We start from the raw sequence: 72,089 nt of genomic DNA, 5'->3' as shown, positions 1-72,089 counted from the left end.
TTGAAGAAAAAGCTAACTACGGCACCTATATTGTCATTGCCTGAAGGGAATGATGATTTTGTGATTTATTGTGATGCATCAAAGCAAGGTCTCGGTTGTGTATTAATGCAACGAACGAAGGTGATTGCTTATGCGTCTAGACAATTGAAGATTCACGAACAAAATTATACGACGCATGATTTGGAATTAGGCGCGGTTGTTTTTGCATTAAAGACTTGGAGGCACTACTTATATGGGGTCAAAAGTATTATATATACCGACCACAAAAGTCTTCAACACATATTTAATCAGAAACAACTGAATATGAGGCAGCGTAGGTGGATTGAATTATTGAATGATTACGACTTTGAGATTCGTTACCACCCGGGGAAGGCAAATGTGGTAGCCGATGCCTTGAGCAGGAAGGACAGAGAACCCATTCGAGTAAAATCTATGAATATAATGATTCATAATAACATTACTACTCAAATAAAGGAGGCGCAACAAGGAGTTTTAAAAGAGGGAAATTTAAAGGATGAAATACCCAAAGGATCGGAGAAGCATCTTAATATTCGGGAAGACGGAACCCGGTATAGGGCTGAAAGGATTTGGGTACCAAAATTTGGAGATATGAGAGAAATGGTACTTAGAGAAGCTCATAAAACCAGATACTCAATACATCCTGGAACGGGAAAGATGTACAAGGATCTCAAGAAACATTTTTGGTGGCCGGGTATGAAAGCCGATGTTGCTAAATACGTAGGAGAATGTTTGACGTGTTCTAAGGTCAAAGCTGAGCATCAAAAACCATCAGGTCTACTTCAACAACCCGAAATCCCGGAATGGAAATGGGAAAACATTACCATGGATTTCATCACTAAATTGCCAAGGACTGCAAGTGGTTTTGATACTATTTGGGTAATAGTTGATCGTCTCACCAAATCAGCACACTTCCTACCAATAAGAGAAGATGACAAGATGGAGAAGTTAGCACGACTGTATTTGAAGGAAGTCGTCTCCAGACATGGAATACCAATCTCTATTATCTCTGATAGGGATGGCAGATTTATTTCAAGATTCTGGCAGACATTACAGCAAGCATTAGGAACTCGTCTAGACATGAGTACTGCCTATCATCCACAAACTGATGGGCAGAGCGAAAGGACGATACAAACGCTTGAAGACATGCTACGAGCATGTGTTATTGATTTCGGAAACAGTTGGGATCGACATCTACCGTTAGCAGAATTTTCCTACAACAACAGCTACCATTCAAGCATTGAGATGGCGCCGTTTGAAGCACTTTATGGTAGAAAGTGCAGGTCTCCGATTTGTTGGAGTGAAGTGGGGGATAGACAGATTACGGGTCCGGAGATTATACAAGAAACTACCGAGAAGATCATCCAAATTCAACAACGGTTGAAAACCGCCCAAAGTCGACAAAAGAGCTACGCTGACATTAAAAGAAAAGATATAGAATTTGAAATTGGAGAGATGGTCATGCTTAAAGTTGCACCTTGGAAAGGCGTTGTTCGATTTGGTAAACGAGGGAAATTAAATCCAAGGTATATTGGACCATTCAAGATTATTGATCGTGTCGGACCAGTAGCTTACCGACTAGAGTTACCTCAACAACTCGCGGCTGTACATAACACTTTCCACGTCTCGAATTTAAAGAAATGTTTTGCTAAAGAAGATCTCACTATTCCGTTAGATGAAATCCAAATCAACGAAAAACTTCAATTCATCGAAGAACCCGTCGAAATAATGGATCGTGAGGTTAAAAGACTTAAGCAAAACAAGATACCAATTGTTAAGGTTCGATGGAATGCTCGTAGAGGACCCGAGTTCACCTGGGAGCGTGAAGATCAGATGAAGAAGAAATACCCGCATCTATTTCCAGAAGATTCGTCAACACCTTCAACAGCTTAAAATTTCGGGACGAAATTTATTTAACGGGTAGGTACTGTAGTGACCCGAACTTTTCCATGTTTATATATATTAATTGAGATTGATATTTACATGATTAAATGTTTCCAACATGTTAAGCAATCAAACTTGTTAAGACTTGATTAATTGAAATATGTTTCATATAGACAATTGACCACCCAAGTTGATCGGTGATTCACGAACGTTAAAACTTGTAAAAACTATATGATGACATATATATGGATATATATATATATATAGTTAACATGATACTATGATAAGAAAACATATCATAAAGTATATTAACAATGAACTACATATGTAAAAACAAGACTACTAACTTAATGATTTTTAAACGAGACATATATGTAACGATTATCGTTGTAAAGACATTTAATGTATATATATCATATTAAGAGATATTCATACATGATAATATCATGATAATATAATAATTTAAAATCTCATTTGATATTATAAACATTGGGTTAACAACATTTAACAAGATCGTTAACCTAAAGGTTTCAAAACAACACTTACATGTAACGACTAACGATGACTTAACGACTCAGTTAAAATGTATATACATGTAGTGTTTTAATATGTATTTATACACTTTTGAAAGACTTCAATACACTTATCAAAATACTTCTACTTAACAAAAATGCTTACAATTACATCCTCGTTCAGTTTCATCAACAATTCTACTCGTATGCACCCGTATTCGTACTCGTACAATACACAGCTTTTAGATGTATGTACTATTGGTATATACACTCCAATGATCAGCTCTTAGCAGCCCATGTGAGTCACCTAACACATGTGGGAACCATCATTTGGCAACTAGCATGAAATATCTCATAAAATTACAAAAATATGAGTAATCATTCATGACTTATTTACATGAAAACAAAATTACATATCCTTTATATCTAATCCATACACCAACGACCAAAAACACCTACAAACACTTTCATTCTTCAATTTTCTTCATCTAATTGATCTCTCTCAAGTTCTATCTTCAAGTTCTAAGTGTTCTTCATAAATTCCAAAAGTTATAGTTTCATAAAATCAAGAATACTTTCAAGTTTGCTAGCTCACTTCCAATCTTGTAAGGTGATCATCCAACCTCAAGAAATCTTTGTTTCTTACAGTAGGTTATAATTCTAATACAAGGTAATAATCATATTCAAACTTTGGTTCAATTTCTATAACTATAACAATCTTATTTCAAGTGATGATCTTACTTGAACTTGTTTTCGTGTCATGATTCTGCTTCAAGAACTTCGAGCCATCCAAGGATCCATTGAAGCTAGATCCATTTTTCTCTTTTCCAGTAGGTTTATCCAAGGAAATTAAGGTAGTAATGATGTTCATAACATCATTCGATTCATACATATAAAGCTATCTTATTCGAAGGTTTAAACTTGTAATCACTAGAACATAGTTTAGTTAATTCTAAACTTGTTCGCAAACAAAAGTTAATCCTTCTAACTTGACTTTTAAAATCAACTAAACACATGTTCTATATCTATATGATATGCTAACTTAATGATTTAAAACCTGGAAACACGAAAAACACCGTAAAACCGGATTTACGCCGTCGTAGTAACACCGCGGGCTGTTTTGGGTTAGTTAATTAAAAACTATGATAAACTTTGATTTAAAAGTTGTTATTCTGAGAAAATGATTTTTATTATGAACATGAAACTATATCCAAAAATTATGGTTAAACTCAAAGTGGAAGTATGTATTCTAAAATGGTCATCTAGACGTCGTTCTTTCGACTGAAATGACTACCTTTACAAAAACGACTTGTAACTTATTTTTCCGACTATAAACCTATACTTTTTCTGTTTAGATTCATAAAATAGAGTTCAATATGAAACCATAGCAATTTGATTCACTCAAAACGGATTTAAAATGAAGAAGTTATGGGTAAAACAAGATTGGATAATTTTTCTCATTTTAGCTACGTGAAAATTGGTAACAAATCTATTCCAACCATAACTTAATCAACTTGTATTATATATTATGTAATCTTGAGATACCATAGACACGTATACAATGTTTCGACCTATCATATCGACACATCTATATATATTTCGGAACAACCATAGACACTCTATATGTGAATGTTGGAGTTAGCTATACAGGGTTGAGGTTGATTCCAAAATATATATAGTTTGAGTTGTGATCAATACTGAGATACGTATACACTGGGTCGTGGATTGATTCAAGATAATATTTATCGATTTATTTCTGTACATCTAACTGTGGACAACTAGTTATAGGTTACTAACGAGGACAGCTGACTTAATAAACTTAAAACATCAAAATATATTAAAAGTGTTGTAAATATATTTTGAACATACTTTAATATATATGTATATATTGTTATAGGTTCGTGAATCAACAGTGGCCAAGTCTTACTTCCCGACGAAGTAAAAATCTGTGAAAGTGAGTTATAGTCCCACTTTTAAAATCTAATATTTTTGGGATGAGAATACATGCAGGTTTTATAAATGATTTACAAAATAGACACAAGTACGTGAAACTACATTCTATGGTTGAATTATCGAAATCGAATATGCCCCTTTTTATTAAGTCTGGTAATCTAAGAATTAGGGAACAGACACCCTAATTGACGCGAATCCTAAAGATAGATCTATTGGGCCTAACAAACCCCATCCAAAGTACCGGATGCTTTAGTACTTCGAAATTTATATCATATCCGAAGGGTGTCCCGGAATGATGGGGATATTCTTATATATGCATCTTGTTATTGTCGGTTACCAGGTGTTCACCATATGAATGATTTTTATCTCTATGTATGGGATGTGTATTGAAATATGAAATCTTGTGGTCTATTGTTACGATTTGATATATATAGGTTAAACCTATAACTCACCAACATTTTTGTTGACGTTTAAAGCATGTTTATTCTCAGGTGAATATTAAGAGCTTCCGCTGTTGCATACTAAAATAAGGACAAGATTTGGAGTCCATGTTTGTATGATATTGTGTAAAAACTGCATTCAAGAAACTGATTTCGATGTAACATATTTGTATTGTAAACCATTATGTAATGGTCGTGTGTAAACAGGATATTTTAGATTATCATTATTTGATAATCTACGTAAAGCTTTTTAAACCTTTATTTATGAAATAAAGGTTATGGTTTGTTTTAAAAATGAATGCAGTCTTTGAAAAACGTCTCATATAGAGGTCAAAACCTCGCAACGAAATCAATTAATATGGAACGTTTTTAATCAATAAGAACGGGACATTTCACATATTTATAACGCTGCTAGCATTAAACCTATATATCTCACCAACTTTATGTTGACGTTTTAAAGCATGTTATTCTCAGGTACAAATTAAGTCTTCCGCTGTGCATTAGCTCATTTTAAGGACATTACTTGGAGTCGATCATCGCAATGGGACCAATTGTTGAAGATTTCGTCCGGATGGATAAGGACGGGTCTTTACACTGCTCGCGGGATTAAATATGGCGTGTAAAATGAATATTTCCCAGTTACGCGCATATGTTGATTCGCAGTTAGTGGCAAATCAATTTAATGGCTCCTTTGAAGCTCATGAGTTGTCTATGCAAAAGTATTTAAAACTTGTGCAAGAAGCCGCAGAAAAGTTTGAATTTTTTGAATTATCACAAGTGTCAAGAAGTCGAAGTAAAAAGGTTGATGCATTAAGCAAGCTTGCTGCACTGATTTTTTCGCACTTTCAAAAGCAGGACTGGGTAGAAGAACTTCCTAATAAGTCCATTGATGGTAGTTTAATTGTTGCGGCTATAGAAGAAGTTAAGCCGAATTGGATGGATCCTATTGTACATTATTTGTGCAATAATGCATTACCAGAGGATAAGAAAGAAGCTCAATTAGTGCGCGAAAGATCACCTATGTATGTGATTGAAAATGATATGTTATATCGCAAACCATATTTGGGACCATTAATGCGGTGTGTAGGACCCGCAGAGGCTGCAACGATTATTGAAGAAGTGCATAGTGGATCTTGTGCTCTTCATTCAGGTTACAAAACTATTACGGCAAAAATAATGCGAATGGGTTACTTTTGGCCTACCCTGTATCGCGACGTTGCGCAAATAGTCAAAAGATGTAAAACTTGTCAAAGGCACGCACCGCAGAATAGAAAACCAAGACATGATATGATCCCAATTAATTCTCCATGGCCTTTTTATAAATGGGCCATTGACATTGTAGGACCATTCCCCACAGGGGTGGAGAATGTAAAGTTTCTGATTGTGGCAATTGATTATTTTATTAAATGGGTAGAAGCTAAGGCTTTACGCACAATAACGGGAGTGCAAGTGCGGAATTTTGTATGGGAATACATCGTGTGCAGATTTGGCATACCGCGAGAACTTGTAAGTGATAATGGGGCACAGATTGAAAAAGACCCATTTCTAAGCTGGTGTGCAGAATTGAATATAATTCAAAAATTTACATCGGTTGCACATCCGCAAGCAAATGGATTATGCGAAGTCACTAACCGCGATATTGTCAGCGGAATTAGAAAGCGATTGAATGAAAAGCGGAATGGATGGGTTGATGAGCTGTCAAATGTGTTATGGGCGCATCGCACGACTTTCAAGAAAAGTACGGGCGAAACGCCTTTTAGCCTTGTATATGTTTCAGAAGCATTGATCCCCCGGAGGTATTTTTCGAAACGCATAGAGTTGCTAATTTTGATGAAAGTGCAAATGCAGATGGCATTTGTGAAAATTTAAATTTCATTGAGGAACGTAGGCTTATGGCCGCGATAAGAGAGGCAAACAATAAGCAACAAATTGCCAATTATTACAACAGGAAAGTGCGCGCGTTAGCCTTTGATGTTGGAGAGTGAGTTTTGCGAAATAATGAAGCAAGCCGTGCTGAAAAACTTGGAAAGTTGGGACCCAATTGGGAGGGACCATACCAAATAGTAGGAATCAATGCGGCAGGCTCTTATAAGCTCCAAGACATTGAAGGGTGTCACATACCTACCGCGTGGCACGCTACTTTGCTGAAAAGATATTACATATAATGAAAGGAAATGTGCGGAATTCTATACTCAATGAAATGATTTGTGCTCATGTGTAGCAGAGTTATTTTTGTAATACTATGAGAGATGAATGAATTTCAAATTTTTCTTAATAATAACAATGGTACAATTGTGCGTAACTTGTTAACTTGAAACATAGCATAAGTAACAAGTTCGAAAATATACAAGTGATGGTAAAGACCACTTGATAGTTAACAAAAATAATTCAAAGTGTATACGAAAAGAATGAGACTTGAAAATTTTTGCCCAAAGTATTAGATCTAGCCATACTTGGATGCTTCACAATAAACACAAATTTGTGCCTAAGGATCATTTCGGCGGACTTAGAAGATTCATAATGTGTATAAAGCACGCGCATACAGGTTGTTTCGCATAAAGTAATTGTTTGTTATGTGCACAATAATAAACAATGAAATTGCAAAGGACAATGCTAGTAATTATGAATAATATTCTTAAGCGCTATATAAATAAAAACAATTGCAATTGATAAATGGAAAGTTTTATTATAGTACGCAGACATTGCTGCGAAGATACAAAAGAAACATAATAATTGCGCTTATGGACGCGCTTGTGATTGCAAAATCTTATTCCTAACTGTCTAAGTCTAATTTAATGATATCTTCGACGGGAGCATCTTTATTATGACTTATGGCGTCCAGTTTCGGAATAGGAATAACGCGAATCCCTTCTTTGGCCAATGCGACCATCTCCCCTGCTTCTTCAAGAGGACAAATAAGATTTTCAATGTATTCCGGCATTGGCTCCGGTAATACAGTAACCTTGCTAATTTCTTGCAAAAAATTGACTCGCTCAAGTTGTTGTAATGCGGTAACATATGTTTCAAATCGATGGGAAACATCGCGTGAATCCATGATTTTTTGCCCAAGGTCAGGCAAATGTTCGCGAAGTTTCGTAAAATTAGCTTCCGCATTTGTTTTCGCGGCTAAAGCTGCAGTCAGATCGGCTTGAGAATGAATGAGTTTGTTTTTCATAGTATCATGTGCTGCTTGTAGATTGTCCTTTTCAATTGCTTTTTCGGACAATTTTTTCTTTAAATCCTCTGCGGATTCTTTTGCTGCTTGTAGTTCTGCGGTGGCGGAGGATAGCTGTTTATACCTTGCGAGAAGTTCAGATTGGGTGATCGTGTGTTTGGATTGTTCTTTTTTTTAAAAGTCAAGAAACTTTTCTTGACGAGACATTGCATCAAATGCCGATGCAAACGTCATAAAGAAGTTTTGGGCAAAGCAGTTAAAAGCGTCGCTTTGAGAGAGTTTGCTAAACTCAGCGCGCAGCTCATGGGGAAGAGCTAACTTCATGTGTTGTTGTTGATCCAGAGCAGCTTCTAGGGAGGCGCATAAGTAGCCTTGAAGGCCATCCATCTTTATAGACTTTAATGAGTTTGGTGGAGTGCGCCAGAGATCTTCATATTTGGATAGATCAAAAGTTGGGGGAGAACATGATTGCGTTACTGGTAGAGGAGTAATGACTGTCTCTGCTGAAAATAAATAACAAAAACATGCGTTAGTATAAAGTATACTAAAGGTATTGCTTAACACTAAAATAATAAAACGAAAGTGTGCAAGATTACCAGTTTTGGGTTCTGTGGGTGTAACAGAGCTGGATCGCATAACTCTTTTTTCAGTAGAACCAAAGAGAGGAGATGTAGCTTTGCGTTTGCTTGGGGTCACAGTTTCTGCGCTGGTAGCAGGAGACTTAGGCGCAGATTTGTAAGTTCTTGCTTCTGGACTTTTTAGTCTATCAGTAAGAAATTGCTTGGTGTCGTCTTTCTTCTCAATCTCTGAAACCCTCATGATGATGATAAATGCAAGTGAAAATTATTTGTGAAAATCGTAAGATGATAAAGAAAAGAAAATGATGAAGATTAATGCGAATGAGAAGGAAATGTGAGATAAATGTGTTGGATGAAAGGATAGTTGTAATCTATATATATTGAAAAAATAAAATAGAAGGGCAACTTGTGCCAACGGTTATACAAGCAATAATAATTAAACAACGGATATAAAATAGTCGTTGGGAAAGTACACTGCAACTGCGAGTAAGGGTTGTGCGTAAAATTTTGGTAGCAAAAGGCGAATTACAATTTTTTATTAGAGTTTATTGTATTACATTTTCTGCAAAAATGTAACACAATAAACTGGGGGACTTGATCATATACATAAATATGTATATGTATATTTTTAATGCGAAAAACTACTTAAAGGCAAAAGATGCAAGACAAGTAAACCGCGGAGAATGTTAATGAATGCGGTGAGACTGCGCGGAATATTAAAGAGTGCGTAGGATTCTCGCAGTACTTGTGCGGAATGCCTAAGTGCGTGCACATCTTACTTCCGCGCAGATCTCAAACCTATAAATAGGGAGCTTGGCCTCTCATTTTAGGTTGTTGATTCTGGAAGAATTGCCCTAGCCATATTGATCTCTCTCGTAAGTTTGCCCGAGACTTGATCTTTGTTGGTTAAGGTAATTTACGAAGACCGGGACATGGTTGTTGATCGTTTAGCACTTAACGAAATATGGCAATAAGGTCCCAAAATCCTAATCGACATCCGTTGTACCCCCTCATTGCACTCAATCCTTGATTAACCTTCATAGGATAATTGAGGATTGATCAATTGGCGCCATCTGTGGACACGAATAGAATTGAAATGAGAAATACACGTTCGTTTTAATCGAGCTAACAAACTCATTTCATAATTCTAATCGTGCTATTTTCTTCGTTATATTGCAGGAAAACGTAATCTCTTTGACAAAAGTTGTAATCTAAGTAAAATGAAGAAGCAACAGAAACTTTCAGTCACCAAGAGTATGGTGAATGTGGCAAATATGCATTTGAAAGTGCGTAAAACGCATAAATCTCTTTTGGCCAAAAATTCAACGAAAGTGCTTCAAAATGTGCAAGATGCGAAAATAATAAGCACAATACACAAGAAGAAAGGGCTCAAAAAGCGAAAGGCAATCGAAATGCTTGAAAAATGGCAACTCGCGCCCATTACTTTCCCATTTGAGCAAAATTGCGATATGTTCGATAATCCACTAGTCATATCGTGCAAGGTTGCGAATACAGGAATAACAATTATGAAAATACATGTTGATACTGGCAGTAACATAGACTTGATATATGAACAATGTTTTTGGCAATTACCAGAATGCATTAAAGCAGAAATGAAGGCAACCGCGATATCTCCGTCCGGTTTAGCGGGTGAATCTGCTTGGCCTATAGGGCAATTATCACTAAAAATTGAGTTACATGATGAAGCACATGTAAGATTGACAAGGCAAGCGCAGTTAGACTTTTATGTTATACGATCTGCTTCGCGTTATAACATGTTATTGGGAAGATCTGCATTGCGCAAGCTTGGCATTGTGCCGTCTATAATACACGGAATGATCAAATTCACTACCTGCAAGGGTGTGGCAACAATAAACTCTATGGCTATGCATTCAATTTGTGCGGCTATAAGCACGCAAGGCGCAGTTGTTGCGCAAAACATTGCAGAAGATGATATGGTTGTTGTAAACTGTAAATATCCCGATCAAAAAATTAAAATTGGTACTGAATTGGATGAAGAAATAAGAAAGAAAATTATACGCTTACTTGTTGCGTACATGGATGTGTTTGCGTGGAGTGAACAAGATATGACTGGAGTTCCGCGCGATGTTGCAGAACATAGATTAAATGCTAATCCTGCGCTAAAACCCATTGTGCAAAAGCGCAGAGGAATGGCTCCTGATCGCGTGAAATGGTTGGGTGCGGAAGTTACCAAGTTGGTTAATGCAGGCATTCTGCGCGAAGTAAAATATCAAACATGTGTTGTAAACCAGTGTTGGTAAAAAAGCCTGATGGTTCGTGGAGGATGTGCATAGACTTCAAAGACATAAACAAAACTTGTCCAAAGGACAACTATCCGCTTCCTGAAATAGATCTTAAAGTGGAGTCTTTGCACGCTTATCCTTACAAATGCTTTTTAGATGCCGCAAAAGGGTATCATCAAATACCAGTGGCGCGAGAGGACGAGGATAAAACCGCATTCCATACTGGAAAAGGCATTTATTGTTATATTAAAATGCCTTTTGGACTCAAGAATGCGAGAGCAACTTATCAGCGCTTAATTGACAAAGCTTTTGAAGGCCAGATAGGCCGTAATCTTGAAGCTTATGTTGATGATCTTGTCATAAAAAGCAAAACGCAAGAGCAAATTTTGCTTGATACGGAAGAAACATTTGAAAGTCTGCGAAAGATTAATATGAAATTGATTCCGTCTAAATGTAGCTTCGGAGAAACGGAAGGCAAATTTCTAGGATACTATGTCACTGAACAGGACATTCAAGCAAATCCTAAGAAGATAGCCGCAATTGAAAACATGATCGCGCCTAAGACTGTTAAAGAGGTGCAATCCAGGCATAGCCTGGATGGCCACCGACACTTCCAGTGAAGGGAGCCACCCGGGTTCGAGTCTTGGCACTGCCATCTCGTTCAAAAAGGGAGCTCACCTGAGGTTGCTTTTCCTGGTAACCGTGAGGGTCGGCTTGCGGCTTACCCGGTGGTTTACTCGCTGCGTTGGGGCCAATGTGCCTGCTTCGTAGTTGGGGTTCCACCGTTAACAAAAAAAAAAAAAAAAAAAAAGTTTGACTGGAATGATTGCGGCTTTGACTAGGTTCTTGTCCAAGGCCGCGGAAAGACAGATGCCTTTTTTCCGCACACTTAAAGGGTGTTTGAAATAGAATAACTTTGTATGGACAAAAGAGGCAGATAAGGCATTTCAAGAAATGAAGCAATTACTTGCTACGCTACCTACATTGATTGCGCCGGTAGATGGTGAAATATTATATCTTTATATTTCGGTTGCGAATGAAGCATTTGGTTCAGTGCTTGTTGCAGAAAGGAATAAAGTCCAGAAGCCAGTTTACTTTGTAAGCAAGGCGCTTGCGGGAAGTGAATTAAACTACGCGCCAATTGAAAATTTTATTTACGCGTTGAATTTGACATCAAGAAGGTTATGCAGATTCAATTTCATATTTTTTATTTTTTCAGTATCCTTAGAAAACCGCAGAAAGGTATGCAAACACAAGATGATAAAACTCACCTGTAGATTAACATCCCACTTAAATATCTATAAGCAGCTTTACATCAAGCCTGAAGAATCAATTTTAAGAAATAGGAGTTAGGACATATGAGCACGCGATCATCCACACAATGCATATATTTTACCAAGCCTAGATACCAACATATCAAATTAACAACAGTCGTCGATTGATAATTTTTACACAAATGATGATTTAGTGTTAGTACGACCCTGGATACTCTTTTTTTTTTTTTTCAGACGAATCATTAACATAAGGGATTGGAACATATTTTACATTATGCAATGTTGGAAAATAAAAAGTTACTCTGATATGTTAGTGTGTTTGGATGGTGACAATGCTCGGTTGCTGCGTTTTTTTTATGGTCATCGTACCGGAGCACCATTTCTTTCCCTCCCAGAGAGGACGTTGGAGGATCCGTCACCAATTCAAGTAGCCGATGATGGAGTGCCCACTTCAAAAACATCTCCGGCCATCCCACGAGCATTTTCAAACATACTTTTGATCGCACCTCCGACAGCCAAATCATCATCGTTGTCGCGTAAACTTAACGAACTCGAATATCTCAACTTGGAAGCCTTATAGTTCGGATCCAATTTCAAACCAGAGACATCAATAAATAGGTAGAAACTTCTGGTCATCAATTACAAGGCATTTGAAATTAAAAGGCTTCATTCCGGTCAAGATGTGCGCATATGTGGGGAGTGGATTGTTTCAATGGATTGCGTTTCTTTGAAATAGTATATACGAGTAGCATTGTTTATTTTGATTGATTTATTTTTACTTGTATTATTGTGTTTAGGTACGGTTTCAACAAAAGAGTTTATGTCAATTATATCGTGTGATTTAATCAAGCAGAGACCAGCTAGGGTCTTGCATCACTTGTAACTCAAGCAGTCGGTTCGATCGTTACCATTTTAATTTATGTTTCTCACCAAAATAAAACTCAATAACTAATGTTACAAATACGAGGTACGAGAAGTTTGGACGTAAATAAAAATTACTTTACCTTGGCAACCGTATAGTTGTCGTGCAACCATATAGTTGTCGTGCTTTCTGTATTGTATGTGGTTGGATCCTATACGGGTCACCAGGGGTTCATGTTGTGTTTAATGGTTATATATGCAATTTGCTTTTCAAAAAAAAAAATAAAAAATTACTTTACCTAATTTTTTTTTGGTATTTTCATTCTTTTTCTAAATGTAATTTAACAGGTAGTCCAGGTACCATATTGTACTATTACTGTAATTAAGGGACTTGTATTGAAAATCAGGCATCTCACTTCAATTGCTTAAACCCTGACGTTGCTCCGCTTAAAACTTTTTTGGAATGAAAAAAAGCTCGTATTTGAAAGCTGATACCCTAAATCGCGTAGCTTTGTTGTTCCCGATTCGCAAATTAACACAAATTATCGTCGCTACAATTCTTCTTTGAGGTAAACCCTAATTTATTTAAGAATTGTATCTGCAATTCTTATATGTATTGATGCAGCAGGGATGGTTGCTTGTTATTAGCTTAAGTATCAAGCTATTTTTGCTGTTGTTATCAAACTTTTTTGCTTTGTTATGAATGATACAATAGGGATGGCTGCTTACATGTTTTAATTCGTTCATGTTTCGATTGATAGCTATTAATTACACCTAGCAAACAAGACCCACTATATCAAAATGGGGTCGGTTGGGTTTAAATTTAAGACCCAATTGGCACCGGCGTAACTTGAACTCGAATACAGACGGGGAGTGTAAAAAGTTAATAAATTTTTCATTGTCAGCGTTAAACACTAAAAAAAAAATTTTTTTTGCGTAAAATTTTTTGTTCAGAAAAAGATGGGGCGGATACCCCTTTTGAGTTCTACTAAGTACCGCCACTGCCAATTGGGTCCAAATACGTGTTTGTAAAAAAAAAATAAAGGAGTCCTTATCAAACCTCATCAAAGCCCAATTTTATTTGAAAAGAATTATTGGGTTGTAGTTCTGACCCAATCGGGTCCAACTTAATCTATTGCTACTCTGCTAATCAATCAATCCGTTCCTTCAAAGCCAATTCGTTCTCAAATGCCCTAAATCCGTTCGTTACTTCAATCGCGATTCGTTCTCAAAATTAGTCCGTTCTTCAATCGCAACTGGTTCTCAAGAACCCTAGCTAAGCTATTGGAATCTCCTTATGAAATCATCAGAAGGTTTTCATTTTTCATATATATATATATATATATATATATATATATATATATATATATATATATATATATATATTTTTTTTTTTTTTACGTTTTTGTGCTTGAATACTCAAGTAAAAAAATTTAAACTTAGACTTTTTACATGTCAAAGGTATTTTTATGGCTAAATTTGATAGCGCCCATCTGTTTTTATGCGGGATTTAAATGTCTGGAAAGTAATGTGATTGAAAAGTTCTCGTTAATTCACCAATTTAATGTTTCTTTTCTCTATTATTTAAATTTATATATATGGGATCATTGATTTCAATCAATAAGCTTTTGATGATTATTTTATGTTAAATTTATGATTATACCACAAACTACGCTGTTGGCCCAATTGTGTAATTTTTTTATGAGAGAAATATAGAAAAATTCCTGAATTTTTTTTTATAACTTTTTATACAATATGACAAGTCCAAACGTACAACTGGACGGACATACAGCTAAAAACAAACAAATTTATTTTACTAGCCCAACCCAATTGACCCGGGTCTTGACCCAACCCGATCCGGGTCTCGACCCTACCCGTTCGACCCACTTTAATTTTGACCCATTTCAACCCATGACCCGTTTCGACCCAAACCCATTTGATCTTTGACCCAACCCGACCCATCTCGACCCGTTTGCCAGATATTGCCTATTATGATGCTATCAAACAAGCTATGTGTGATGTTTTAATTCGTACATGTTTTAATTGGTCCAGCTTTCAACTACCAGCTTCAGCTTCTAGTCTCCAGCTACCAGCTAGTTTTGCCAAACATATCCTAAGCCTTTAAGTGGATTAAGGTGGCTACCCTAACCTGTATAAACATTCAAAGTAAATGCAATCTCCATGTTACTTCCATGTGGATTCCACTAATCAGGTCAGTTTCTCGACGTAATCTGGCCAAATATGACTTGATTTCCCGGTTTAATTCGATTCAATCACTTGCCCAGTTACCATTCACCGATGTCTCAGATTCCAGTTCAGATGAAAACTCTGTATTAGATCATCCAAGCCAGGTGTTCGATAATCATCCCAGTAGGATAACTAGTACCTACCCACACAATTATGCCCAACAAGTGTTTGATAAAATGTCAGTTGTTGAAACTTTGAACTTTTTAATAAGAAAACCCAAGACTGCATTTTTTTTCATTGCCCATTTGAAAGAAAGTGGTTTTGAGCATGATGTTGTGACATACATGACGATTATAAGGTTTTTTTGTTATTGGGGTATGATGAATGAGTTAAAGTTTCTGTTTTTAGAGGTAATGGAGGATAAAGTTGGGGCATTTAGGTTTAATGTTTCGGATCTGTTTGAAGAGATGTTGATTGAGATTAATGTGGATGGGTCGAAATCTTTAGTTAGAGGATTTGATGGTTTGATTAAAGCGTTCGTTTGCCTTGGTCGATTTGGTGAGGCGTTTGATGTGTTGTTGAAAATCGAGGGTGACTTTCTTCCTTGTGTCAGTACATGTAACTTTTTAATGAACCAGGTAGTTGAAGATGGTAAAGTGGATATGGCTATGTTGATTTATGAACATTTAAAGATGAATGGTTTTTGTCCAGATGTGCGCACATATGGGATTTTGGTTAAAGGGCTTAGCAGGAATAATCGTGCGAAAGAAGCTCGTGATGTTATAAACGAGATGAAAGAAGCTGGATTTGAGCCCGATAGTTGTATTTTTGGTTCATATATCAAAGGGCTGTGCTTAAATGGCAACACAGACTCAGCTTTTCAGTTACTTAAAGTATCAAACTCATTGGTTGACGTTTTGGCCTATTCTAATGTCATTCATGGTTTTGTTAAGGAATCAAATTTGGAAGATGCAGAAAATGTGTTTCTTGAAATGAAGTTGTTAGGAATAAATCCAGATGCATATTGTTATGGTGCCCTAATTGAAGGTTACTGTAAAAAGGGGGATATTCATAAGGCCATTGAACTTCATTGTGAAATGACTTCAAAGGGTATTAAAACCAATTGTGTGATAATTAGCTCGATAATGCAATGTTTGTGTCATCATGGGATGTTTTCTGATGTTGTAGACCAATTTGTAAGTGCAATGGAAGACGGTATTTTTCTTGATGAAATCTGTTTTAATATCACGATTCACGCATTATGTAAACTAGGGAAAATGAGTGAGGCGGTTATGTTACTAAACGAGATGAAAGTTAAGAAGATGAAACTTGATATTAAGCATTATACAACTTTGATTAATGGATATTGTCGCCTTGGAGACCTTAAAAATGCTTTGAAACTTTACTATGAGATGAATATGAATGGTTTAAAGCCTGATGCTTTTATTATTCATGTGCTTATTGGTGCGTTCTCTAAACATGGGCTTGTTAAGCAAACGATGGATCTTTTATCTTTTATGACATCACTAGGGTTTGAAACCACGAGTGCGACACATAACATTGTTATTGATGGATTATGTAAAGGTGGAAAGGTACACGAAGCAGGATTATATTTTAAAAAACTTGCAAGAAAAAGTTTGAATAATTATGTTACTATGATGATCGGTTACTGCAACACAAACAATATAGAAAAGGCGTATGAACTTTTTATTAGATTATCTGAGCAACAAAGAAACGGGCTTTTAGTAACACATGCTTCTTTATGCAAAAAACTCCTTAGTAGCCTATGTGAAAAAGGTGAAACTGATGGGGCGTTAAAGTTGTTTAAAACAATCTTGAAATCAGAAAATGGGCCATCTAAGGCTATGTATAGTAAATTAATGTCTGCGTATTGTCGGGCTGGGGATATGAGGATGGCCCGGTTTGTTTTTGATGAAATGATTGCAAATGGAATAACACCTGGTACTGTTATGTACACGATTTTGTTAAATGGTTATTTTAGGAGGGAACGTTTAGAAGAAGCTTATAATCTTTTCATTGATATGATAAATCGAGGTTTACAACCTGATATCATTACTTATACAGTATTATACGATGGGGTGTGTAAAGTTAAACGAAAAGGATCTATTTGCAATTCGAGTGGTGGAGAATTAAGTGGTTTGTCGAGATATATGAGGACTGAAATGCGAGATATGGTTCCCGATGTTGTTTGGTACACAGTTTTGATTGATAATTATTGTAAATCAAATAACCTTTCGATTGCTATGTGTCCTATTAGTGGAATGATTAAAAGAGGTTTGCAAATAGATAATGTAGCGTACACGGCTCTTATTGATGGTTATGCTTCGCGAGGTTTTTTTGAAGCTCAAAAACTTTATGATAAGATGATATCGGACGGGATCGAACTGGATTCACGAACCATGATCGCTCTTGAAAAGATGGAAGGCAAATAAATGCAATTTAATGGCTGAAAATTAAAGGTATTTTTCATAGTATATACTTTAATTCATGTTGTACTGTAAATTATTGAAGTGGTAGTTAAATCTGTTATTCTTTTTGTGCATAAGTGACTTAACATTGTATTAGCATGAAGCTATGCATAAGTCACTTGTATTGTATGCATCCATTATAGTACTTGTTTGACTGATATAAACCTACTGTCTACCTATTAGGGCTGTTATGGAACCGTGTAGGTTATAATGCTACGACAATGAGTCACTTTTGGTGTATGCCTTCATGATCATTGAATAGTTTCTCGTGGAGATTTATCCCGGGGTAAGGTATGTTATAACTTTATTTTTAAATAATTTAATTTTTGTTAAAAGATTGGGATTATCTTGTTTTCGTTTAATAACCTAGAATAACATGAAGTCATATATTCGCAGAGACAAGAAAAAGGCGGGAGTGAAACAATGATGCAGGCAGGGGTTATCGAGAATGTCTTGTTGTGTTTTGTCAGGGGAAGTCACTAATGAGAGGTAGTTGACTTTTATGTCTCATCTTTTGACCTTTAAATTATTCATTTTTTCTTTTTGTTCTTTTGTTTAACTCCAATAACACAGTGTGATATACTAACGTTTATCATCTACATTCAATTTGCCCCTGCCAGGCGTGTAAAGGGAATGGCTTGAGAGTTAGCTTACTGAGGATATGCTACAAATGAAATTTTTGCAGAATGTGTCAACATGTGTTTATTATATATAGCAAGGATGTATAACTTTTGGTAATTTACTGATGTGATTTAGCATATATACTTATTTGGGAAGTCGGTGTGTACAAGTTCGACTCTGTTGTAAGTATATCTACCCAAAAATGTTATAAATTGTGCAAGTATAAAATTATAAATAGTGAATACTGGTGACTAGTGAGAATGGAACTATAATTGCAGTTTGAAGTTTTTGTTTATATATTTGAACATTTTAAAGCATGGTGTTACAGGGTCAGCTTCAATTTCTTGGTCTGTTTATACGCATATTAGTCACTTGAATGGCTGACTCATTTATACCGGTTTAGTCAAATCGTTGGTTCATCTTACTGTTGATTTACATCATCACTTACAGTATGTTGAACTTCTATTTCAATTTACTGCATATGTTTAAACACTCTGTATTGTGATTTTCATTTATTGGTTTGACCTACTATATAATATGGGTTATTAAAAAGTTGCTGGAGCTAAACAGATGCTCGGATTACCGAAATGTCACAGTGTTAGTAGTATGTTTTGGCATGGAAGTTGCTGATGAGAGGTAATTGACTGTTCTATTCTGTCCTATTACAAGTCATCATAGGTCAAAATCAGAATTGAATGTGAAAATCAGCAAATACACACGAGTATTGTTATGCTTAAGCATATTTATGTTTTGATAATTATATGTACTTTCTATCAGTAACCATTACATTCTTCAACATTGAGTAACAGAAAGTACTTAGCTAGCTAATCACGGGACTTTACATTAATACATCTGTTAAAGATAAAATTTGATGTAATAAAGACTCATCAACATATTGCCTTAAGGTATTGATTGCTTCAGATAATTACGCCACCCATCAATATACATCATCTTATCAGGTTCCATACTAGGTAATTCACGCGTCTCCAGGTTTTGTAATATCTTCGTAGTCTTACCAAGTAGCTTTGCAGCAACCTTGACACTCGCCTCTCGTTTCTCAATCACACTTTCATGACATTTCAATCTTATCACGTGCGGTAAGTTGGTAAAACAAGCCGACATTATGTCTGCAATCATGCCATTTAAAAGATCAAACAGCTGCTGTTCACAAATAGGTTCTGCGTTGCTTTCATCTCTAAGTAAAATTGTTCGTGAAATTCGGTACACTGAATTTGCAGCAATCAATCTCTCAAAAGAGTTCACCATTTTGTGATTGATACTTTCTTCTTCAGCTTTCTCAGCAAACCATTTAAGCACCTGAATTGCTGTTTTCCCTTTAAAAGTATCTACTTTTATTGCATTCTTCAACCAATTGCGATTGTTTTCGATCTCGTGCCATAAGGTCATAGTGACTTTTCGAATATTTACATATTCACTTTCTCTATTGAGGCTTTCTTCTACTATGTGAGTGTATATAAGACCTTCTCCAACATTTTTAACCAAGCTTTCAACCACATCCTTGCAAATATTAGGCAGAGCAACAGCAATGCATGTTAACGTTATTATCGGTAAGCTCCAACTGTTAACAAATTCAACCGAAAGCAGAGGTTGAACATGATCGTTGTCGAAGATCTCTACTCCATTGAATCCTGTAGATTTCTCAAGAAACTTTAAAAGATTCTTGTTTTGTTCTTTTTCAGCCGTTGAGATGAAGAAATTCATAGAGTCAGAGATGTCTTTTAATGTGTGCTCAGCGAGCTCCATCTCGTCGTTAATTTGTAAAACGTAATTACTAACTTCTGCGTTTACATCGTTAGTCCCTGAGTCGATGGGTGGAGGAAATAACCTCGCCTCGAGTGACTTGCAGCAGTAAAAACAATATACAACAAACGTTAAAACAACTACTGGGATGAGCCATAATACTTTGCAGAATACGACGATTACCTTTTGAAAGATAATGCATATGCTTAGAACATATTTTTTTGAATTAAAGATTAGATTTCGTGATGTACGACTGCTTGATGGAAAAGCAACATGACTTCGTTTCCACTCGTACAATTTACGGGTCCAATACTTTTCGACTTTAAAGACCTTTAGATGATTACCATCCCATTTAGTGACCAAATTGAAGCTCAAAATTGTAAAACATCTAAAAACAGGAGCAATAGTACCAACCAAAACCCCAACCGACTGTGTTACGAGAATGAAAAGTATCGACCACTTGTACGATGATCTGTATACATCTTCTTCTGGATGTGATCCAAACGGAGCTTCAAACACGACGAGTAAGTTCATGGCAAAAACAAATACACAAATTACTCCAGAAGCAGTGGTTAATGGATTAGCAGCCATCACAAACTGAGGGCTACCGGTTTCCGCCATCACCCAATTCCTTCTCACATATCGTCTTAGTTTCTCAACCGTAAACATTTGGCTATGTTGTAGACTTTGGTCTGTTGAAGATGTTCTGTTTTTGGCTTGATACTTTGATTCCAAAATTTCCTTTGAGGTTGAAATTGTTAACGATGAAGATATCATTATCACCAGTAGCAGGAGCATCATACCAATATAAATGTACGCAACCAGAACACAGTCAACGAAACTAAAGCTACTTAAATGATTGAATTTAGTATGCTTGATAACACCGGTACTTATATCAATGATAACATTAACAATTATGGTGATAACAAGAATAGACAAACCTATGACATTTGCAACAAGAGTCATGTTGTCCATAGACGCCAAAGAAGGCATTAAGTTAACCATCATAACGCACATAAAAGCCAAACTTCCTAATTTGGCTGCTTGGTCCATGTAACTTGGCATCTGACTACTTAAATCCACCGGCAATTTCATAGTGACGGTTATAACTGTGATAGACGCTGCATTGAGCGAGAAATATTTAGACGGAAACCAAAGTTTTAGATGTCGGAAACCGTGTACCAGATCTGAAGCCATGGCAAGGATACAAATTAAAGATGCTACTGCAATATAGATTCCAATCCACACCATAGGTGCACTAAACTTGTCTTGAACTAGCCAATCATCGACAATGGAACATATATAGTTCAAGGTCTGAAAGTTTTCTTGGGAGAGATAACTAAATACTTGATCAGCAATATTGCTACAGTTACCAGGTGAAACGTCAGGTGTATAGTAGAGTAAACTCATGTCTGAATTTGCTAAGCCAAAGAATCTGCAATTTTCAAATTTTGATGCAGGTAATTAAGAACATGAAGAGATGGTAAGCATCTGGTCTGGTGTATAACAACTAACGTTTAATGGTTTAATTATATAACATTATTTCTAGTAACAGTTGACTTAGTCCACTTATTGACTATAAGTCTGCCCCTTCCAAAGTAATTGAACCAGTTAACACTAAAACGTGTCAAAAAAAAATGATGGATTTAGGACCTCTTTTCCTCGCAAGTTGAAGCAAATATATTAAATATGGAAATATATCAAGACATGTAACTTTGGTGATAATCTTTATATTACGAAATTTCATTCATACACCACTAAATATCAGGGCTGTCTCAACAATTTTAAAGGCCGTGGGCCAAAATAAATAAAAGCCCCCTTTACACGTGAATTTTTTAATATAATACTAGAATTTTATCAATACGGAAAAAGTTTTCAAGACAGTCGTACTAAATTGTTTTATTCTCAAATATTTGTTCTCTAATAGTTTTTTATCTAATTTAATTGAAAACTATGAAAATATATATATTTAAAATTTTGAACCATTCTAAATATGTGAATCGTGGGCGATTGCCCATCTTACCCCTGCTCGAAGACGAAGGTGTTTACTATGCAACACATCCAATGATGCATGTTTGATGTTTGGTGACATATGGACAAAATTAGTGGTGTAACAATCACCACCATTTTTTTTTATAATAAAATTCAACCATAAAACACCCACCACCAATATCCCACCACCAATATCCTCTTGTTTTCAATTTTCGAATTTGACAACGTCCAAACTCAGTGACGGAACTTGAACATCAATGTTAGGAGGGCAGGAATACTTTGAACTTGAACGACTTTGACTTTGACCAATTGACTGATTAAATTCGACTTTGACCAACTTAATCCGTTTTAACCGTTTGAGTGTTACTCGCCGATTAATTAAACACATTTTCTATATAAGTATGTATTCAAATAGTTCTATATATATATATATATATATATATATATATATATATATATATATATATATATATATATATATATATATATATATATATATATATATATATATATATATATATATATATATGTAAAGATGAATATATAATTAAATTTGAACCTTATGACAAAAGTATAATACAAATATATATTATAGATAGTAGATACAAGTGTAAATTTAAATTTGGCCGCTAATACTTAAACTAAAATCGTAGTTAGCAAATGAAATAAATCTACACTGTAAGGGTTGTGCGTAAGGTCAAAAACAATTTAAAGACACTAAACTGAATATAATTTTAAAAAAGTTAGTTGAGTTAGAATGAAAGGTTAACATATTACTAGTATACAGTATTGTCACGGACTTATCTCGATAAGCTCACGTGCGGCACTTAGTCTCTACTAAGTCAGCCTTACTCGGACCTTATAACGATTCAAGTAACCAAAAGAGAAAATATTATAGAACAAGTGGAATTGAAGAAAATACTTATATTGCTTGAGAATGCTTTACAAGAGAGAATGTTTGAGATTTGAGGTGTGGTGTGCCAAATGAGGCCACCCCTATTTATACTACTCATATCACAAAATGGATGGCTAGGATTAAATACAATGGATGGCTAAGATCTAAGAACTAGAAGCTTCATGTATCTAGATATTTCCATGGACATTCTATACCATTCCATGGAAGAACTCATGGGAAAGTTCTAGGGAGCTTCCATGATGTTCTTGGGCCTTCCATGAAGTTCTTGGGTTAAAACCCTTAATTGGGTCATAATCTTAGTGGGTTGGGCCACAAACTTATTGGGTTGTGACATTCTCCCCCACCTAAGCTCGCGACGTCCTCGTCGTGTGATCCTCGTGATACTTCTTGATTTTGTCTGTGAACTGCCACAATAAGTCTTCAGCTTCCCAGCTTGCTTCACTATCGGGCAAGTTACGCCACTTAACTAGGTATTCTTTATAGCTCGGCACACCTCGTCTCCGTACCGTTCGATGCAACAAGATATCTTCCACTTCACGATCGAATGAAGTCGCAACTGCCATTGGTGCTCGTTTGGAAACTCCTCGTTCTGGGTCTTCCTCGTCCCCATGATAAGGTTTTAGAAAACTTACGTGGAAGACTGGATGAATCTTTAATTTGGGCGGTAGTTGAACTCGATAAGATACATTCCCAACACGTCCAATTACCGGGAATGGGCCTTCATATCTCCGGATCAATCCTTTGTGCACCTTCCTAAATGTTTTGAATTGTTGAGGTAAAAGCTTCACCATCACTTGGTCCCCAACTTTGAACTCAACATGTCGTCTTTTCTCATCCGCCCATTTCTTCATTTTCTTGGCCGCCTTATCTAGTGATGCTCGCGCCAAGTCGGCTTGTTCGTGCCACTCCTTCATCGTTCTATAAGCGGCTGGGCTGCTTCCATCATATGAAGCGGCCAAAGCATTCGGGGTCAATGGTTGGCGTCCTGTCACCAACTCAAAAGGACTCTTCCCCGTGGACTCACTCCTTTGCATGTTATAAGAGAACTGAGCAATATCAAGAAGCTTAGCCCAATCATGTTGATTTGCACTTACATAGTGTCGAAGATAGAGCTCCAATAGTGCATTCACCCTTTTCGTCTGTCCGTCTGTTTGGGGATGAAAACTCGTGGAGAAATTCAAGTCCGTCCCCATGATCTTGAACAACTCCGTCCAAAAACGCCCTGTGAACCTCGGATCTCGATCACTTACTATCACATGCGGTATCCCCCAATACTTCACCACATTCTTGAAAAATAGTTTTGCGGTTTCATCTGCGGTAACTTCGGATGATGCGGCTATGAAGGTACCATACTTAGAAAACCGGTCTACCACGACTATAATACTCCCACACCCTTCCGACTTAGGTAAGCAAGTAATGAAGTCCATGGAAACACTCTCCCATGGTCCTTTAGGTGTAGGTAGCGGCTGTAATAGTCCTCCTGGTTGGCGTTGCTCTATCTTGTCTTGTTGGCATATTAGGCATGTCCGCACGTACGTCTCTACGTCGTCTTCCATCCTTGGCCAATAATAAGTGCCTCCTACTAATGCCAGTGTCCTCTTGATACCTGGATGACCAGCCCACTTTGAATCATGACACTCCTTCAAGATTGTCCGTCTAAGATCACCCCACCTAGGCACATATAACCGGTCTCCTTTGGTGAATAATAGATCACCCTTGAGCCAAAACCTTCGCGTTTTCCCATCTCGAGCCAATCCAACAAGGTTTTTGGCTATAGAATCATGCTCTAATCCCTCCTTTATACGATCTTGAAGGAAGAATTGTGGTTTTGTGATCGCTGCAAACTCCGCCTTATGACTTAGGGCATCAGCTACCACATTGGCTTTCCCAAGCTTATACTCCAACACATAGTCAAATTCGGCTAAGAAGTCTTGCCAACGAGCTTGTTTGGGACTCAACTTCTTTTGGGTTTGAAAATAACTCGTTGCCACATTATCCGTCTTGATCACGAACCTTGATCCCAAAAGATAATGCCTCCATGTCCTCAAACAATGAATAATCGCTGTCATCTCTTTCTCTTGCACAGTGTACTTCCTTTCTGTCTCGTTAAGTTTTCGACTTTCAAACGCGATTGGGTGACCTTCTTGCATTAGAACTCCTCCAATAGCAAAGTCCGATGCGTCTGTGTGTAACTCGAACGGAATGGTCACATCCGGAAGTCTCAACACCGGTTCTTCCATGACAGCTCCTTTCAACTCCTCGAATGCTGCTTGACATTTCTCATCCCACAACCAAGTTTTATTCTTCTTTAACAATTCTGTCAATGGAGCCGCTTTCGCCGAGTATCCCTTGATAAAACGACGATAGTAGTTTACTAAACCAAGAAAAGATCGTAAATCAGTCACCTTCATTGGTGCCTCCCACTCTTGAATTGCCTTGACCTTAGCCCCGTCCATGAGTAACTTCCCATTTTTAATTCGATGTCCAAGAAAATCCACCTCCTCTAATCCGAAAGAACATTTCTCTAGCTTCACATACAACTCGTTGTCCCTTAGTACTTGGAATACTTACTTCAAGTGCCTCACATGATCTTCCATGGTATCGCTATACACGACTATGTCATCCAAGTAGACCACGAAAAACTTGTCGAGGAACGGGTGGAATAATTTGTTCATCAAAGTACAAAATGTGGCAGGGGCATTGGTTAAACCAAAGGGCATGACTAGGAATTCATAAGCGCCATACCTCGTCACACATGTGGTCTTAGCCTCATCTCCTTCGGCAATTCGGACTTGATAATATCCCGATCTCAAGTCTAACTTGGAGAAGTATCTCGCCTTCCCAAGTTGATCGAACAAATCAGCAATAAGTGGGATTGGGTATTTGTTCTTGATAGTTACCTTGTTGAGTGCCCGGTAATCTATACACATCCGCAAGGACCCATCCTTCTTTCTTTGAAATAGCACCGGAGCACCATACGGGGATTTTGACGGTCGCATGTATCCCGCATCCAGCAACTCCTTGAGTTGTCTTCGCAACTCATCTAACTCGGGTGGTGGCATTCGGTATGGGGCTTTGGAAGGTGGTTTTGATCCCGGCTCCAACTCGATCGCATGGTCAACCTCCCTTCTAGGTGGTAACTTCTTTGGTAACTCCTTGGGCATGACATCCTTGAACTCATCAAGGACCTTCTCAATTTCCTTAGGTACCTCTAGTTTTCCCTTATCTTCAACCGTCTCTTGCTTTGCTACCGCTAAATAGCATGTCTCATTCTTGTTGTACCCCTTCTTGAATTGCATGGCCGAAAGTGACTTGGATGCACTCTTGCTTCCACGTTCGGTTGACACCATACAAGTCTTCTCACCATCCAAGATACACAGTGAATTAGCAAACGGCATAGGGAAACCGCGTACCTTATCTAGGAACTCCATCCCAAGTACCAACTTGAAGTCGTCCATAGGCACGACCGAGAGATCAATCATTCCTTCCCATTCTCCAATCTTCACATATACGTCTTTAGCCACTCCAATAATCGGTTTAGCATTCGCGTTCACCGTCTTCATCATTCCGCCCTCCTTTATCTCTTTAATCCCCAATCTCTTAGCTTCCTCGGTGGAGACAAAGTTATGAGTAGCTCCCGTATCTACCAAAGCTCGTACCCGGTTTCCTCGAACATAAACTTCCACGAATTGGAGTCCTTTAGCCATTACTTTGGGTACCTCCACCTTGGCCTTGATAGTGTTGAGTATTTGCATTGATCCCATGCACACATCCTCATCCTGACAACCCACCTTTTGAGCTTCCATAGCATGAAGGCTAGCTTTTTTCGGACAATCTCGGGCTCTATGCGGTCCATCACATATGAAACATCCATCATTCTTGTAAGAAGTTTTTATGCTCTTGTTATTCCCGGTTGGTGGTTTACGTGTATTATCATTCCTTGATTGGGCGGGCTTATCTCCCCCACCTTTCTCATGGCTCACCTTCTTATCTTTTGACTTGAACGAATCTTTCCTATTAGCATGGTCGACTAGTGCCTCCGCTTGAGCAATTGCGGTGGCAAGGTCTTGGACTCCTCGTCTCTCCAACTCCGTTTTAGCCCAAGGTTGCAAACCATCGAGAAAATAGAAGAGAAGAATATCATCGGGAATATCTGGGACCTCCAGGCTAAGGTTCGTGAATTCTTTAATATACTCCCGAATCGTCCCGGAATGATGTAATTTACGTAGACGAATCATCGCATCCTTTTGAGCATTCTTGGGGTAGAATTGATTCTTAAGTTCAGTAAGGAAATCATCCCAAGTATCAATAGTAACCGTACCTTTCTCGATATCTCCATATCGACGACGCCACCATAATGCTGCGGTATCCTTCAGGTAACGAGTTGCCGTCTTGATCTTCATTGCATCATCCACTATGTTGACTCCATCCAAGTATTGTTCCATCTCCCATATAAAATCATCAACCGCTCGGGCTTCCCGCTTCCCCACGAACGGTGACGGCTTGGGAATGTCCACCTTTAAAGCATTGCATCCAGTGTTGCCACCCCCACTAGCCATGAATCTCAAACAAGAGTTCATGTTGGTTTGTAAATCCACGAGGCGTTGGTGAATAGTGGAGACCTCCCCCTCCATTTCGCCTCGCAACTTCGTAATCTCACCCATGAGCATACCCCTTAAGTCATGGATCTCACGTCGCATGTCAACGTCTAGCACGTTGATTGCACTCTTGCAATCATCTTTCAATTCGTCAAAGTCCCCGTCCAAACCATCCAAACGTTGGTGGACGTCTTCGACCTTTGCTTTCACGCCGTCCATGGATGTCTCTACATCCATGATCCTCTTGTCCAAGTTTGCGACAAAGTCTTTGGACGTACCTCGGTTCTTCTTGGCTCCTTGGCGAGTCTCTACCCGACCACGAGTCTCATCACCCATCACACCACTTGTTGCGCTCACATTCTTCTCGGTCTCGGTTGCCATCTCCTTGAATCGACCTTGCTCTTGATACCAAATGTCACGGACTTATCTCGATAAGCTCACGTGCGGCACTTAGTCTCTACTAAGTCAGCCTTACTCGGACCTTATAACGATTCAAGTAACCAAAAGAGAAAATATTATAGAACAAGTGGAATTGAAGAAAATACTTATATTGCTTGAGAATGCTTTACAAGAGAGAATGTTTGAGATTTGAGGTGTGGTGTGCCAAATGAGGCCACCCCTATTTATACTACTCATATCACAAAATGGATGGCTAGGATTAAATACAATGGATGGCTAAGATCTAAGAACTAGAAGCTTCATGTATCTAGATATTTCCATGGACATTCTATACCATTCCATGGAAGAACTCATGGGAAAGTTCTAGGGAGCTTCCATGATGTTCTTGGGCCTTCCATGAAGTTCTTGGGTTAAAACCCCTAATTGGGTCATAATCTTAGTGGGTTGGGCCACAAACTTATTGGGTTGTGACAGTATACTATAAGACGAATCAAATTTGCAAAAGGAAAGTAAATAAAGAAGATATATAAAAATACTCATGGAACAAATAGATTTAGTAAGCTAGGAGTGGGAGGGCCACATTAATAAAAGGAATGAAACTAGACTATTTTTCCACAATTTTTACACTAGTAGCCTTTAATTCAAGAAGGGCCACTGCCCTCTTTTGTCCTCATGATGTTCCGCCATTGTCCAAACTAAATCATGAAATGATTGTTCAGTAACTAATTAAAAACCAAATTATGAGATACCCCTGTCTTAATTTGGAGTTCAGCAACTAGCAAGAAAAGTGGTTATAGTTAGTTTTTGTGTTGCTTATTACTCATGTAAACAAATTACTGTATTTCCTTATAAACAAGTATTATCTCGTGTAACCCAACATCATTGAGGCTTACTTGAAAGAGATAAGAAAGCGGTGCTAAATTTCAAATATCGAAATCTACATAGTCGAAAACGGTGGATGAAATAAGCTGTGCAACCGTCGCCACCGTTGTCACCGCCACTGTGACGACCCAGAAATTTCTGACCAAATTTAAACTTGATCTTTACATGAATTCGACACGATAAGCAAAGTCTATAATGTTGAGTCTCAAAAACTTTGAAAACTATGTTCATACATTCAATTACCATTCGACCATTCCCGACGATTCACGAACAATTATGTGTAAATAAATATGTAAATATAAATGTAAGTATATATATAATATTAATTGGAGATAATGAAATATAATATAAATAGTAAAGTTAAATATGTAAAATGAGATATAAGATAATTAAACTGAATATATATATATATATATATATATATATATATATATATATATATATATATATATATATATATATATATAACTTTTATACATAATTGATATTATATGTATATTGTAATAAATACAAAATATATGAATATTAACAATTCAAATATGATATAAGTATTACATAATTAATAATATATAATACAAATTAAAATATAGTTGTTACTTTAATAAATATTAATATTAATACTAATATAAGTATTATTAATATTAATTGGCACATTTAAATTGTTATTGTTATCATTGTTAATATCAGTATTATTATTATTTATTATTATTATTATTATCATTACTAATATTATTATAAGTAATATTGTTAGTACTAGTAAAAATCATTAAATTATTATAAGTATTGTAAATATAATACAAATTATTATTATTATTACTATTATTAGAAAATAATACAGTTTATTACTATTATCATTAATAATATTATTATCATTTTTATCATTATCATTTATATTATTAATATAATTATTGCTATTATTATTAGTATTATTATTTTTATTAACATAGTTATTAATTAGTAATATTAAATTAGATACATAAATAAATTATATAAAAAAAAGAAAAGAAAAAAAAGAAAACAAGAGCTGGTAAGAAATTCTGTTCCTCTCACAATCATACTGTAATTGATTTATAGAATTCGTACAAATCAACTTTAAACACTGGAACCAGTCCAAATTCGGTTATCAATCCCATTCGACTTTTATTTTTCTTTTTATTTAACTTATGTATCTGTTCTTGATCAAATTACAATAGACGACTTCATTTTTATTTTAAATTAACTGTGTGCCGTTTATTACTCTTAATATCACTCAAATATTCATCTCAATATCATTTATCAATTTACAATGTTGCTGAGTATAAATTTAAACAAAAGGAATTAATGAAACAGTCTCGTTAACCTCTGTTTTCAAGGATTTTTGCCATAAAATGAATTCGAAGTCCATTTCAAATTCTGTAAACGTGGTGTGATTAGGAATGATCCAATGATACTTTCTGTAAATTATCAAGTCTCAAATTCTTCTCTTGATTTCGAATTGCAAGGTCAAAGTTTCAATGAAAAAGTCAAACGAAGTGATTTTGGGTAAAATTCGAGTTCGTTTTAAATTTTCTGGATCAATTAAAGGTTCACAAAGTTTCCAGGAGTGATTTATGATCGATTTCATGTTATAATTACAAGCTAAAAGTGTCCAATTCTCAAAATCAAGGTTTGAGTTCATATTTTTTTAATATATATTTATTTTCGTGTTCTTCATCTGCTATAAAAATATTCTTTTCATTTTCTATTAATATCAAACCTCAAACAATCAGATATATATTTTCTATTGAGATGATTAAAACAAAACAATTAATCCAATTGTACAAATTTTGGTACTTCTGGTCGATGGTGATTTGAAGGAGAAAGAGAGGAACATCAAGATAGTTTAAAATAAACTGGAATGGGTTTTTAATCAGATAAATTGAATTGGTTCAGTGGTTTGATGTGTTGTCTGGTATACGAGTGACCCTGGTTCGATTCTAGCATCTGCCATTTTTTTTATAAGCTTTATGAGGTAGTTATCATCTTTATTATTATTATTATTATTATTATTATTATTATTATTATTATTATTATTATTATTATTATTATTATTATTATTATTATTATTATTATTATTATTATTAATTATTGTTATCATTATGTTATTTATTGTTATTAATATCTTAATTATCATTATAAGTTAGGCTATTATCATTACTAAGTATTATTGTTATTTATGATAAAAAAAAATGAATGTAAGGATTATATATATATATATATATATATATATATATATATATATATATATATATATATATATATATATATATTGATTATAGATACAAATATGAAAATTATTGTTATTACTAAATATTTAGAAGTATCACTATCATTAATTAAATTAAGAGTATTAACATTATCAAAAGTGTTAGTATTAGCATCACAATTATTATGATTAAAATGATTATCATTATCAATATGGTTTTTCTTATTATTATGAAAATAATACAAGTTATTATTATTTTCATTAATATTAGTATTAATATCATTTTTGTAATTATTAGTTTTACTATTATTATTTTTATTAACATAAGTATCAATTTTAACAATATCGTTATTATTATTAGTATTATCGATATTAAGAAAGTTATTATTATTAGTAAATCATTATTGTCGAAACTATCATTTTTATTACAGATAAATATTTTGTACCTAAAATATACTTAATACATATATTGTAATTATATTAATAGTTTATATACCTACATATCAAACATAATAACATTATTTATATAATACTCATATATAACAAACTAATGATATTCTTATATAATTCTAACCATATATATATATATATATATATATATATATATATATATATATATATATATATATATATATATAGATATTAAACATTTTCAATATATACACAAACTAAATAAGTATAATATATATAATTTAAGATATAATATATAAACTTGTTCGATTACGGTTATACATATTAATTTATATATAAATGACATAGGTTCGTGAATCCGAGGCCAACCCTGCATTGTTCAATATCGTCATATGTATTTTTACTACAAAATACAGTAGGTGAGTTCATTTGATTCCTTTTTACTCTTTACATTTTTGGGACTGAGAATACATGCGCTACTTTTACAACTGCTTTATTAAATGCTTTTGAAATACATTTTGAACTGCGAATACATGAAATGCTTTTATAAATGTTTGATGAGATAGATACAAGCAAAACATTCCTCGAATGAATTATGTGGACGTGATAATTGCCACTACTGAATTATGTGGACGTGATAATTGCCACAATTGATATGAATATTTTCCCCCTGATTATTATTGCTTGATAACCTAAGAATTAGGGAACATCACTAATTTTAAGAATTAGTGCACGCCTAATTGACGTGAATCCTAAAGGTAGCTACCGGGTTTAACACCCCCACCCAGAATGTTCACTAGACGGAAGGGCTAGTGGGCGTGGAGTTTAGTACTTCGAAGTTTATATGATTATTATGCAGACGAGATGTTCTGTTTTGGGGATATTATTATGCGCATTATATGTTAAGGTCAGTTACCAAGCCAAGCTATGAAAGCAATGAAAAGTGAATGTTATGTATCGAGAGAATGATTTTATACACAGGTTATGTGTATGTTATTTTTGTGCATGAGATACATATACGGTTACTAAGATTTATGAAAGATGATTTCGTACACGAGAAAGGTGTACTGTATTTAAAAGATATCGCATGTACATTACAGGTGGGTATAGGATTCGGGCCCATTTATACCATGCAGCATTTAAATCTTGTGGTCTTTCAAAATGATGAATTTTATTGTTTTATGATAAACCTATGAACTCACCAACCTTTTGGTTGACAATTTAAAGCATGTTTATTCTCAGGTATGAAAGAAATCTTCCACTGTGCATTAGCTCATTCTAGAGATATTACTTGGATTCATTCATGACATATTTCAAAAAACGTTGCATTCGAGTCGTTGAGTTTATCAAGAGTATTATTAAGTCGTTGATAGTTTGATATATTATGAAATGGAATGCATTCCTGTCAACTATCGATGTAATGAAAGTTTGTCTTTTAAAAACGAATGCAATGTTTGTAAAATGTATTATATAGAGGTCAAGTACCTCGCGATGTAATCAACTATTGTGAATCGTTTATAATCGATATGGACTTCGTTCAGATGGATTAGGACGGGTCATGAAAGCCTCCACCGATGGTGACCTTCTTTTCCTTCGGGTGAAATCTTACTCATTCGCAACCATACACAAACAGAGACACACACGTCACAAGGCCCCGTTTGATTCAGGGAATTCAATGGAATTCCGGCGGAATTGTAATTGAATTTAGACATGCGTCGTGTCTAAATTCAATTCTAATTATGCCGGAATCCCATTGAATTCCTTGAGTCAAACGGGTCATAATTTTTCATATTTTTAGGGTTTTAATCTGGGTCATCTAGGGTTTCTATTTTGAAGTGATTTATTGGTGTTCGGTTGGCAACGAATGTGTAGACTCCAATTTGCAGGCAAAGTAAACAAATTTGAAATTCCAAACAAGTTTTTAATTCCACACATTCTTGTTGATACTTTCTATAACGCCGATTCAATAAATTGTAGCAAAAAAATACATGTGTACCATGTCATTAAGGGCACTTTAAGTAAATCTGTGTGAATTTATCAAAAAACATATTTAAAAATATCAACTCCCAATTGAAAAACTGTTTTTGAATCGGAAGTTCTACTACACAATTTTAACAGCCTGACTTATAAGGTAACCAAATCGTTTTAACAGTTTGTTTTTCTATTCTTTAAAAAAAATAACTTTATAAAAAACGAGACAATACAACACACACCCTGACTAAAGTAAATAGCACATAAAACAAGCTATACAAAGTCTAACAAATGCGGTCAAGCAACACTAAACAAATGTAACGTCAAACAAACTTTAACAAGGAGAAAACAAACTAGAACCATTAAGAAACAAAAACTATGTAACGTCCCACTTCAGCATTGTTGTGCGTCGCGCAAATGCTGGAACTATGGGGCAGTTTGACAGCTTTTGTGTTTTGAGGGACTGTGAAATGTCCCGTTCTTATTGATTAAAAACGTTCCATATTAATTGATTTCGTTGCGAGGTTTTGACCTCTATATGAGACGTTTTTCAAAGACTGCATTCATTTTTAAAACAAACCATAACCTTTATTTCATAGATAAAGGTTTTAAAAAGCTTTACGTAGATTATCAAATAATGATAATCTAAAATATCCTGTTTACACACGACCATTACATAATGGTTTACAATACAAATATGTTACAACAAAATAAGTTTCTTGAATGCAGTTTTTACACAATATCATACAAGTATGGACTCCAAATCTCGTCCTTATTTAAGTATGCGACAGCGGAAGCTCTTAATAATCACCTGAGAATAAACATGCTTAAAACGTCAACAAAAATGTTGGTGAGTTATAGGTTTAACCTATATATATCAAATCATAATAATAGACCACAAGATTTCATATTTCAATACACATCCCATACATAGAGATAAAAATCATTCATATGGTGAACACCTGGTAACCGACATTAACAAGATGCATATATATAAGAATATCCCCATCATTCCGGGACACCCTTCGGATATGATATAAATTTCGAAGTACTAAAGCATCCGGTACTTTGGATGGGGTTTGTTAGGCCCAATAGATCTATCTTTAGGATTCGCGTCAATTAGGGTGTCTGTTCCCTAATTCTTAGATTACCAGACTTAATAAAAAGGGGCATATTCGATTTCGATAATTCAACCATAGAATGTAGTTTCACGTACTTGTGTCTATTTTGTAAATCATTTATAAAACCTGCATGTATTCTCATCCCAAAAATATTAGATTTTAAAAGTGGGACTATAACTCACTTTCACAGATTTTTACTTCGTCGGGAAGTAAGACTTGGCCACTGGTTGATTCAAGAACCTATAACAATATATACATATATATCAAAGTATGTTCAAAATATATTTACAACACTTTTAATATATTTTGATGTTTTAAGTTTATTAAGTCAGCTGTCCTCGTTAGTAACCTACAACTAGTTGTCCACAGTTAGATGTAAAGAAATAAATCGATAAATATTATCTTGAATCAATCCACGACCCAGTGTATACGTATCTCAGTATTGATCACAACTCAAACTATATATATTTTGGAATCAACCTCAACCCTGTATAGCTAACTCCAACATTCACATATAGAGTGTCTATGGTTGTTCCGAAATATATATAGATGTGTCGACATGATAGGTCAAAACATTGTATACGTGTCTATGGTATCTCAAGATTACATAATATACAATACAAGTTGATTAAGTTATGGTTGGAATAGATTTGTTACCAATTTTCACGTAGCTAAAATGAGAAAAATTATCCAATCTTGTTTTACCCATAACTTCTTCATTTTAAATCCGTTTTGAGTGAATCAAATTGCTATGGTTTCATATTGAACTCTATTTTATGAATATAAACAGAAAAGTATAGGTTTATAGTCGGAAAAATAAGTTACAAGTCGTTTTTGTAAAGGTAGTCATTTCAGTCGAAAGAACGACGTCTAGATGACCATTTTAGAAAACATACTTCCACTTTGAGTTTAATCATAATTTTTGGATATAGTTTCATGTTCATAATAAAAATCATTTTCTCAGAATAACAACTTTAAAATCAAAGTTTATCATATTTTTTAATTAACTAACCCAAAACAGCCCGCGGTGTTACTACGACGGCGTAAATCCGGTTTTACGGTGTTTTTCGTGTTTCCAGGTTTTAAATCATGAAGTTAGCATATCATATAGATATAGAACATGTGTGTAGTTAATTTTAAAAGTCAAGTTAGAAGGATTAACTTTTGTTTGCGAACAAGTTTAGAATTAACTAAACTATGTTCTAGTGATTACGAGTTTAAACCTTCGAATAAGATAGCTTTATATGTATGAATCGAATGATGTTATGAACATCATTACTACCTTAAGTTCCTTGGATAAACCTACTGGAAAATAGAAAAATGGATCTAGCTTCAACGGATCCTTGGATGGCTCGAAGTTCTTGAAGCAGAATCATGACACGAAAACAAGTTCAAGTAAGATCATCACTTGAAATAAGATTGTTATAGTTATAGAAATTGAACCAAAGTTTGAATATGATTATTACCTTGTATTAGAATGATAACCTACTGTAAGAAACAAAGATTTCTTGAGGTTGGATGATCACCTTACAAGATTGGAAGTGAGCTAGCAAACTTGAAAGTATTCTTGATTTTATGTAACTAGAACTTGTAAAATATATGAAGAACACTTAGAACTTGAAGATAGAACTTGAGAGAGATCAATTAGATGAAGAAAATTGAAGAATGAAAGTGTTTGTAGGTGTTTTTGGTCGTTGGTGTATGGATTAGATATAAAGGATATGTAATTTTTTTTTCATGTAAATAAGTCATGAATGATTACTCATATTTTTGTAATTTTATGAGATATTTCATGCTAGTTGCCAAATGATGGTTCCCACATGTGTTAGGTGACTCACATGGGCTGCTAAGAGCTGATAATTGGAGTGTATATACCAATAGTACATACATCTAAAAGCTGTGTATTGTACGAGTACGAATACGGGTGCATACGAGTAGAATTGTTGATGAAACTGAACGAGGATGTAATTGTAAGCATTTTTGTTAAGTAGAAGTATTTTGATAAGTGTCTTGAAGTCTTTCAAAAGTGTATGAATACATATTAAAACACTACATGTATATACATTTTAACTGAGTCGTTAAGTCATCGTTAGTCGTTACATGTAAATGTTGTTTTGAAACCTTTAGGTTAATGATCTTGTTGAATGTTGTTAACCCATTGTTTATTATAACAAATGAGATGTTAAATTGTTATATTATCATGATATTTTGATATATAATATATCTCAGTATGATGTATATACAGTTAAATGTCGTGACAACGACAATCGTTACATATATGTCTCGTTTCGAAATCATTAAGTTAGTAGTCTTATTTTTACATATGTATTTCATTGTTAATACACTTAATAATATATTTACTTATCATTTAACATAATTAACCAAGTGTATCAATATCTTAATATGATTCATATGTACCTTGTAAGACGTTGTTATAACGATAATCGTTATATATATCGTTTTCGAGTTTCTTAAATTAATAGTCTCATTTTTATGTATATAACTCATTGTTAAAATACCTAATGAGATACATACTTATAATAAAAACATGTTAACTATATATATAACCATATATATGTCATCGTATAGTTTTTACAAGTTTTAACGTTCGTGAATCACCGGTCAACTTGGGTGGTCAATTGTCTATATGAAACATATTTCAATTAATCAAGTCTTAACAAGTTTGATTGCTTAACATGTTGGAAACATTTAATCATGTAAATATCAATCTCAATTAATATATATAAACATGGAAAAGTTCGGGTCACTACAGTACCTACCCGTTAAATAAATTTCGTCCCGAAATTTTAAGCTGTTGAAGGTGTTGACGAATCTTCTGGAAATAGATGCGGGTATTTCTTCTTCATCTGATCTTCACGCTCCCAGGTGAACTCGGGTCCTCTACGAGCATTCCATCGAACCTTAACAATTGGTATCTTGTTTTGCTTAAGTCTTTTAACCTCACGATCCATTATTTCGACGGGTTCTTCGATGAATTGAAGTTTTTCGTTGATTTGGATTTCATCTAACGGAATAGTGAGATCTTCTTTAGCAAAACATTTCTTCAAATTCGAGACGTGGAAAGTGTTATGTACAGCCGCGAGTTGTTGAGGTAACTCAAGTCGGTAAGCTACTGGTCCGACACGATCAATAATCTTGAATGGTCCAATATACCTTGGATTTAATTTCCCTCGTCTACCAAATCGAACAACGCCTTTCCAAGGTGCAACTTTAAGCATGACCATCTCTCCAATTTCAAATTCTATATCTTTTCTTTTAATGTCAGCGTAGCTCTTTTGTCGACTTTGGGCGGTTTTCAACCGTTGTTGAATTTGGATGATCTTCTCGGTAGTTTCTTGTATAATCTCCGGACCCGTAATCTGTCTATCCCCCACTTCACTCCAACAAATTGGAGACCTGCACTTTCTACCATAAAGTGCTTCAAACAGCGCCATCTCAATGCTTGAATGGTAGCTGTTGTTGTAGGAAAATTCTGCTAACGGTAGATGTCGATCCCAACTGTTTCCGAAATCAATAACACATGCTCGTAGCATGTCTTCAAGAGTTTGTATCGTCCTTTCACTCTGCCCATCAGTTTGTGGATGATAGGCAGTACTCATGTCTAGACGAGTTCCTAATGCTTGCTGTAATGTCTGCCAGAATCTTGAAATAAATCTACCATCCCTATCAGAGATAATAGAGATTGGTATTCCATGTCTGGAGACGACTTCCTTCAAATACAGTCGTGCTAACTTCTCCATCTTGTCATCTTCTCTTATTGGCAGGAAGTCTGCTGATTTGGTGAGACGATCAACTATTACCCAAATAGTATCAAAACCACTTGCAGTTCTTGGCAATTTAGTGATGAAATCCATGGTAATGTTTTCCCATTTCCATTCCGGGATTTCGGGTTGTTGAAGTAGACCTGATGGTTTCTGATGCTCAGCTTTGACCTTAGAACACGTCAAACATTCTCCTACGTATTTAGCAACATCGGCTTTCATACCCGGCCACCAAAAATGTTTCTTGAGATCCTTGTACATCTTCCCCGTTCCAGGATGTATTGAGTATTTGGTTTTATGAGCTTCTCTAAGTACCATTTCTCTCATATCTCCAAATTTTGGTACCCAAATCCTTTCAGCCCTATACCGGGTTCCGTCTTCCCGAATATTAAGATGCTTCTCCGATCCTTTGGGTATTTCATCCTTTAAATTTTCCTCTTTTAAAACTCCTTGTTGCGCCTCCTTTATTTGAGTAGTAAGGTTATTATGAATCATTATATTCATAGATTTTACTCGAATGGGTTCTCTGTCCTTCCTGCTCAAGGCATCGGCTACCACATTTGCCTTCCCCGGGTGGTAACGAATCTCAAAGTCGTAATCATTCAATAATTCAATCCACCTACGCTGCCTCATATTCAGTTGTTTCTGATTAAATATGTGTTGAAGAATTTTGTGGTTGGTATATATAATACTTTTGACCCCATATAAGTAGTGCCTCCAAGTCTTTAATGCAAAAACAACCGCGCCTAATTCCAAATCATGCGTCGTATAATTTTGTTCGTGAATCTTCAATTGTCTAGACGCATAAGCAATCACCTTCGTTCGTTGCATTAATACACAACCGAGACCTTGCTTTGATGCATCACAATAAATCACAAAATCATCATTCCCTTCAGGCAATGACAATATAGGTGCCGTAGTTAGCTTTTTCTTCAATAACTGAAACGCTTTCTCTTGTTCATCATTCCATTCAAATTTCTTCCCTTTATGCGTTAATACAGTCAAGGGTTTTGCTATTCTGGAAAAGTCTTGGATGAACCTTCTGTAGTAACCAGCTAGTCCTAAAAACTGGCGTATGTGTTTCGGAGTTTTCGGGGTTTCCCACTTTTCAACAGTTTCTATCTTTGCCGGATCCACCTTAATACCTTCTTTGTTCACTATGTGACCGAGGAATTGAACTTCTTCCAACCAAAATGCACACTTTGAAAACTTAGCATACAATTCTTCCTTCCTCAATACTTCTAACACCTTTCTCAAATGTTCACCGTGTTCTTGGTCATTCTTTGAGTAAATAAGTATGTCATCAATGAAAACAATGACAAACTTGTCAAGGTATGGTCCACACACTCGGTTCATAAGGTCCATGAACACAGCTGGTGCATTAGTTAAACCAAACGGCATGACCATAAACTCGTAATGACCGTAACGTGTTCTGAAAGCAGTCTTTGGAATATCATCTTCTTTCACCCGCATTTGATGATACCCGGAACGTAAGTCAATCTTTGAATAAACAGACGAGCCTTGTAGTTGATCAAATAAGTCGTCAATTCTCGGTAGTGGGTAGCGGTTCTTGATGGTAAGTTTGTTCAACTCTCGGTAGTCGATACACAACCTGAATGTACCATCTTTCTTCTTGACAAACAAAACAGGAGCTCCCCACGGTGATGTGCTTGGTCGAATGAAACCACGCTCTAAAAGTTCTTGTAATTGGCTTTGCAGTTCTTTCATCTCGCTGGGTGCGAGTCTGTAAGGAGCACGAGCTATTGGTGCAGCTCCTGGTACAAGATCTATTTGAAATTCAACGGATCGATGTGGGGGTAATCCCGGTAATTCTTTCGGAAATACATCGGGAAATTCTTTTGCAATGGGAACATCATTGATGCTCTTTTCTTCAGTTTGTACTTTCTCGACGTGTGCTAGAACAGCATAGCAACCTTTTCTTATTAGTTTTTGTGCCTTCAAATTACTAATAAGATGTAGCTTCGTGTTGCCCTTTTCTCCGTACACCATTAAGGGTTTTCCTTTTTCTCGTATAATGCGAATTGCATTTTTGTAACAAACGATCTCTGCTTTCACTTCTTTCAACCAGTCCATACCGATTATCACATCAAAACTCCCTAACTCTACTGGTATCAAATCAATCTTAAATGTTTCGCTAACCAGTTTAATTTCTCGATTCCGACATATATTATCTGCTGAAATTAATTTACCATTTGCTAATTCGAGTAAAAATTTACTATCCAAAGGCGTCAATGGACAACTTAATTTAGCACAAAAATCTCTACTCATATAGCTTCTATCCGCACCCGAATCAAATAAAACGTAAGCAGATTTATTGTCAATAAGAAACGTACCCGTAACAAGCTCCGGGTCTTCCTGTGCCTCTGCCGCATTAATATTGAAAACTCTTCCGCGGCCTTGTCCATTCGTGTTCTCCTGGTTCGGGCAATTTCTAATAATGTGGCCCGGTTTTCCACATTTATAACAAACTACATTGGCATAACTTGCTCCGACACTACTTGCTCCGCCATTACTCGTTCCGACACCATTTGTTCCTTTCGTTCTATTAACCCCTGGTCCGTAGACCTCACACTTCGCCGTGCTATGACCATTTCTTTTACACTTGTTGCAAAATTTGGTGCAGAACCCCGAGTGATACTTTTCACACCTTTGGCATAGCTGCTTCTGATTGTTGTTGTTGTTGCGGTTATTATTGTTGTTGGGATGATTGTTGTAGTTGCTGTTGCTGTTGTTGTTATTGTTGTTATTGTTGGGCCGTTTGTTGTAGTTACGATTGATGTTGCGATTGTTGGGATAATTGTTGCGATTATTGTTGTAATTGCTGCTGTTGTTGTATTGGTGATTCTTATCACCGTTTTCCTCCCACTTTCTTTTGACTTGCTTCACATTGGCCTCTTCAGCAGTCTGTTCTTTAATTCTTTCTTCAATCTGGTTCACTAGTTTGTGAGCCATTCTACATGCCTGTTGTATAGAGGCGGGCTCGTGTGAACTTATATCTTCTTGGATTCTTTCTGGTAATCCTTTCACAAATGCGTCGATCTTCTCTTCCTCATCTTCGAATGCTCCCGGACACAATAGGCACAATTCTGTGAATCGTCTTTCGTACGTGGTAATATCAAATCCTTGGGTTCGTAACCCTCTAAGTTCTGTCTTGAGCTTATTGACCTCGGTTCTGGGACGGTACTTCTCGTTCATCAAGTGCTTAAATGCTGACCACGGTAGTGCGTACGCATCGTCTTGTCCCACTTGCTCTAGATAGGTATTCCACCATGTTAACGCAGAACCTGTGAAGGTATGCGTAGCGTACTTCACTTTGTCCTCTTCAGTACACTTACTTATGGCAAACACTGATTCGACCTTCTCGGTCCACCGTTTCAATCCGATCGGTCCTTCGGTTCCATCAAATTCCAAAGGTTTGCAGGCAGTGAATTCTTTGTAGGTGCATCCTACACGATTTCCTGTACTGCTAGATCCAAGGTTATTGTTGGTATGTAGCGCAGCCTGTACTGCGGCTATGTTTGAAGCTAGAAAAGTACGGAATTCCTCTTCATTCATATTCACGGTGTGTCGAGTAGTCGGTGCCATTTCCTTCAAAATAGTCAAATGGAACAAGTTAATCATACAGAATATTAAGAGTAGTTAATAGTATTTCGTAGCATAATATGAACTCATTTATAAAAGCTTTTTCTTCATATTAGCGTTTTATAAGTTTAAATTCGGGTAGTACCTACCCGTTAAGTTCATACTTAGTAGCTAATATACAATTCAACTACTACAATTCTATATGAAAAACTGATTATAATAATATTTCGCGTTCAAACTTTTATACAATATTTTACAAACTTACAATACCGCTTATTTTACATAAAGCTTGAAATATAGCACACAATAACTTTGATACAAGATAGTTGTGATGATAATTCTAGCTAGTACACAAGTCGTTCAGCAAAGGCAATAAAGACACGTAATTCATACGTCCAGAAACAAGTCATGCATTCTGGTTTTACTAGGACTACTTCCCATCCTTGGTCTTGTGCAACATAACCGTTATGGCCGTTTATAAGACAGCGTGTTGTAACGTCATCAAAGGGACGAGGGTTACGTAATGTCCAACAGTCCCGTAATAATCTAAAAACCTTATTTCTTACCCCAATTACAGACTCCGTCACTTGTGGAAACGTTTTGTTTAATAGTTGTAGCCCGATGTTCTTGTTCTCACTTTGGTGAGAATCGAACATTACTAATCAGTAAGCATAACATGCTTCTTTATGTTGCATGTTAGCCGCTTTTTCTAAATCACGAAGTCCAATATTCGGATATATTGAGTCAAAATAATTTCTTAACCCGTTGCGTAAAATAGCATTTGGGTTCCCCGCAATATATGCGTCAAAGTAAACACATCGTAACTTATGGGTTTCCCAATGTGATATCCCCCATCTTTCAAACGAAAGTCTCTTATAAACCAAGACATTCTTGGAACGTTCTTCGAATGTCTTACAAACTGATCTCGCCTTAAATAGTTGTGCCGAGGAATTCTGGCCGACTCTAGACAAGATTTCATCAATCATGTCTCCGGGTAGGTCTCTTAAAATATTGGGTTGTCTATCCATTTTGTGTTTTTAAACTGTAAAATAGACAAGAGTTAGATTCATAAAAAAAATACTTATTAATACAAGCAATTTTTACATATATCATAAAGCATAAGAACACTATATTACATATATTACACCACACGAATACAACTATCTTATTCTGACTCGCTCGTTTCTTCTTCTTCGGTTTTGGTTCGTTTTGCCAAGTTTCTAGGGATATATGATGTTCCCCTAATACGAGCCGTAATTTTCCACATTGGTTTAGAAAAACCCGGTGGTTTAGAGGTTCCCGGGTCATTGTTAAAACTTAAGGACTTCGGGGGTTGACGATACATATAAAGTTCATCGGGGTTGGAATTAGATTTCTCTATTTTTATGCCCTTTCCCTTATTATTTTCTTTTGCCTTTTTAAATTCAGTTGGGGTAATTTCTATAACATCATCGGAATTCTTGTCAGAATCTGATTCATCGGAGAATTGGTAATCCTCCCAATATTTTGCTTCCTTGGCGGAAACACCATTGACCATAATTAACCTTGGTCGGTTGGTTGAGGATTTTCTTTTACTTAACCATTTTATTATTTCCCCCACCGGTTCTATTTCTTCATCCGGTTCCGATTCTTCTTCCGGTTCCGACTCTTCTTCCGGTTCCGACTCTTCTTCCGGTTCCTCTTCGGGAACTTGTGAATCAGTCCACGAATCATTCCAATTTACATTTGACTCTTCATTATTATTAGGTGAGTCAATGGGACTTGTTCTAGAGGTAGACATCTATCACATAATATCAAACGCGTTAAGAGATTAATATATCACATAATATTCACATGTTAAAAATATATAGTTTCCAACAAAATTTGTTAAGCAATCATTTTTCAAGTAAACACGGTCAAAGTCCAGACTCACTAATGCATCCTAACAAACTCGATAAGACACACTAATGCAAATTTTCTGGTTCTCTAAAACCAACGCTCTGATACCAACTGAAATGTCCCGTTCTTATTGATTAAAAACGTTCCATATTAATTGATTTCGTTGCGAGGTTTTGACCTCTATATGAGACGTTTTTCAAAGACTGCATTCATTTTTAAAACGAACCATAACCTTTATTTCATAGATAAAGGTTTTAAAAAGCTTTACGTAGATTATCAAATAATGATAATCTAAAATATCCTGTTTACACACGACCATTACATAATGGTTTACAATACAAATATGTTACAACAAAATAAGTTTCTTGAATGCAGTTTTTACACAATATCATACAAGTATGGACTCCAAATCTCGTCCTTATTTAAGTATGCGACAGCGGAAGCTCTTAATAATCACCTGAGAATAAACATGCTTAAAACGTCAACAAAAATGTTGGTGAGTTATAGGTTTAACCTATATATATCAAATCATAATAATAGACCACAAGATTTCATATTTCAATACACATCCCATACATAGAGATAAAAATCATTCATATGGTGAACACCTGGTAACCGACATTAACAAGATGCATATATATAAGAATATCCCCATCATTCCGGGACACCCTTCAGATATGATATAAATTTCGAAGTACTAAAGCATCCGGTACTTTGGATGGGGTTTGTTAGGCCCAATAGATCTATCTTTAGGATTCGCGTCAATTAGGGTGTCTGTTCCCTAATTCTTAGATTACCAGACTTAATAAAAAGGGGCATATTCGATTTCGATAATTCAACCATAGAATGTAGTTTCACGTACTTGTGTCTATTTTGTAAATCATTTATAAAACCTGCATGTATTCTCATCCCAAAAATATTAGATTTTAAAAGTGGGACTATAACTCACTTTCACAGATTTTTACTTCGTCGGGAAGTAAGACTTGGCCACTGGTTGATTCACGAACCTATAACAATATATACATATATATCAAAGTATGTTCAAAATATATTTACAACACTTTTAATATATTTTGATGTTTTAAGTTTATTAAGTCAGCTGTCCTCGTTAGTAACCTACAACTAGTTGTCCACAGTTAGATGTACAGAAATAAATCGATAAATATTATCTTGAATCAATCCACGACCCAGTGTATACGTATCTCAGTATTGATCACAACTCAAACTATATATATTTTGGAATCAACCTCAACCCTGTATAGCTAACTCCAACATTCACATATAGAGTGTCTATGGTTGTTCCGAAATATATATAGATGTGTCGACATGATAGGTCGAAACATTGTATACGTGTCTATGGTATCTCAAGATTACATAATATACAATACAAGTTGATTAAGTTATGGTTGGAATAGATTTGTTACCAATTTTCACGTAGCTAAAATGAGAAAAATTATCCAATCTTGTTTTACCCATAACTTCTTCATTTTAAATCCGTTTTGAGTGAATCAAATTCCTATGGTTTCATATTGAACTCTATTTTATGAATCTAAACAGAAAAGTATAGGTTTATAGTCGGAAAAATAAGTTACAAGTCGTTTTTGTAAAGGTAGTCATTTCAGTCGAAAGAACGACGTCTAGATGACCATTTTAGAAAACATACTTCCACTTTGAGTTTAATCATAATTTTTGGATATAGTTTCATGTTCATAATAAAAATCATTTTCTCAGAATAACAACTTTAAAATCAAAGTTTATCATAGTTTTTAATTAACTAACCCAAAACAGCCCGCGGTGTTACTACGACGGCGTAAATCCGGTTTTACGGTGTTTTTCGTGTTTCCAGGTTTTAAATCATGAAGTTAGCATATCATATAGATATAGAACATGTGTGTAGTTAATTTTAAAAGTCAAGTTAGAAGGATTAACTTTTGTTTGCGAACAAGTTTAGAATCAACTAAACTATGTTCTAGTGATTACGAGTTTAAACCTTCGAATAAGATAGCTTTATATGTATGAATCAAATGATGTTATGAACATCATTACTACCTTAAGTTCCTTGGATAAACCTATTGGAAAATAGAAAAATGGATCTAGCTTCAACGGATCCTTGGATGGCTCGAAGTTCTTGAAGCAGAATCATGACACGAAAACAAGTTCAAGTAAGATCATCACTTGAAATAAGATTGTTATAGTTATAGAAATTGAACCAAAGTTTGAATATGATTATTACCTTGTATTAGAATGATAACCTACTGTAAGAAACAAAGATTTCTTGAGGTTGGATGATCACCTTACAAGATTGGAAGTGAGCTAGCAAACTTGAAAGTATTCTTGATTTTATGTAACTAGAACTTGTAAAATATATGAAGAACACTTAGAACTTGAAGATAGAACTTGAGAGAGATCAATTAGATGAAGAAAATTGAAGAATTAAAGTGTTTGTAGGTGTTTTTGGTCGTTGGTGTATGGATTAGAGATAAAGGATATGTAATTTTGTTTTCATGTAAATAAGTCATGAATGATTACTCATATTTTTGTAATTTTATGAGATATTTCATGCTAGTTGCCAAATGATGGTTCCCACATGTGTTAGGTGACTCACATGGGCTGCTAAGAGCTGATAATTGGAGTGTATATACCAATAGTACATACATCTAAAAGCTGTGTATTGTACGAGTACGAATACGGGTGCATACGAGTAGAATTGTTGATGAAACTGAACGAGGATGTAATTGTAAGCATTTTTATTAAGTAGAAGTATTTTGATAAGTGTCTTGAAGTCTTTCAAAAGTGTATGAATACATATTAAAACACTACATGTATATACATTTTAACTGAGTCGTTAAGTCATCGTTAGTCGTTACATGTAAATGTTGTTTTGAAACCTTTAGGTTAATGATCTTGTTGAATGTTGTTAACCCATTGTTTATTATAACAAATGAGATGTTAAATTGTTATATTATCATGATATTATGATATATAATATATCTCAGTATGATGTATATACAGTTAAATGTCGTTACAACGACAATCGTTACATATATGTCTCGTTTCGAAATCATTAAGTTAGTAGTCTTATTTTTACATATGTATTTCATTGTTAATACACTTAATAATATATTTACTTATCATTTAACATAATTAACCAAGTGTATCAATATCTTAATATGATTCATATGTACCTAGTAAGACGTTGTTATAACGATAATCGTTATATATATCGTTTTCGAGTTTCTTAAATTAATAGTCTCATTTTTATGTATATAACTCATTGTTAAAATACCTAATGAGATACATACTTATAATAAAAACATGTTAACTATATATATAACCATATATATGTCATCGTATAGTTTTTACAAGTTTTAACGTTCGTGAATCACCGGTCAACTTGGGTGGTCAATTGTCTATATGAAACATATTTCAATTAATCAAGTCTTAACAAGTTTGATTGCTTAACATGTTGGAAACATTTAATCATGTAAATATCAATCTCAATTAATATATATAAACATGGAAAATTTCGGGTCACTACAGACTGAATGTGTAAATTTGTTAATATCAAGTTTTAACCCCAAAATATGGTTCGAGACTTCATTGTTGCAGCCATGAAACTTTTGGAAATGCTCTCATTCTAGTGAGAAAGGGTAGTGTGAGGAAGAGCTAGGAAGGTGACAGAAGGGTGCAATCTCGACCCATTTAGAGTGCTCTTGGTTCTTACAAGTGAGTGCATCATTTACATACCTTTGGTAAGCTATTAATTCGGATTTTATTTTATTAATTTCATTTTTAGATACGGGTTTGGGTTTGTTAATGGATGTTAACCCCAAATTACTTGTTGTGGGTATAATTTGTAGCAAGAAATGAGTCATGCATACAAAGTGTTTGAAGAAATGCCCTAACTAGAAATTGTTGTTGATGATGATGATTATATGTGGAAATCAGTCCCTTACACCATTTATAAGCCGATTTTAATCGATAAAAGTGTTGTGGCTTGTTTCGATTGAATTGGTGTTGTTTTAGTGAAATTGGTATTTCTGACACATTCAATGTAACACTTTGCAACAGTCATATCTCCTAAACCGTAGCTCCGTTTTGGGCGTGTGAGCACTTTTTGAAAATTTCTTTGAGCATCATTTCCAATGAATAAGCTTTTGTTGACCAAATAGGTGTCTAGCTGGGTCATAATCTACTGTAACTAAGGGCTGCCAAATGGTTAAAATGGGTAAAATTTGTATAAAGAGTTATTGTTTGGGATTTTGGGCATGGTGTAAGTGTCAACATGTTATGAAGTTATTTGAACATGAATTACCACTTATAGTGGTAATGGGTCCCTTTTGGGTCTAGAATTGGTTGAAAGCTTAATTGAGTCAAAATTAAGCCAGGGGTCGCTTTTGGTGTCTAGTGGCATTATGGACGGGTCATGTGTTTAGGTGTGTGGTGATTAGATAAATAGAAATTTTTTAGCTTATCATTTTTGATTTAATGTAATAGGTCGATTACATTGACGACTCTCGGAATTCGGGAATTGTATCATTAGAAGATATAAGGTGAGTACAACAACAACAACAACAACAAAACCCAATACCACATAATTGGTGTATGGGGGAGGTGAGATGTAGACAATTATTCCCCTATTCGAGAATAAAGACAAGTCATTTCTCCACCCAGAGTGAAAACACTCCCAAAAGTAGAGAAAGTCATTTCTCTCTCTATTCAACGGATAGAGAGATTGCTTCCGAGTGGACCTCCGGTCAATAAGTAGGAAATTTTTTTGGAAAAAATAAATAAAATTGAGACGCCATGAAAATTGTAAAATCAAATTTCCATGGGTTTTAAATCCTGCCTGAAATTTAATTTAGGCTCTAAGAGTCAGTCAAGTCGCCAATAAATCGACGCTTGCTGTCGAGTCAATAACTAGAGCCATAAGAAGATACAAGGTGAGTGTAATAGTTATATGTATGTATGCATACATCGGGTGTGTGGACTATGAGTTAGACCACTAAAGTAGACTATGAGTTAGACCACTTGGCGTCAAGTGATTATGAGGTAGACACTGGATGACATTTGGGCGGCCACCCGGTGATTTGAATATCCATAGGTGATTCGAAATAATGACGGTCGCCGTTGGCGGTTGCAATGGTGGCAACGGCTGCACACTTTATCTCATCCACTGTTTTTGACTACGTAGATGTTGACTATACCACGCGTTTATTACCAAGTCATACACTTATTTCTGCTTTCCATTCATGTTTTTAATTCAACTTGATAGTATATGTATATATATGTTACCTGCTTTAATGTTTGATTATATTTTTTCATAAAGGATGTACAAGTTTTAAAGATATTAGAACCGTCAATGAAGTGGTGCATCATACATACTGATCTGCATGTGAAGCTGTTGGCCTTCTTGGCGATGATAAAGAGTGGGCCACTGCACTCGAAGAAGCATCGACATCGGCAAGTTCGTCTGAACTTTGCTCGCTTTTTGCCCAGATTTTGGGTTACTGTGATGCGACAAATCCGGTGGAGCTTTGGGAAAAGCATTGGAAATTGATGGCTGATGATATACCCCTGCGTGTTGCTGCCTCTCTAAACATGCCAAAATTTCACATCAATAATGAAGACCTTCATAATTATGTGCTGTACGAGGGCGAAATCCTTTTGAACCAGTCTGTAAAATGAATATCAGAGTATGGGTTACTAGATCTACCACCAAACCTGTTGTTGGATCTTTATAACCGGCTGATTATGGAAGAGAAGAATTACGACCGTGAATCCCTTAATAATCAGCGGGTGGAACTGGAGCGTAGCCTGAATGGCAAGCAGAAACAAGTGTATGACTTGGTAATAAACGGGTCGCATAGTCAACAAAGCGAGTTGGTTTTTGTCTACGGCCACGGTGGGATATGAAAGACGTTCCTATGGAAAGCGATTATCACAGCATTACGGGCAAGGGGGAAGATTGTCCTTGATGTAGCATTGATAGTGCTCCAAATGCACATATATTTAGGCACAATATCCTTCCAATATATAAAGCTTTTAGTTGTAATTGTTCTATTTTTATGTAATATTCGTTTAAATAAATAAGTGCGAAGGCAAAAGAAGAAAATGGCGATTTAAAGACGCAAATGACCAAAAAGCTCAAATGTACAAGATATAATTCAAGTGGTTCCATTTATTGATAAGAAACGTCTAAAAATTACAAGAGTACGAGCCGCGGAACGCAAAATACAAAATATCTCCGCGTACGAAAGGACGTTCGAAAATCCGGAACCGGGACCTGAGCCAACTATCAACGCGCGACGCAACGGAGCTAAAATTACAAGTCAACTATGCACATAAATATAATATAATATATAAATAATTCTTAAAATTATATATTAATAAAATGTCGGCAAAACTAGAAAACAAAAGTAGGTGGCCTGATCCAGCTGGCCATGCGATCGCATGGCCAGGAAGACCATTTTTCATGCGATCGCATGAAGCCAAAAACCTGGCCAGGTCCTATAAATTCAGCATTTTTTCGACGAGTAAAAGATACCTTTTTCTTTTCCTTTCTATGTAACGTAAATATATATATATATATATATATATATATATATATATATATATATATATATATATATATATATATATATATATATATATATATATATTTATAATTTAATTTTAATTTTAAGTTAATAATAATAAGGTTATTTTAAGAATATTTTACGAGTTTTAAGTTGAAATTCTGTCCGTGCAACGCTACGCGATTAATCACCACTGTAGGCTATGTTCTTCCTTTTTAAATTAATGTCTCGTAACTAAGTTATTATTATGCTTATTTAAGACAAAGTAATCGTGATGTTGGACTAAAAATTAAGATTGGGTTATTAGATTTTGTACCATAATTAAGGTTTGGATAAAAGACCGACATTTGTGGACATTGGACTATTGACTATTAATAGATATGGGGTATTGTCTAATCGAGTGACAACTCTTTGGAATCTGTCGAACCTATCTTCAAATTAGTTAATCTAATAATTATTAAAATGATTATGTATGTTCTATTTAGTGACGTTTATACGACATCTTTTACGATCATTTAATTAATTATTCGGGTTGGGTAATTGATTATTCATTCTGATCAAGTGGGTAAATTAATATTCATATCTCATTAAAACAGGGGTGGATTACATACAAAGATAATTGGTGTAATTGTTAACAAAGTATTAAAACCTTAGATTACACGCAGTCGATAACCTGGTGTAATCATTAAACAAAGTATTAAAACCTTGTTACAGTTCGAATCCCTAATTAGTTGGAATATTTGACTTCGGGAATAAGGTTAATTTGACGAGCATTTTATAATTATGACCGATGGACTATTATGGACAAAAACCAGATAGGTATCAAATAAACAGGACAAAGGACAATTAACCCGGGTAACAATTAATTAAAATCAAAACGTCAAACATCATGATTACGGAAGTTTAAATAAGCATAATACTTTTATTTCATATTTCATCGTAACTTTATTTACTGTCATTTTAATTACTGCAATTTACTTTATCGCAATTTAAATTCTGTCATTCATATTATCGTCATTTATCTTTACGCTTTATTTAAAATCGACAAACCGGTCATTAAACGGTAAAAACCTCCTTTTATAATAATATTACTATATATAATTATATATATTTTTATATAAAAATAGTCAATAAAAATATAGCGTTGAACTCAGCTAGCTCCCTGTGGAACGAACCGGACTTACTAAAAACTACACTACTCTACGATTAGGTACACTGCCTATAAGTGTTGTAGCAAGGTTTAGGTATATCCCATCTATATAAATAAATAAAACTTGTATCATATTTCATAGTATTTCGTAGTAAAAATATAACTATTTCATATACGCCTCTGCGCACATCAAGATTTTGGCGCCGCTGCCGGGGCACCGAAGCGAAACGCTATAAAAAAAGTATATTAAGTTTTTAATCTATTTTTGTTAAAAAAAATAAAAAATAGTTATTTCTATATTTTTAAGTATTTAAATTAAAAAGTTTATATTTTTATTTTTCGTTTGTTAAAAATTAAGATTAATAAGTAAAATTTTTTTATATATAAGTTTTTATTACATATAAATTAAAAAAAGAAAATTAAAAAAAATAATAATAAGTAAAAATAATAGGGCCCAACTGTAGCAGCCCATCAGCTGGCCTGGATCCATAACCCATGAGATCGCATGGCCCAGAAGAGTTAAAACCATGTGACCGCATGGCCTATTCTGATACGTCAGGTCTGATCATGGTACTGAATTAATTACGGAGTATTAATAATTATTATTATTAGTAACCCTAATTAGGGTTTAGGGGCGGGTAGGTCTAGAGGGAGTAGAGATACTCGCGTTAGGATTAGAGTAGGTAGTTGGAATGTAGGAACTTTGACTAGCAAATCCTGTGAACTTGTAGATACGTTACTTAAGAGTAATGTAGACATATTGTGTTCAAGAGACCAGATGGAGGGGTGAAGAGGCGGTTGACATTGACGACTACAGGTTGTGGTTCTCGGGTTCTAGAGTAGCTAGAAACGGGGTAGGGATCCTTATAGGACCCCTATATAAGGATAATATTGTGGGTGTGGATAGGTGTAGCGATAGGATTATGTCGGTTAGGGTAGTTATCCAGGAGGAGACTTACATGGTCATTTGCACCTACGCACCTCATGCTGGTTTAGGAGATGATGAAAAAAGTCGCTTTTGGGAAGCGTTAGATGAAGTTGTGAGGAGTTGCCCCGATGACCATCGATTGGTTATTGGGGGAGACCTTAATGGTCATATAGGAATGATCTCGGACGGATATACGGGTGTCCATGGGGGCTTTGGGTACGGAGTTCGGAATGAAGAAGGACGCTCTATTCTCGAATTTGCTGTTGCTCACGATCTGGTTGTTGCAAACTCTTTCTTTAGGAAGACGGAAGCACAACTAGCTACTTTCCACAGTGGGGGACATAGTACCCAGATTGACTATTTGATGCTTCGCAAAGGGGACCTTAGAGCTTGCAGAGATTGTAGAGCCCTAACTACCTGGACTTGTTCCACCCAACACAGATTATTGGTCATGGACTTGGTTCTGCAGAGGCGGGTTACTAAGAGAGTGAGACCTGTCCAACCTAGGATCCTTTGGAAGAATCCGATTGAAGGGAAAGTTAAAACTTTTAAAGCGTCAGTGTTGGAAAGAGTAGAGGCAGGAATGGATACCATTACTCAAGTGGACGCAGATTAGATGTGGAATAGGATGGCATCTGCTATTAGGGATGTTGCCAAGGAAACCTTAGGTATGGCAGTAGGGACATCGAGAGGACATAAGTCTAATAGATAATCATGGTGGATTAGTGATGAGGTTCAAACCAAAGTCGCGCTTAAGCAACCAAGGTTTAGGGAGCTCATTACATGCCGGGACGGGACACGTGATGATAGAACTACGGCAGAAGAGAGGTATAAAGAAGCCAACAGAGAAGCGAAGAAGGTCGTTGCCCGTGTAAAAGATAAAGCGTATGAAGACTTGTATAGGAAACTAGACTCTAAAGAAGGAGCAAATGATATTTACAGGATTGCAAAAGCTAGGGAGCGTAGGAGGAGGGATATAGATAACATCAAGTTTATTAAGGATGAAGCCGGTCAAACCATAGTGAAGGAAGAAGAAATTAGGAAAATATGGGAAGGGTATTTCTCATCTCTTTTCGTGGGTGAAGGACCTGGGCGCCAAGAGGTTCCGCAGGACTTGGGAATAGGACAATTCCGGAACAACAATTTCTGTAGGAGAATCAGTCAGGAAAAAGTAAGTTCGGCACTACGAAAGATGGGTAGAAACAAAGCTGTAGGACCAGACCAGATCCCAATAGAGGTGTGGCGGTGCCTTGGCGAGGATGGTGTCAGGTGGTTGACGTGTCTTTTCAATAAGACACTTAGAAGTTATAAAATGCCTACGGAATGGAGACTTAGCGAGATTATCCCTATTTACAAAAATAAAGGGGATGCCTAAATCTGCGGTAATTATAGAGGCATAAAATTACTTAGTCATACTATGAAGCTTTGAGAGAGAGTGATTGAGACTAGACTTCGACGCGAAACTACGGTTTCAGAAAACCAATTTGGCTTCATGCCAGGGCGCTCTTCGATGGAGGCAATTCATATTTTAAGAAGCGTTATGGAGAAGTATAGGGAGAAACAAAAGGGTCTAGAGATGGTCTTCCTAGACTTAGAAAAGGCCTATGATAGCGTACTGCGAAAGCTGATTTGGAAGACACTTAATGTTTGGGGTATCCCAAGTAGATATATTAGAGCTATTATGGATATGTACGATGGGGCGAAGTCCTGTGTCAGGATGCCTGTGGGAAACACATAGTATTTCCCGATAGAAGTAGGCTTGCACCAGGGATCAGCCCTTAGTCCTTTCCTTTTCGTTTTGATTCTCGACGAGCTGTCTCGAGGAATACAAGAGAACATCCCTTGGTGTCTGATTTTTGCGATGATATCGTGCTTGTATCAGAATCAAAGGATGAGCTTAACAGAAGACTAGAACAATGGTGGGAGACCTTAGAACAAAATGGGTTACGGATCAGCAGATAAAAGACAGAATATCTTAGGTGCTAATTCAGTAGGACTGAAGATGAACTAAATGGTGGAGGGATTATCAGCATTGGGGACCAGATCTTGCACCCACAAGAGTCTTTTAGATATTTAGGTTCGGTCCTCCACAAATCGGGGAGGATAGACGAAGATGTGACTCATCGTATTAAGGTAGGTTGGTTGAAGTGGAGAGCTGCAAAAGGTGTCTTGTGCGACATGAAGATACCGCTCAAATTGAAAGGGAAATTCTTTAAAGTAGCTATTAGACCTGCCATGTTGTACGGATCAGAATGTTGGCGAATGACGAAGGCCCAAGAGAGAAGGATGGAAGTAGCAGAAATGAGGATGCTTAGGTGGATGTGTGGTAAAACTATGTTAGATAGGATCCCGAATGGTGTGTTTAGGGAAAACCTTGGAGTCAGTAGCATCATCGACAAGCTAAGGGAAGAACAGTTTCGATGGTTTGGGCATGTGATGAGGCGACCACGTATTGCCCCGGTTAGGAGAGTCGAGGCATTCACGGTCGATGGCGTAAGGAGAAGGTGTAGACCTACACGTAAGTGGATGGATAGACTTAGGCTCGAAATGAGGGAGCTTTCGTTGACTGAGGACATGACTTCTGATAGGGGTGCGTGGAGGGCTAGAATTAGAATAGTCGATTAGGGCTACATCCTTTTATGTTATTTTATTATTTTTACTTGTTTTTTTATTAGGATCCTTATTTTTATTCTCATTCTTTTTATTACTATAATAATAATAATAATAATAATAATAATAATAATAATAATAATAATAATAATAATAATAATAATAATAATAATAATATTATTATTATTATTATTATTATTATTATTATTATTATTATTATTATTATTATTACTATTACTATTTTTATTATTATTATTATCCCTATATTATTATTATTATTAGTATATTTGTTATCTTATTATTATTATCCCTATATTATGGCGTCTATTTTAAAAAAAAAAAAAACTTTTTCCTACTTAAAGGTCGGAGGTCCTCTCGGAAGCAATCTCTTTATCCGTCGAATAAAGAGAGAGATGACTTTCTCTACTCTTGAGAGTGTTTTCACTCTGGGTGGAGAAATGACTTGTCTTTATTCTCGGATAGGGGAAGGATTGTCTACATCTCACCTCCCCCATACACCACTCATGTGGTATTGGGTTACGTTGTTGTTGTTGCCTAATTAAGGTTTAATTATTTAATTAGTTTTTAATATTAGTTTTAGTTTTATTATTTAATTTGTAATATTAAGTTTTAATTAGTTTTATTATTTATAAAATTAATACTTTTATAAAATAAATAATATAAAAATAATATTTTTATAAAATTGTATTTTTATAACTTTAAGTTTTATTTTTTTTATTTTGTATCTTTTTATTAGTTAAAGCGTAATTTTATAATTTTTCGTTCGTAATTAGTTTTAATCTAGTATTTTGCCATAGTAGCTCTAGATTTTTAGACTTTGCCGTAAAATCACTTAAGTGCTTTTTCTTTAGATTAAAATTTAGGTGCTTTAGAATTTTGCGACGCCGTTTTAAGATTTTAGTACTTTTTAAGTTATTGCCGTTTTGGATATAGAATTCCTTTTAAGCTTTAATACCTTTAGACGCAACTTTTAATTCTTAGTTTTTAGACTTTTAAGTTTCGACGCGCTACGTTCTTTTTATTATTTTTCGACCATTTATTTTTCGACGTTTTTCGACGCACTCTTTTTCTTTCTTATTTCTCGACGCTCTAGTTTTTAGGACTTAGAATTTTTTCTATTTCTTCTCTAAAATTTCAAAACGAAAAATTATTTTAAGCGGTTAAATTGATAGACATCCAAAATTTTCTGGTTCGTAGTAATAGTTGGATTTTTTAGTGGAGAGTTGTGGGCTTCCGAATTAAAGGGTCCTGGCTACCTGCTGCATCTATTGGCTATTCAAAACGTGGGCAAAATCAGAAAAGTCTATTAATTTGATAATTTATATAATTTTTATCTTTTATAACTAATAGGATATTCAGTGAATACACCGAGCAAACCGTTCACCACCTTTCATATGTTCACCTCCTGTAACCCGATCAAGACTTCTAGCCAATATTGTCGCCGTTGATTTTTCTTTAGAATCGTCATCTAGTCGACAAAGTACTCCAATTCAAATTTTCGATAATCCATTTTTTGAACCCGACTTCACTACCGAGAACCCGGAGGATATTCAAGGACAATTCCAAGATCCTGAACCACTAATCATTCCTCCTGAACCACAAACCGTTAAATCAGAGTCCTCTAATGATTCGTATTCAACAATTTCAATTATGGAAGTAACAGAACCTCTAAGTATGGAAGATCGAATGAGAGCCACACGTACAGGCCAAGGACACGCCATTATTAAGCCAAACATTAATGCGTCAGATTATGAAATCAAAGGACAAATCCTACACATGGTAACTAATCAATGCCAATATAGTGGTACGCCAAAAGAAGATCCAAATGAACATCTTCGAACCCTTAATAGGATCTGTACTCTATTTAAAATCAGAGAAGTTGAGGATGAACAGATCTATCTCATGTTATTTCCCTGGACTTTAAAGGGAGAAGCCAAAGATTGGTTAGAATCGTTACCTGAAGGGGCGATTGATACATGGGATGTCTTAGTTGAAAAATTTCTTAAACAATTCTTTCCGGCATCCAAAGCCGTGAGACTTCAAGGAGAAATTATTACATTTACGCAGAAGCCAAATGAAACTCTATATGAGGCATGGACAAGATTTGGAAAGTTGTTGAGAGGATGTCCTCAGCACTGTTTAGATACTTATCAAATAGTACAAATATTCTACCAAGGTGTCGACGTCGCTACACGAAAAGACATCGACACAGCAGCTGGTGGTTCCATTATGCAGAAAACCTCAACCGAAGCTCACAAAATCATTGATAACACAGCCTCCCACTCGCATGAGTGGCACCAAGAAAAAGATATCTTTCGTTCATCTAAAGCGGCTAGAGCCGATTCTAGCCATGACTTTGATTCCGTTTCCGTAAAAATAGATGCTTTTGAAAGACGAATGGAAAAGATGACTAAAGATATTCACGCAATACGAATCAGTTGTGAGCAATGCGGTGGACCACACTTAATGAAAGATTGTCACATTGAGAAAACCATGGAACAACGAGAGAATGTTTCCTACATGAACCAAAGGCCGGAAAATAATTATCAGAATAATTATCAACCGCCAAGGCCAAACTTCAATCGAAATCAAAACATTCTTTACAATCCAAATGGGCCAAACAATAACTCGTATGTGACAACCCGGGAATTTCCGATCAAATTTAAACTTAATCTTTATATGATTTCGATACGATAAGCTAATTATGTAATGTTGAGTCTAGAAAATTTTGGAAACTATGTTCATTTATTCAAATTACCCTTCGACTGCTCTCGACGATTCACGAATAACTATTTGTAAATAGATACATAAATATTTTTAATAACAATTTAAAATATAAATTGAAATATTATATGATGTAATTATTGAATTAATAAAATAATATATAATAAATATTATTAAAAGCATGTCTATACATAATAAAGAAGTATATTGAATATATGTTTAAAGTTTCGAATTTATTTAGTGAACGACGGTGACACTCAAATATCATCCAATCAATAATAAACAAGTGTACGGTGGCTTTGCTACTACATTACTGATTGATCACTTTAGCATTTACATGTTTTCTTCTTTTTACCACACTTATAAGTATTAGTATAACATTATTTTAATTATTGTTACATCTTATGCATATTATGTATATATGCTTACATAATATATTATGTATATATTATGTATTTCTTTTAGACCATTCACATATTTCTCTTTTCTTTTCATCTATTATCTATCTCTTACATATATACATACATGATCGACATCTAACAAACACACACATGCATATATCTTAACACACCTTCAACTATTTTATACACTTATTCAATGTTTTTGATTCGAATGAAAATCACTCAAAACACAAAACAGTCGCCTTCCATCACCATCTATCTATCCCATCTCCTTTTCTCTTTTTGGATTATCAACACCAAACACACTATTTCTGTTACACATTTACATCACCAACTAAAACATGTCTCTTCTATTATTGTGATTGAGAGATATTAGTTTCACTGTTTTTGTTTTAAGATTCTATTTACCTATGTATTAGTTGTCTTCCTTTCTATTTTTCTATTCGACTAAACTCACCATTTATTATCTAAGAGTATTTCTTTCTGCTTTAAACAACCATCACAACCAACTCAAGAACACCACCTTCGAACTTCACCAACCGGGTTCTTGTTCACAACCATTATAGTCCGAGAACCCCACAACCCACAAATTTAACCATCATCGTGCTTGTAACTACTATATGTGATCACCTGCTACAACTACTACTAAGGTATTATTCATGTTCGACTACAATCAACCATCATTTAATTTATTGCTGTTACCTCATACGAAAGCTGCTATTATGTTCTTTCACTTTGCATCATGAATCACCAACAAACCGCCATCTTATCAACTTTTATTGTAGTTCGAAACAAACCCATCACACCACCCATTCGACATCTGTATCTTTCTTTCTCATTCTTAATTATGAACACCCAACACCATTGATCACCTTGAAAGTAACCGTCACTATCGACCACCCTTTCTCCTTTGGTTTACAACCACCACGAACCACCTTATCAATTATGCTATTGCAGCACCACCGCCACCTTCTACTTCCTCTCTCTCCTCAAAAACACAAAGGCTTGCTGTTTTTCTTTCTTTTTCGTACACACAACACCACAAATTGTAACACTCCTAAAATAGTCGTTATTATTTCTTTTAATAATGAGAAGGATGCAATACAACTTGTGATTTTATTATTTAAATGATGTTACACAGTATATAGACAACGAAGGTCGATGTGTAAAGTCAATTGTTTATTGTTCGATGGAATCCAACTGTTAGTAGATGACCGACGTTTTATATTGCCATCGGACTATTGGGCTGAATTAAATTATATCTTAATTAGGTTGCTTGAACCTTTGGGCCTGTTGTGGACTAGCAATTTAACATGGGCCGAAGCCACTACCCATCTGTTTGCATCAATTTAATATTTACGAAACCAGGGGAAAGTGAGTGTTTGTGATCTCGTATTTAATGTGATTATTATATGAACTGTTGAAGATGGTGATTAATGAATTAAGAAGAAGAAGATGAATGATAAACGGTAACGAAAGTGGTGATGATTTTATGATGATAGGCGATATTATGATCATGATTTTAAGTGGGTTAAGATGTTAGTGATTATGATAACGATAGATTAGATGATGATGGAAATGATGTAAAATAAATGATGATGAAATACAGAATATTAGTTTAAGAAAAAGAGTACAGAAAGAGAAAGGTTAAAAGAATTTTAGGGGTAATTAAAGTAGAAAATGTAACACACAGACGGATGGTTAAGAGTGTTGGTGACGAACCAGAGGTCGCGGGTTCGAGCCCTGTCGTGTGCTATTCTTTTTAGAAAAGTTTTCAAAGAGTATACACACTTATATTCTCATTTTTATTATAATTATTATTATTATTATTATTATTATTATTATTATTATTATTATTATTATTATTATTATTATTATTATTATTATTATTATTATTATTATTATTATTATTATTATTATTATTATTATTATTGAAATGATTTTTATATAACAACATTATTATTTTTAATATTATTATTAATTTACACTATTAAAAACTATCATTACTATTTTAATTATCATTATTATTTTAATTATCATTTTTATTATTATTTTTTTTAACAAATAAATATTATACTTATATTACATATAATTATATACTAAACTTATTAACATCATTTTTATCAATATTATAAATAACAAATTATTGATAAAATACTAATATACATACTAAGATATCTACATGTATAAATATTAATCATTTTAAATATATACAAATTAAATACATATAACATATGAACTAAGAATATAATATATATAAATATGCTCGATAACAAATATATGTGTTAATATACATTAATGATATAGGTTCGTGAATCCGAGGCCAACCCTGCATTGTTCAATATAGTCATATGTATTTTTACTACAAAATACATTAGGTGAGTTCATTTGCTCCCTTTTACTCTTTACATTTTTGGGACTGAGAATACATGCGCTGTTTTTACAACTGCTTTATTAAATGCTTTTGAAATACCTTTTGACCTGCGAATACATGAAATACTTTTATAAATGTTTGACGAGATAGACACAAGCAAAAACATTCCTCGAATGAATTATGTATCGAGAGAATGATTTTTATATACAGGTTATGTGTATGTTATTTTTTTGTGCACAAGATATGTGTACGGTTACTAAGATTTATGTAAGATGATTTCGTATACGAGAAAAGTGTACTGTATTTAAAAGATATCGCATGTACATTACAGGTGGGTGTAGAATTCGGGCCCATTTGTACCATGCCGCATTTAAATCTTGTGGTCTATCAAAATGATGAATTTTATTGTTTTATGATAAACCTATGAACTCACCAACTTTTTGGTTGACACTTGAAAGCATGTTTATTCTCAGGTATGAAAGAAATCTTCCGCTGTGCATTAGCTCATTTTAAGGATATTACTTGGAGTCATTCATGACATATTTCGAAAGACGTTGCAATCGAGTCGTCAAGTTCATCATGATTATTATTAAGTCAATTATAGTTGGATATATTATGAAATGGTATGCATGTCGTCAACTTTCGATGTAAAGGAAGTTTGTCTTTTAAAAACGAATGCAATGTTTGTAAAATGTATCATATAGAGGTCAAGTACCTCGCGATGAAATCAATTGTAATGTATTCGTCCAGATGGATTAGGTCGGGGCATCATAGTTGGTATCAGAGCGGTGGTCTTAGCGAACCAGGTCTTGCATTAGTGTGTCTAACTGATAGTTGTTTAGATGCATTAGTGGGTCTGGACTTCGACCGTGTCTGCATGCCAAAAGTTTTGCTTATCATTTCGTGTCGAAAATTACCTGATTATCATTCTTAGGGAATCATTTGCTTATCATTCTAAGTATAGACACGTCTTACTACCTCTATTGCATAGACTGTGTATAGATAAATTCATATCTTAGCGTATATGTTACTGTAGACTTTTCCTTGACAGCTTCTGTAAATTCCTCCGTAACTTATGGGATTTTAGTATTATATATGCATATGTAAATTATGTATTGCAGGGTACTAATATACATCCTATAATCTATTTCTTATCGAAAATCCTTCATCTGATCGTACAAGATGAATCCCTCAACCAGTTCGAGTCCCTTAGATTCCGGTAGCTATTCCGATAGTTATTCCGACAGCTATTCCGATATGGATTTTCACTCGAACTCCGAAAGCAGTGTAACCGGAATGGAGCAACCAATCCGCCGTCCCCAATCCATCTGATGGGTTCGTAGTTGACTTAACCGATGGAGACGAGAAGAAGGCGATCCTTTCCACCAACCAAATTGCTCTCTTGACAAAGAACCCGAAGCACTTACCAGCGAACCAGTCCGAAACACTATTTTCACCCTCATTTTCCGAATATCTCGCCACGATTATATTCTAGCTAAAATTCTAAACCTTATTCATTTGCTCGTTCCTACCAACAATCATCCCGAAATAATGGAAGAAGTCAACGAACTTCGCACTCGAATAATCAATCTGGAAAACGAGGTGCAAAACCTACCAGCTTCAGCAACAGCACCGGTAACACCAGTACCATCAACAACAACATCTGAAGCACAAACTTCAGCATCTCATTCTATACCTCGAGTATAATCATCGTTCTACGTATCGATATACATCATTTATCTTCATTCGACATGGCGATTATGTAATCTCTAATGTTTTAGAGATTATATATTCTTATTCTAACGGTAAATCAAATGAGTTTAATGTCATATTGACTCATTAAATCCATGATTACATCTGAAGAGAATATATATGTAAGTATATTTTCATAAAGATTGTAATTAAAAATTCTTTTGTACAAACGATTAATGGTGAAAATATTTTAACGGGTAGGTAATACCCAAGAAATATTTAGATTTCACATTAATAAGATACATTGTATATCCTTAGAATCTAATTCAACAGTCATTTACTATCCTACTTACACCCACAGATATACGTATCCGTTCACCGTAGAATAACCATTTTCATTCAATTTCATATTTGGATTTTGATTTATCAGAATCCAACAAGTGGCATAATGAAGAAAACATTGGACAAAATAAAATTTGTTAGAAACAAACAATTAACTATGAGCAATTTTGTTAAGAATCCACGCTAACTGTTCCTAGCTAACTGTTAATTCCGTATTATCTTTTATTTATCGCAATTTATTTATGGCAATTTATTTATCGCATTTTATTTATCGCAATTTAATTATCGCAATTTAATTTATCGTCATTTAATTTCTATATTTAATTTTACGCACTTTAAATATCGGGACACGTATACAAGGTTTTGACATATCATATCGACGCATCTATATATATTATTTGGAATAACCATAGACACTCTATATGCAGTAATGATTGAGTTCTCTATACAGGGTTGAGGTTGATTCTATAATAATATATATAGTTTGAGTTGTGATCGAGTCTGAGACGTATACGGGTCACGACACGTATTAATTAATTCGAATATTATATATTAAACTATATATGAATTATTGGACTGTCAACTGTGGACTAATAACATTGGACAATTAAAAGGAATTAAAATATTGATTATAACATATGAAACTAAATAATTCTTCAAGTTGCCACTTGATTTCGTCTTAAACATCAATTGTATCTTCACGATTACATTCTGCGTTCAAACCTTTCATGATTCTTGAAAACACCTCAATCGAGAGGATGAACCAATGACACTTCATCTACAGAAGGAAAGATTTATGCATATAGTTATACACCTGAAAAACTCTCGAAAACTGAGTAAACGTTTAACACGTAGTTGTGCCAATTCCTTTAGTGTTATTATTACCCAAAATAACTCTGCAGTTCTTTTTCAAAATAGTCAATTTTGTCACAGCTCCAGCAAGACAACTTCGACTTTTCATTCGAAACAACTTTATTATAACTTTGATATATATGCGAACTCTTTTATTGTTACCGAGGAACCTTTTATATTTAATCTTATTACCCGCAGACGTACCAGCAACCTTGTTGCTCTTTGGGCTTAAATCCCTCCGACAAATCACTACATTTATCTATTGAAGTCTCATCATATTCTCATTCGCATCTGGTAACGAGAATTGCCATACCAATTACTGGGAATCAGCAAATCTGTATTGTGAGCCTCGCAACGTTTCCACATCAACAGTTATATGTAAACATATAACATTTATCTCTTAGAATTATGATCTTTCATCTGAAATCCTGAAAAGCACTCAGTCTACAAATCAAATACTCTGAATGTTGAAAAAGCTGAATGAAGCAGCAGAAACCGTAGACAACCGTAAACGACCTTAATCGTCGGAAGTTGATGATAAAGAATTGTAGGTTGGCAAAGCTCAGAAAAAGTTTGAAACTGAAAAACTGATTGAGCAAACTATGAAGGAAGCCGTGGACAAATCACAAAGAATAAGTTTGACTTCAAAGAATCTAAATGATTCAGTACCTGCTGAAGTCATTAACGAATACCTTGCTTTTGACTCCAAACTCTTGCGGACAAATTTTCTTCACCATCCTTCGATATTAGAAATTTCAAGATATCATCGTATCTTTCATTATAAATATCCTCCATATTTCTGAAGATATTTTCATAACTATTCTTATCTGAAATTATTTATCTCTTCGTGCTATCAGTGTTACATCATATAGAAACTGTTAGTTTCTATATTCTGTAAACTTTCGAGCTTAAAATATGAATGTTATTGAAGTAATGTTGGGAACCGATGCATGAGTTAGTATAATATAATGACACTTGATCAACGTGATTATATTACAGTAAGTCATGCTGAGTTTCTAAATGGAACATGATGATTCACAGATTATAACATCATCATGTGTAATGTTACATAACTTTTTCATTCTGATTAACTTCTGAACATATCAAGAAAATATATTCTTGATAGTTCTATTATCAGTGATTCTGGTAATTTGATAAATCAAATCGTGCTAATACATTCTTTCTTATTTAGAACATGATGTTTATCCAAAATTTAGAACATGATGTTTATCCAAAATTCCATACTTATGAATTCTGGACCGTTACTCGCTTTACTAGAGGTCGGGAGGTTAATAAAAAGGCAAAGAGCTCCAAAATATAAGAGAAAATATTAAGCCCAATAACAACACGGAGGTTACAAACCGTGAATATTAATAAGAATAGCAACAAAAAGACACGGTAGAATTAAGAACAGTATCATCCCAAGGTAATAGTAGAAGTAACCAAATCTTTCTGGTAGAAGATTGAAAAGAAGGATGACATAAATGATAATTAGGAAAATATCAAGGATTAGAATAGGATGAAGCATTTTTACGATCTTTTGGATGTAAAAAAAAAAAAAAATATAGGAATGGTGAGAATAATGGAACGGAAGAGTTTAATTTATAATGGAAATATCAGACAGAGTAATCGAGGTAGATCATCGTATTTAATTATAGAGATCTTAATTTCCTTACTCGCCGAAGAATCAAATCTTTTAGATTTCAAAGATTTTCTTTAAATCCCTCGATTTCCGGAATTCAACCCTGACTCTGTCAAAAGTTAAGATGAATTTTTACTTTCCTATTTCACTCTTTGGTGATAGCTTCATTCGTACTTTTTGAATAAATAAATCGTTTTATCTATATTACTCAATGATGATAAAACTCTATTTATCAACTCACATTCTTCATGAAAACATTTTTAGTATTAGCCATGACAACCACACTCAAATTTCGGGACGAAATTTATTTAACGGGTAGGTACTGTGACAACCCGGGAATTTCCGATCAAATTTAAACTTAATCTTTATATGATTTCGATACGATAAGCTAATTATGTAATGTTGAGTCTAGAAAATTTTGGAAACTATGTTCATATATTCAAATTACCCTTCGACTGCTCTCGACGATTCACGAATAACTATTTGTAAATAGATACATAAATATTTTTAATAACAATTTAAAATATAAATTGAAATATTATATGATGTAATTATTGAATTAATAAAATAATATATAATAAATATTATTAAAAGCATGTCTATACATAATAAAGAAGTATATTGAATATATGTTTAAAGTTTCGAATTTATTTAGTGAACGACGGTGACACTCAAATATCATCCAATCGATAATAAACAAGTGTACGGTGGCTTTGTTACTACCTTACTGATTGATCACTTTAGCATTTACATGTTTTCTTCTTTTTACCACACTTATAAGTATTAGTATAACATTATTTTAATTATTGTTACATCTTATGCATATTATGTATATATGCTTACATAATATATTATGTATTTCTTTTAGACCATTCACATATTTCTCTTTTCTTTTCATCTATTATCTATCTCTTACATATATACATACATGATCGACATCTAACAAACACACACATGCATATATCTTAACACACCTTCAACTATTTGATACACTTATTCAATGTTTTTGATTCGAATGAAAATCACTCAAAACACAAAACAGTCGCCTTCCATCACCATCTATCTATCCCATCTCCTTTTCTCTTTTTGGATTATCAACACCAAACACACTCTTTCTGTTACACATTTACATCACCCACTAAAACATGTCTCTTCTATTATTGTGATTGAGAGATATCAGTTTCACTGTTTTTGTTTTAAGATTCCATTTACCTATGTATTAGTTGTCTTCCTTTCTATTTTTCTATTCTACTAAACTCACCATTTATTATCTAAGAGTATTTCTTTCTGCTTCAAACAACCATCACAACCAACTCAAGAACACCACCTTCGAACTTCACCAACCGGGTTCTTGTTCACAACCATTATAGTCCGAGAACCCCACAACCCACAAATTTAACCATCATCGTGCTTGTAACTACTATATGTGATCACCTGCTACAACTACTACTAAGGTATTATTCATGTTCGAATACAATCAACCATCATTTAATTTATTGCTGTTACCTCATACGACAGCTGCTATTATGTTCTTTCACTTTGCATCATGAATCACCAACAAACCGCCATCTTATCAACTTTTATTGTAGTTCGAAACAAACCCATCACACCACCCATTCGACATCCGTATCTTTCTTTCTCATTCTTAATTATGAACACCCAACACCATTGATCACCTTGAAAGTAACCGTCACTATCGACCACCCTTTCTCCTTTGGTTTACAACCACCACGAACCACCTTATTAATTATGCTGTTGCAGCACCACCGCCACCTTCTACTTCCTCTCTCTCCTCAAAAACACAAAGGCTTGCTATTTTTCTTTTTTTTTCGTACACACAACACCACAAATTGTAACACTCCTAAAATAGTCGTTATTATTTCTTTTAATAATGAGAAGGATGCAATACAACTTGCGATTTTATTATTTAAATGATGTTACACAGTATATAGACAATGAAGGTCGATGTGTAAAGTCAATTGTTTATTGTTCGATGGAATCCAGCTGTTAGTAGATGACAGACGTTTTATATTGCCATCGGACTATTGGGCTGAATTAAATTATATCTTAATTGGGTTGCTTGAACCTTTGGGCCTGTTGTGGACTAGCAATTTAACATGGGCTGAAGCCACTACCCATCTGTTTGCATCAATTTAATATTTACGAAACCAGGGGAAAGTGAGTGTTTGTGATCTCGTATTTAATGTGATTATTATATGAACTGTTGAAGATGGTGATTAACGAATTAAGAAGAAGAAGATGAATGATAAACGGTAACGAAAGTGGTGATGATTTTATGATGATAGGCGATATTATGATCATGATTTTATGTGGGTTAAGATGTTAGTGATTATGATAACGATAGATTAGATGATGATGGAAATGATGTAAAATAAATGATGATGAAATACAGAATATTAGTTTAAGAAGAAGAGTACAGAAAGAGAAAGGTTAAAAGAATTTTAGGGGTAATTAAAGTAGAAAATGTAACACACAGACGGATGGTTAAGAGTGTTGGTGACGAACCAGAGGTCGCGGGTTCGAGCCCTGTCGTGTGCTATTCTTTTTAGAAAAGTTTTCAAAGAGTATACACACTTATATTCTCATTTTTATTATAATTATTATTATTATTATTATTATTATTATTATTATTATTATTATTATTATTATTATTATTATTATTATTATTATTATTATTATTATTATTGAAATGATTTTTATATAACAACATTATTATTTTTAATATTATTATTAATTTACACTATTAAAAACTATCATTACTATTTTAATTATCATTATTATTTTAATTATCATTTTTATTATTATTTTTTTTAACAAATAAATATTATACTTATATTACATATAATTATATACTAAACTTATTAACATCATTTTTATCAATATTATAAATAACAAATTATTGATAAAATACTAATATACATACTAAGATATCTACATGTATAAATATTAATCATTTTAAATATATACAAATTAAATACATATAACATATGAACTAAGAATATAATATATATAAATATGCTCGATAACAAATATATGTGTTAATATACATTAATGATATAGGTTCGTGAATCCGAGGCCAACCCTGCATTGTTCAATATAGTCATATGTATTTTTACTACAAAATACATTAGGTGAGTTCATTTGCTCCCTTTTACTCTTTACATTTTTGGGACTGAGAATACATGCGCTGTTTTTACAACTGCTTTATTAAATGCTTTTGAAATACCTTTTGACCTGCGAATACATGAAATGCTTTTATAAATGTTTGACGAGATAGACACAAGCAAAAACATTCCTCGAATGAATTATGTATCGAGAGAATGATTTTTATACACAGGTTATGTGTATGTTATTTTTTTGTGCACAAGATATGTGTACGGTTACTAAGATTTATGAAAGATGATTTCGTACACGAGAAAAGTGTACTGTATTTAAAAGATATCGCATGTACATTACAGGTGGGTGTAGGATTCGGGCCCATTTGTACCATGCCGCATTTAAATCTGGTGGTCTATTAAAATGATGAATTTTATTGTTTTATGATAAACCTATGAACTCACCAACCTTTTGGTTGACACTTGAAAGCATGTTTATTCTCAGGTATGAAAGAAATCTTCCGCTGTGCATTAGCTCATTTTAAGGATATTACTTGGAGTCATTCATGACATATTTCGAAAGACGTTGCATTCGAGTCGTCAAGTTCATCAAGATTATTATTAAGTCAATTATAGTTGGATATATTATGAAATGGTATGCATGTCGTCAACTTTCGATGTAAAGGAAGTTTGTCTTTTAAAAACGAATGCAATGTTTGTAAAATGTATCATATAGAGGTTAAGTACCTCGTGATGAAATCAATTGTAATGTATTCGTCCAGATGGATTAGGTCGGGGCATCACATCATATAACCAACAAGGTCCGAATAACCAACCAACTCAAAACAACACTTTCAATCAACAAAGACCTAGCTTATATAAACCACCACAACAAACGAAGAGAAAAAGCCAAATCTAGAAGAAATGATGGCAAAGCTAATGGAATCTCAAACACAATTTATAACATCTCAAACCCAAACAAATGAGATGTTTGATCAGTCATTAAGAACTCAACAAGCTTCCATTTTGAATCTAGAAAAACACGTAGGTACACTTGCAAGCATGATGAGTGAGAGGGAACAAGGAAAGTTATCGAGTAATACTGAAGTAAATCCTCGGAATGAGAATGTTAATATGGTGTCAACAAATTCTGAAAAACCATCTCCAGAAGATGGGAAGGTTTCCGATGTGAGTAACAATGAAGAAGTTACAACACCACCACCACCACCCAAGTATGTAAAGCCAGTGGTGGCACCATACAGACCACCCATCCCATTTCCAAGAAAAGGAGTCGAGTATGAGCAAGTAATAGGTAATAAAGTTTGTGATACCTCTGGAAAGAAGAAGAAGAATAAGAAAGTGCAAGAAACAAAAATTGTAAAAATAAACCCGGTGAAGACAGTTCCACCGAAACCTCCACCCAGGGTGGGTGATCCAGGTGAATTTATTGTTCCTTGTCTACTTAGTGATTGTGTCATGTATGATGCACTAGCAGATTTAGGTACAAGTGTGAGTGTTATGCCTTTTTCATTATATAAGAGATTAGGAGTAGGTGAGTTAAGTCCAACGAAAATGAGTGTTAGACTCTTTGATCAAACCATTAAGCACCCAGTTGGAATTGCTGACAACCTACCCGTTCAAGTAGGTAATTTAACCTTTCTAGTCGAATTTATTGTCATTGACATAGAAGAGGACTCAATCATTCCTCTAATTTTAGGTCGACCATTCTTAGCATCCACCGGGGCATTATTTGATGTAAGAGAGGGTAGAATGACACTTAGTAATGATGAAAAATTGATCACCTTTGTGAGTCGAAAGTCTAAATTTTCACCGACCAAAACCGTTGAACCAACAAAAACGATTGGTTAGAACCATATTGTTTTACCAACTCCAACGGTAGTGCTTAACAATAATAAAACGCCTAAGTGTGGGGAAGATGAAGTAAAACCTAATGATGACCTGATAAAAAAGAACCCCATTGTTGATACAAAATTAAATGATTCCGTTATTAACAATTCAATGAAGAAACTTATTAAACGGATTCGCGATGCTAGAACCAAGGGGAACTCTAAGTTATGTAACCGGTTAGTATCCAATCTATCGCCTAAAGAAAAGGCGAAACTAGTTAAATTTGTGGAAATTACACAGGAATCCGACCAGTGGCTTAAATCAAAAATTACAGATATGCAAATTGATTATGGTCCAAAAGAAATTGACGATGAAGTTAATCACAATTTCAAAACCACAGCTACCTAAGTGTGGGGAGATTCAAATGTTCTAAGAAATAATCCTGTCTAGAGTTAATTGTTCTGTTCTCGTGTAGTTCCGAGAATAGAATCCGATTGGTCTTTTTCACTAGCAGACACTAAAGAACTAGTTTTCTCCCCCCATTCTGAAGTTTTTGTTTTGTAGGTTTTGTATGAAATTAATATGCATTTTAAATTTAAGTTTTGTGTGAATTTAAAAACAAAAATTACTTTATTCATTAAGTTTAAAAAATGATTTCTAAAATTCATCGTAAGTTGAAGACTAGGTCATAGAACCGAAATTGCTTTACCCGAGGGCGGGGCGAAAAATTTTGTTATCATTATTTTTAATTTTATTGATCCAAAGTATACCAAAAAAATTAAAAAACCCAAAAAAAATCTTTGCTTTTAAAACAATCGCTTTAAAAATGACAAATTTTAAATTTTGTCGAGGGACGGACTAGGTAAACATACCGAAACTACCTAAAGTAAAAGGAAACAAAATTTTAAAAAATTATTCATTTAAATTGTTTTAATAAATAAAGGTTTTATAAAATATACATATATATATATGTATATATATATGTATATATATATGTATATATATATGTATATATATATATATATATATATATATATATATATATATATATATATATATATATATGTTTGTAGTTTATCTTATGTACAAAACAGGGTAAAACAGCGCACTTTCAAAGACTGACATTAAGCTCAGCAAAAGCTACTAATTTTGACGACAAGAAGCAAAATATCAAATGTGATATAAAATAATATGTTTGCAAACTCGGTATTTTTAATCACTTTTCTACACTAATCACCCTCATGAATTTATAATTATAGTCTGATTTCATGCAAATGAGGGCATTGCATGATCTCAAGTGTGGGGAAGGGTTATAAATTCTCTCGGGTTTACACTTAGTTTAATTGCCAAATTTTGTGAAAATTTGAAAAAATTTCAACTAAATGAATTCAAAATCATGTTTATACATATTTATGAACGATAAAACTAGGTGTTAATGCCGAAATTATTGTTACCTCGGAGAGAACATAAATGGAGAAACAACCCAAAAAGCTTGAATTCATTTAAAATGGAATAGAAGAGAATAAAAAGGCAAAGAAAAGAATAAATAAAAGCTAAGTGTGGGAAGAATTTACCAAGTTCTTTAAATCATATATGACATATTTTTGTACAAAATTATTGCAGGTACTTTTGCTTTGGACTAAACTAATCAGTTTTACCCGATTTATTGTAATACCTTTGAAAGAATAGATGGATCTACACGATGAATCAATTCCATAATTAAAAGGAAGTAAAGTCTTCCAAAAAAGACACGCGCTTCTTGATTTAGGTCAGGAAGTTGTCGTCCAGACAAGCTGTAGGTTGACGAAATATCTAGAAAAGTCATCTCTAAAATTAGCAGGAAATCCAAGGACCTCAGCATCAAACAGGGTTGCCAAGTGGTCAGACTTATCCTAACCATGAGAGGATCTGTCTCGTAAAATGGGGAGGGCGCCGTGCAAATTAGCTTGATAAGACTAATGAATCAGACCCCCAGAAAGGATAATCTCCTTAAAGATTAAAAATCAGCTTTTAAGCC

The 72,089-nt window shown here is 34.6% G+C and overlaps 4 protein-coding genes across 7 annotated transcripts; 3 read left to right on the top strand and 1 right to left on the bottom strand.

The window, feature by feature from the left end:
• The first annotated feature begins 13,440 nt into the window (after positions 1-13,440).
• Positions 13,441-18,511, top strand: LOC139847251 (uncharacterized). 4 transcript variants are annotated; one of them, XM_071836914.1, is made up of 6 exons: positions 13,441-13,528; positions 15,012-15,171; positions 15,245-17,626; positions 17,819-17,926; positions 18,032-18,124; positions 18,256-18,511. In XM_071836914.1, the coding sequence occupies exons 2-3, from the start codon at positions 15,130-15,132 to the stop codon at positions 17,597-17,599; spliced, it is 2,397 nt and encodes a 798-aa protein (XP_071693015.1). In that variant the 5' UTR covers positions 13,441-13,528; positions 15,012-15,129; the 3' UTR covers positions 17,600-17,626; positions 17,819-17,926; positions 18,032-18,124; positions 18,256-18,511. The 4 variants fall into 4 exon arrangements, with proteins under 4 accessions (XP_071693015.1, XP_071693014.1, XP_071693013.1 ...); XM_071836913.1 differs by lacking the exon at positions 13,441-13,528 and adding an exon at positions 14,112-14,272; XM_071836912.1 differs by lacking the exon at positions 13,441-13,528 and adding an exon at positions 14,112-14,272 and having other exon boundaries at positions 15,012-17,626; positions 17,819-17,921.
• Positions 18,512-19,009: 498 nt separating this feature from the next.
• LOC139847703 (uncharacterized) lies at positions 19,010-21,503 on the bottom strand. The gene is made up of 2 exons (XM_071837426.1): positions 20,201-21,503; positions 19,010-20,116 (listed from the first exon to the last, which is right to left on the bottom strand). Exons 1-2 carry the CDS (start codon positions 21,425-21,427, stop codon positions 19,157-19,159), a joined length of 2,187 nt encoding a protein of 728 aa, XP_071693527.1. The 5' UTR covers positions 21,428-21,503; the 3' UTR covers positions 19,010-19,156.
• Positions 21,504-49,548: 28,045 nt separating this feature from the next.
• On the top strand, positions 49,549-53,066 carry LOC139849885 (uncharacterized). The gene is made up of 2 exons (XM_071839499.1): positions 49,549-49,644; positions 52,278-53,066. Exons 1-2 carry the CDS (start codon positions 49,549-49,551, stop codon positions 53,064-53,066), a joined length of 885 nt encoding a protein of 294 aa, XP_071695600.1.
• A 12-nt stretch (positions 53,067-53,078) lies between these two features.
• On the top strand, positions 53,079-53,825 carry LOC139849884 (uncharacterized). The gene is made up of 2 exons (XM_071839498.1): positions 53,079-53,118; positions 53,197-53,825. The coding sequence occupies exons 1-2, from the start codon at positions 53,079-53,081 to the stop codon at positions 53,823-53,825; spliced, it is 669 nt and encodes a 222-aa protein (XP_071695599.1).
• The last annotated feature ends 18,264 nt before the right edge of the window (positions 53,826-72,089 follow it).

Source organism: Rutidosis leptorrhynchoides, chromosome 5 (assembly GCF_046630445.1).
Source record: "Rutidosis leptorrhynchoides isolate AG116_Rl617_1_P2 chromosome 5, CSIRO_AGI_Rlap_v1, whole genome shotgun sequence".
NCBI classification, from domain to species: Eukaryota; Viridiplantae; Streptophyta; class Magnoliopsida; order Asterales; family Asteraceae; genus Rutidosis; species Rutidosis leptorrhynchoides.
Note: the sequence above shows the minus strand (reverse complement) of the source record. Positions and strands in the feature narration are given on the sequence as shown.

Excerpts from the sequence above, each read along its gene's own strand:
- LOC139849885 (XM_071839499.1), top strand. The coding sequence starts at position 49,549 with ATGGAAGAGAAGAATTACGACCGTGAATCCCTTAATAATCAGCGGGTG. Across the intron at positions 49,645-52,277 it reads AGAAACAAGTGTATGACTTG|ACATATTGTGTTCAAGAGAC; the intron begins GTAATAAACGGG and ends AGAGTAATGTAG.
- LOC139849884 (XM_071839498.1), top strand. The coding sequence starts at position 53,079 with ATGGCATCTGCTATTAGGGATGTTGCCAAGGAAACCTTAG. Across the intron at positions 53,119-53,196 it reads TGTTGCCAAGGAAACCTTAG|TCGCGCTTAAGCAACCAAGG; the intron begins GTATGGCAGTAG and ends TTCAAACCAAAG.
- LOC139847251 (XM_071836912.1), top strand. The coding sequence starts at position 15,152 with ATGTGGATTCCACTAATCAGGTCAGTTTCTCGACGTAATCTGGCCAAA.
- LOC139847703 (XM_071837426.1), bottom strand. The coding sequence starts at position 21,427 with ATGAGTTTACTCTACTATACACCTGACGTTTCACCTGGTAACTGTAGC. Across the intron at positions 20,117-20,200 it reads TATGCATTATCTTTCAAAAG|TCACTCGAGGCGAGGTTATT; the intron begins GTAATCGTCGTA and ends TACTGCTGCAAG.